The 72,089-nt window shown below is 40.5% G+C and overlaps 3 protein-coding genes across 3 annotated transcripts; all 3 read left to right on the forward strand.

Moving 5' to 3' along the window:
- The first annotated feature begins 21,121 nt into the window (after positions 1–21,121).
- Positions 21,122–21,772, forward strand: LOC138906146 (uncharacterized). Its single transcript, XM_070194671.1, has one exon. The coding sequence runs from the start codon at positions 21,122–21,124 to the stop codon at positions 21,770–21,772; it is 651 nt and encodes a 216-aa protein (XP_070050772.1).
- Positions 21,773–21,823: 51 nt separating this feature from the next.
- LOC138906147 (uncharacterized) lies at positions 21,824–22,552 on the forward strand. Its single transcript, XM_070194672.1, has 2 exons — positions 21,824–21,904; positions 21,968–22,552. The coding sequence occupies exons 1-2, from the start codon at positions 21,824–21,826 to the stop codon at positions 22,550–22,552; spliced, it is 666 nt and encodes a 221-aa protein (XP_070050773.1).
- Positions 22,553–26,481: 3,929 nt separating this feature from the next.
- Positions 26,482–27,027, forward strand: LOC104102033 (histone H4). Its single transcript, XM_009609627.4, has one exon. The coding sequence runs from the start codon at positions 26,571–26,573 to the stop codon at positions 26,880–26,882; it is 312 nt and encodes a 103-aa protein (XP_009607922.1). The 5' UTR covers positions 26,482–26,570; the 3' UTR covers positions 26,883–27,027.
- The last annotated feature ends 45,062 nt before the right edge of the window (positions 27,028–72,089 follow it).

Genomic DNA, 72,089 nt, shown 5'->3' on the forward strand with positions numbered 1-72,089 from the left:
GGAAATAAGTCTAAAGAAAAATAAACCAAAAAAGTTTTCTTGTAGGTAGTGTAGTAATTCCCCCTTGGTTGTTCTTTGGGCTGCGGTTCTTTTCCAAGGGCTTTTAGTTGAACCGGGTGTAGTTAGTTTTAATTTTTAGGAGTAGGAAACACGGGGCTATGCATTTAATTGCAGAAATATCTCTTAGCTTTGTTATGCCTTGAGAATAGTTAGTACTATGGTTGTGACACTTAGGCTCGGTTTTTGACTCTAGTATAAGTACCTTAAATCATAGATTCTTAATTTTGCTTAACTGCTTGGACTGGTGTGTCGCGATGAAACCAATCCTGAGTGAGTTATGTGCCATGTCTGTGTGAGGTTTTGTATGTATTCTGTGCATTGCATTTGATGTCTAGAACTTGCCCCGTGTGTGTGCAAAGTGAAAAAGTAGTCTTGTTCAGTCTAGGAAGTGATATAGGCTTTTCTTTGTTAAGCCATATATATATATATATAGTTTACCCACCTAAATATTATGTATCGTAGTTAATCCCTTTGAGCCTATAATCATGTTTCTTTGGTAACCACATTACAAGTCGTACCCCTTTGTTTTAATAGACCATATAATTGAACCTTGTCACGTCTCATGAGCACTTGAATTTTGATGAATTATGAAAAAGTTAAAGTGTGGGGTGGTGGGTTGGCTTTTGAGTGGAACAATTGAAATAAAGAGAAAGGTGCACTGTTTTAAAAAAAATGTCAATAAAAGTCACTTGAAGAGATAGAAAAAAAGAAAAACAAAAGAGAGAGAGAAAAATGATAATAGTGTATTGTATGAAAAATGATTCTTGATGATGGTGGCTAGTGATATACTTGTGCTTAAATAAGTATGGGGTAATATAATTTGAAGTGAAGGTGGATTGTTGGGTTTGACATAAGTATGAGCTATTGTATTAAAGTATATGTATTAAAGTGCTTAAGGGAGGTGTAGTCACTCATATCCAAATGCATTCTACCCGACCCGCAGCCTACATTACAACCAATGAAAGTCCTACTTGATCTTAGACTGAATGAACTCGATTAGTAGAGTATTACACTACGGGAAAGCCTATGGTGCATCTTTTGTGGCATATGAATGTTATTTCTGAGGGCGAGTGAATGTTTCCTATCTTGAGTTCCTACGTTCTTAAAATTTATTGTGTGTGAAACTAAGCTCTTTGATTGGGTGAGGGCACATGATTCATAAGGGAAAGGTAATGTCATTGACCTCCATGTTAGAGTAAGTAAGTGAATTGTGAATAAGGCATGGCATTTGTGAGTCAAATCTTGAGGCGAGGATGTTACACCTTTGGGCTTAGACTATTTTAAATATTCTTGGTGTAATGAGTTAAGGGAATTGTTTAGAAAGGTTGTGAATATAAGTGTAGTTTGATTGCTCAAGGACGAGCAATGTTTAAGTGTGGAGTATTGATGTACGGCTATAATTCCATAGTTTAGCACATTATTCGCCTTGCATTTTATATGCTTTAATGATAAATTATACTTTATTTGCGCATAATAGAGTCTATTTTATGTGTAGGTGAATTGGAGATGAAAGTAGAGCAAAACGAATAATTAAAGTCTAAAGCGTGCTCGAAAACAGTTGAAAAGAAGAAAGAAAAAAAGAAAGAAGTGAGCAGCCGACAAATGAAAAGCTGGCGAAGCCAGGCCTAGATTAGGCGTTAGAGCAGGCTAGGCGAGCCCTTTAGCTCGCGTGGGATCTGGCGACGCCAAGCCTGGGGCGAGCTCAAAAAAGCGTTATACCTCGCGACGCCAGGCCTGAGGCGAGCTTAAGCTGGCGTTATGCCTCGTGAGGCCAGGTCTGAGGCACGCACATTCCGAGCTTCGAAGACTTATTTCGTCTCCTAGTTTGACTAGTACTTGGCCTACACGTTTAGGACTTTTCCTACACATATAAATAGACCTAAAAATATCACTTTTGAGGACTTTTTGGAACCGGAGGCAAGGATAGCTCGTGGAACAACCGTTGGGAGCTAAACTCATCGATTTCTACATCCCTTTATCCTTACTTTTGTAATTTAATTATGAAAAATATTTTGGATATTGTTACTATGAGTTTGAGTAGCTAAACTCCTAATCTAAGGTTTTGATGGAACCTATTGAAGGATGATTTTCTTGTTACACTAATATAGATTTGTCGTAGTATTTTCTTTGTTTGTTCAACTATAATATTATTGTGGTTGATTGAAGGGCCCTCAATTGGTTGTGCCTATTTAGTATGTATTACTCGGTAGAGAGTGCATATTTAGGTAGTTGTTGAACAACATCACTCGTAACGTATATAAGGGATCAATACGAAGAGTTTAAAGGTGGGATTAGGGATAACGAAACCTTGGTACGATCCGAGTGAGCCATACTTAATGCCAGCTAGTGTAATTCGGGAGAATATGTCTAGTAAATTGTGGTAATTACTTGGGAGAGAGTTATGACAGTCAGAGTGCTCATGATCGATAGAGAAGACTTAAGCAAATTTATAGAAAACATAGCGGAAACGATTCTGACAATAGGGGAAATCACAACCTTAGATCATTCCAATTCTTGTTAGTAGTTAGTTATTAATTGTTGCATTTTCATTATGTAATATTTAGTTAGTAAACATCCAAATTGTTACTTAAATATTTCTGAAGATTGATTGCATGAGTTCGTGCGAGTCTAGTATATGTGTTTGATAGGTTAATTCCCTGTGGGATTCGACTCCGAACTTATTAGCCGAAATATATTTGAACGACCGCTTAGTCCTTTTTATAAGGCATAGTTGGGCGTGATCAGACTTGTACACATGTTTGGTTGGGGTCCGGGGTGACCCGAAGGCGTTTCAACGCATTATGTGAAAAAATTGGAAAAATGAGTTTCAAAGTTAAAAATTTGAGTTTTGATGATCGATTCTTAATATTTGATGTTATTTTGATGACTTGAGTTAGCATGCGAGTTTGTATGATATTATTACACTTGTGTGAATTTTTAGATTGGAGTTCAAGGGGCTCTAGTGAGTTTCAGATGTGTTTTGGTTGATTTTGGAACAGTTGAAACAGAATTGTTGCTGGCGTGAACTTGCAGTTCTCGCATTTGCGAAGACTTTATTGCAATTGTGAGCCTCGCATTTGCGAAATAGGACTGGAGACTAAAGACTTTGCTTTTGCGAAGAAAGGGTCGTATTTGCAGATCGGGGGTTGGTCGTATTTGTGATCCAGGCATCGCATTTGCAAGATTGAGCAGGGGTCAGGCAACTTCACAAATGCGAAGCTTAGTCCGCATTTGCGATAATGGGGACCTTCACAAATGCGAAAGTTATGTCACATTTGCGACAATTGCAAGGTTGAGATGCATTTCTTTCCAGATTCATTGGTAAACAACTTTAACTTGTTTTCAATCAATTTCAATTACTATTTCATGAATTTTATCATCAAATCTAGGAATTTCAAGGTAGAAATTAGAGTTTTTGGGTAGAATTTATAAATTTTATAAAATTGAGATTTAGACCTCGAATTAAGGTTGGATTTCGAAACAAATCACATAATCGGGCTTGAGGGTTAATGGTTAATCGATATTGGTCATAATCTCTGATTTCGACCACATGGGCCCAATTTGACTTTTTGTTGACTTTTTCAATTTAGTTAAAGATTGAATCCTTTTCATTCGTGGATAGTTTCTAAAGCTTGTTTTGAATTGTTTGAATGATATTTGGCTAGATTCGGTTGGTTTGGAGACTTGTTCTAAAGAAAATTCCGTGGTAGATTGTTGATTTTATTCCGGAAAGAGTTAAGTGTCTTGGTTATTCTTGATTCGAGGTAAATAAGGTAGAATCGAGTCTATTTTCTATGTGAATTATGTGTTGGGTGACGTATATGTAAAGTGACAAGTGTATATGCATTGGTCATGGGATGAACATGCGGATAGAATTTGCCCTACTTGTACCATGTTATTTCGTTTATTATATCTTTCATGCCTTAGGTAGATTATTAATTCTTTGATTACTCGCTTTCAAGTTACTTCTTATGTTGAGATTATTGCGATATTGAGTGTTGAGAACGTAAAAATTATTGATTGATTGCTACTAATTGTGATAGATTCTCATATAATGAGTGTGTTCAAATACTATTGTCGAAGTTGATTTGCTTCCCATCTTGCTTAGTATTGTGTTGTTGTGATTGCTTGGTGAGAAAGAGTGAAAAGTACAAAGGGTGTTGCCGTGACATGCTTTATTATTATTATCATGTGAGGGTGAGAGTAAAAGCATGAAGGATGATGCCGTGCACTTGCATTTATATTATATGGTGAGGGTGAGAGTAAAAGCAAGAAGGGTGATGCCGTGCATATTTGTTGATTCGATTATTTTTACTTGATATCTGGTTTGTGAACTTGGCTTTGTGGTTTCGTTATTACTTGTGAAAGAGGTTTATTCTGAGATAATTCACTTTATGTTCTCGATTGTTGCCCTTTTGTATGTCCCTATTTCGTTGTTACCTTTGATACTTTACTTGTTATTCCGTTACTTTTGATATATGACTGCATAGGTTTATAGTAGATGTCTTGTCTTAACCTCGTCACTACCTCGTTGGGGTTAGGCTTGACACTTACTGAGTACATTAAGTCGGATGTACTCATACTACACTTCTGCATTTCTTGTGCAGATCCTGACATTGGTACCAGCGAAGTCCCGAGAGGTACCTAGCAGATACCAGGCGGTGATTCAAGGTAGAGCTGCATTCCGTTCGCATGCCTTAGAGTCACTTTCCTATTTTCATCGTACCGCTTTTATTTTGTTTTGGACAGTGTTGTACTTCTTTCAGAACATTGTATTTAGTTTGATTTAGCAGCTCATGTACTTGCAACTCCACATCTTGGGTTATTGGCATTAGATGTTGGTTTTAAACTTATTGTATCTATATTACGGATTGTCTTTTTGACTTGTTATTATTCTTCAGTCAATATTTTATAGCGTTTCTTCCTATTTATATGGCTTGCCTAGCAAGCATTGTTAGGCGTCATCACGACTCCAATTAGTTGAAATTTCGGGTCGTGACAATTATTCAAGATGAAACAAGATGAACCAATTGAGAATATACAACAACAACAACAACAACAACCCAGTAAAATCCCACTAATGGGGTTTGGGGAGGGTAGTGTGTACGCAGACCTTACCCCTACCCTGAAGGAGTAGAGAGGCTGTTTCCGAAAGACCTTCGGCTCAAAAAAATAAAAAGACAAAATGACAAAAAGGAAACAATATTAGTATCACAACAACAATCATAGAATAAATAGGAACACCATGAAATCCAGAAGAAAGATGCAAAGCAAAGGGAGACAATATTAGTAAATATTAGTATCACCACAACAATCATAAGAAAAATAGGAACACCATGAAACCTAGGAGAAAGATGCAAAGCAAAAGCGATAGCTAGTAAATAGGACATGCACTGAAAAGCGAAATAGTAAGCCACAACATTGCCAATAACTATCTTAGACAAAAACCCTACATGGCTAGTCCCACAATGGTACGAAGTAAGGCACGACTCAACTACCTCCTAACCTACAACATAATACTCGACCTCCACATCTTCCTATCAAGTGTCATGTCCACGGAAATCTGGAGCCTCGTTATATCCTGCCTGATCACCTCTCCCCAATACTTCTTAGGTCACCCTCTACCTCTTCTCGTGCCATCCACAACCAACTGCTCACACCTCCGTACCGAAGCATCTGGGCTTCTCCTCTGAACATGTCCGAACCATTTAAGCCTCGTTTCCCGTATCTTGTCATCAATAGGAGCCACATGCACCTTCTCCCGGATATCATCATTCCTAATCTTATCTATCCTAGTGTGCCCTCACATCCACCGCAACATCCTTATTTCTGCTACTTTCATCTTCTGGATATGTGAGTTCTTAACGGGCTAACACTCAGCCCCATACATCATGGCCGGTCTAACCACCGCTTTATAAAATTTACCTTTGAGTATCGGTGGCACTCTCTTGTCACACATGACTCCATATGCTAACTTCCACTTCATCCATCCTACCCCAATACGGTGTGTGACATCCTCGTCGATCTCCCCTCCCCCTGGATAACCGAACCAAGGTACTTGAAGCTGCCTCTACTTGGGATGACCTGCGAATCAAGCCTCACATCCACGCCCTCTTCCCCTGGCTCAGCGCTGAACTTACACTCCAGGTATTCCGTCTTCATCCTGCTCAGCTTGAAACCCTTAGACTCAAGAGCTTGTCTCCAAACCTCCAGCCTCTCATTAACACCGGCTCACGACTCATCAATCAGAACTATGTCATCGGTGAATAGCATGCACCATGGCACATCCCCTTGAATATGGTGTGTTAACGCGTCCATCACCAGGGCGAATAAGAACAGACTGAGCGCAAAACCTTGGTGTAACCCCATTACAACCGCAAAATGCTCAGAGTCGCCTCCTACTGTCCTAACCCGAGTCTTAGCCCCATCATACATGTCCTTAATCGCCATAATGTAGGGAACCGACACACCTTTTGCCTCCAGGCATCTCCAGAGAATTTCTCTAGGAACCTTGTCATACGTTTTCTCTAGGTCAATAAACACCATGTGCAGATCCTTCTTCCTCTCTCTGTATAGTTCCACCAACCTTCTAACAAGGTGTATAGCTTCTGTAGTCGAACGACCCGGCATGAACCCGAACTGGTTGTCGGATACAGACACTGTCATCCTCACCCTCACTTCAACCACCCTCTCCCACACTTTCATGGTATGACTCAGTAATTTGATACCCCTATAATTGTTACAACTCTGGATATCACCTTTGTTCTTATACAATGGAACCACCGTACTCCACCTCCACTCATCCGGCATCCTCTTCCCCTTAAAAATAATATTAAACAACCTAGTCAGCCACTCCAAACCTGCTCTCCCCACACACTTCCAAAATTCCACTGGAATCTCGTCTGGCCGAGTCGCTCTGCCCCTACTCATCTTACGCATAGCTCCCACGACCTCCTCAACCTCGATACGCCTGCAGTACCCAAAGTCACGGTGACTCTCGGAATGCTCTAATTCGCCTAGCACAATATCTCGATCCCCTTCTTCATTCAGAAGTTTATGAAAGTATGCCATCTCCTCTTAATCTGGGCACCTTCTATCAATACTCTACCATCTTCGTCCTTGATGCATCTCACTTGGTCTAAATCCCGAGCCTTCCTCTCTCTCAATTTGGCCAGCCGGAATAACTTCTTCTCCCCACCTTTTTCCCCCAATTCCTCGTACATACGACCATAAGCCGTAGTCTTAGCCTTTGTGACCGCCAACTTAGCCTCCTTCTTAGCTGCCTTATACCTCTCCATGCATACTCGCCTCTCCTCCTCACCTATGCTCCCCACTAACTTCAGGTATGCCGCCTTCTTTGCTTCAACTTTACCTTGGACCACTCCATTCCACCACCAGTCTCCTTTGTGCCCACCAGATACGCCCGTCGAGACCCCTAACACCTCTCTCGCAGCCTCCCTAATATAGTCTGTTGTCGCTGACCACATAGTGCTCGCGTCACCACTACTCCTCCAAGCTCCCATAGCCGACAACCGCCCCTCCAACGCTTGGGCTTTATCCTTAGTTAAGGTTCCCCACCTGATTCTCGGTCTTCCTCGAGAATATGTTTGCCAGATTTGTGAAAATCGTTGGAGAACTAAAAGCTCTTGAAAAGATTATTATTCCGGAGAACAAATAAGAAAAAATCTAAGAAGCCTACCATTATATTGAGAATCTAGAATTATTTCTCTTGAAGAGAAAAATCTCGATAACATGTCATACAATAAACTCAGAGGCAATCTGGTTACATTTGAGAAAATTTGTCTTTTGAGACATTATCGAGATGACAAAAAGGAAAGTGTGGCTTTTAGTACACTTATAGATAGCCTAGCAGTGGAAGATACAACTAAGGAATCTATGGAAGACTTTGCTATGATTTCTAAAGCTATTGCAAAAATATTTTGAAAAGAAGAAAATCTCAAAATAAAAAATTATAGCAATATCGGAGAAAGCTCTTCTCATGCTCGAGTGATAAAGTCAGTCAGTGGAACAGGAAGCTGATGAAGAAGAAACCATACAATTTATGGCGCAAGAACAATCTAGAAAGGTAAGAATCTCTGCAAAAATTATGTTTCTCTTTAAGAAACTTTTGAACAAACTCTTGATGATTTACAAAACCTTAATTGAGTTGGTGCACTACTTAGACACATGTATAAGAACTTGGTTCTTATATCTGCTCCTTCGTAAAACAACAGAAATAGTAAAGTGCGGAATTAAAAACACAGAAAAGTTTTACGTGGAAAACCTCCTTGCTCAAGGGAGTAGAAATCACGACCCACCCTTGGGATTTCTCACAAAAACTTCACTAAACCAACGAGCAATTTCAGGTTACAAAACTCTTATAACCTAAGAGACTAAATCCTAGCCACTTCAATGCCTACAACCACTCTAATTGTAGCAAAATGCCCAAGCTAACTCTAGCCTAAGACTTGAATTCTCCCACAGAGAAAAACCTCTTGAAATGATTCTTGTATAAGAAAATAAGATTACAACTCAATAAGCCTAATACAATGAACTAGACTGGGCACAATGAATTTGACACTGCATCAAAGGAACAAGTTCTCTAGTCTGATTCTTCTGCACATTCCAGCCTTCAATATCCACTTCAGAATTTTGAACTCGTTTTTGCTTACTTTTCTCTCAATTTACTTTGAAGAAATAATGAAAGTGCGTACCTGCAATGAAGTAAACTTGGACTACATATAGGTAACATGTTAGTAGCATAAAGAGTCCAAATCATAAGGAAACAAATAATAAGAGTCATACTTCATAAAGAACTTACATATATGACCACATAGTTTCCGTTATTTGTTTCCTACTCCAATTCTAATTCTTTTCCAGCAAGAAACTTGTTTCATTTCCACCAATTTCGTGCAAAATATATCCATTAAAGATCTCCCTCCTAACCCTAGAGAATAAAGGAAATATAGGAAAAATATGATTCTTTATCCTAAAATAAATCCACTTTTAACTCTACTTCCTTACAAACTCGGTCTCTAAGTTAACAATAAAGATTTGCCAAGATACTCTGTTATATAGGGGACTGGTAGGTCATAAAACACGAAATAAGATAATATCTCGCTCAAAAAATGAATCCTACTCCCTCTAGGATTAAGTGCCAGCACTCTGCAAGACCAACCCAGCAGGACCAACCTGTCACGGCTCGCACCCGGGGTATTCGGGACCCCGTCCGAAAATACCAACAAGTTCTAAATCATCAAACGAACTTAGTCTAGTCTCACATCTAACAAGACTAAAAACGCGAATCACACATAGATTCAAGCCTAATAAATCTTAAGAATTTTCAACTTCTACATTCGATGTCGAAACCTATCAAATCAAGTCCGATTGACCTCAAATTTTGTACATAAATGATATAACGAAGCTGTTAAAATTTTCAGAACTAGATTCCGACCCCGATATCAAAAAGTCAAACTCCCTAGTCAAACTTCCAATCTTACATTCCTATTTTAGCCATTCAAGCCTAATTTCACTACGGACATCCAAATAAAATTCCGATCACGCTCCTAAGTCCGAAATTACCATACGGGCTGTTGGAATTATCAAAATTCTATTCCAGGGTCGTTTGCACATAATTCGACATCCGGTCACTATTTGAATTTAAACTTTTAATTTTTCTTTAAAATTCTATATCTTGGGCTAGGGACCTCGGAATTTGATTCCGGGTATACGTCCAAGTCCCAAATCACGATACGGACTTACCGAAACTGTCAAAAAAACTGATCCGAGTCCGTTTGCTAAAAATGTTTACCAAGGTCAACCCAGTTGAGTTTTAAAGCTCTAATTCACATTTTAATTTATTTTTCGCATAAAAACTTTCCGAAAAATTTTATGGACTGCGCACGCAAGTCGAGTAATGATAAATAGTACTTTTCGAGGTCTTAGAACACATAATTAATTATTAAATTTAAATATGACATTTTGGGTCATCACATTCTCCATCTCTAAAACAAACATTCGCCCTCGAACGGAGTTAGAAGAAATACCTGAGCTGGTGAATAAGTGTGGATAATAGCTGCGCATATCATGCTCGGTCTCCCAAGTCGCCTCTTCGACCGGATGACCCCTCCACTGAACCTTCATGGAAGCAATGTTCTTTGACCTCAGCTTTCGAACCTGCCTATCTAAAATATCCACTGATTCCTCAACATAAGATAGATCCTTGTCCAACTGAACCGAACTGAAGTCTAACACATGAGACGGATCGTCGTGATATTTCCGAAGCATGGAAACATGGAATACCAGATGAACCGCAGAGAGACTAGGTGGTAGTGCAAGTTTGTAAGCCACCTCTCTAACTCTCTCAAGAATCTCAAAAGACCCGATATACCTAGGGCTCAACTTGCCCTTATTCACGAACCTCATCATACCCTTCATAGGCGAAACCCGAAGCAATACCCGCTCACCAACCATGAATGCAACATCACGAACCTTCTGATCCGCATAACTATTCTGTCTAGATTGGGCTGTACGAAGTCGATCATGAATCAACTTAACCTTTTCCAAGGCATTCTGAACAAGTCTGTACCCAATAGTCTAACTTTGCCCGGTTCGAACCAACCCACTAGAGACCGGCACCGCCTACCATACAAGGCCTCATACGGAGCCATCTGAATGCTTAACTGGTAACTGTTGTTGTAAGCAAACTCCGAAAGTGGTAAGAACTGATCCCAAGCACCCCCAAAATCTATCACACAAGCACGAAGCATATCCTCCAGTATCTGAATAGTGCGTTCGGACTGCCCGTTCGTCTAAGGGTGAAATGATGTACTCAACTCTACCCGAGTACCCAACTCACGCTGTACTGCCCTCCAAAATCGTGAGGTAAACTGTGCACCCCGGTCAGAGATGATAGATACCGGTACACCGTGAAGTCTGACAATCTCGCGAATATATACCTGAGCCAGATGCTCTGAAGAGTAAGTAATAATCACGGGAATGAAATGAGCTGATTTGGTCAGCCTATCCAAAATCACCCAAACTGCATCAAACTTCCGCTGAGTCCGTGGGAGCCCAACAATGAAATTCATATTGATCTGCTCCCATTTTAATTCTGGAATCTCTAACTTCTGAAGTAATCCACCCGGTCGTTGATGCTCATATTTCACCTGTTGATAATTTAGACACCGAGATACATACCCCACTATGTCTTTCTTCATACGCCTCCACCAATAGTGTTGTCTCAAGTCCTGATACATCTTTGCAGCACCAGGATGAATGGAGTACCGCAAACTTTGAGCCTCCTGGAGAATCAACTCATGCAAGCCATCTACATTAGGTACACATAGCCTGCTCTACATCCGTAGTACACCGTCATCTCCAATAGTGACATCCTTGTTATCACCGTGCTGAACTGTATCCTTAAGGACAAGCAAATGAAGGTCATCATATTGACGCTCCCTGATACGATCATAAAGAGAAGACTGAGAAACCATACAAGCCAAAACTCGGCTCGGCTCGGAAACATCCAACCTGACAAACTGGTTGGCTAAGGCCAGAACATCCAAGGCTAAAGGCCTCTCTGCTACCGGTAAATATGCTAAGCTGCCCAAACTCTCCGCCTTACGACTCAAGGCATCGGCCACTACATTGGCCTTCCCAGGATGATAGAGAATGGTGATATCATAATCCTTAAGCAACTCCAACCATCTCCGCTGCCGCAAATTAAGATCCTTCTGTTTAAACAGATGTTGTAGACTCCGGTGATCGGTGTAGACCTCACAATGGATACCGTACAAATAATGCCACCAAATTTTTAAGGCATGAACAATAGCTGCTAACTCCAGGTCATGTACATGATAATTCTTCTCATGCACCTTTAACTGTCTGGACGGATAGGCAATCACCCTACCATCTTGCATCAACACTGCGCCGAGACAAATACGCGACGCATCACAATACACAGTATAAGACCCTGTACTTGTAGGTAATATCAATATTGGGGCTGTAGTCAAAGCTGTCTTGAGCTTTTGAAAGCTCTCCTCACATTCCTCGGTCCACCTGAACGGAGCACCCTTCTGGGTTAATTTGGTCATAGATGCAGAAATAGAAGAGAAACCCTTTACAAATCGGCGATAATACCCTGCCAAACTAGGAAAACTCCGAATTTCCGTAACTGAGGACGGTCTGAACCAATTCTGCACTGCTTCAATCTTCTTCGGATCTACCTTGATCCCCTCGCATGAAACTATATGACCCAAAAATTCTACTGAATCAAGCCAGAATTCACACTTTGAGAATTTTGCATATAACTTCTTTTCTCTCAAAATCTGAAGCACAGTCCTCAGGTGTTGTTCATGATCTTCCCGACTTCGGGAATACACCAGAATGTCGTCAATAAACACAATGACGAAAGAATCAAGATAGGTCTGAAATACACAATTCATTAAGTGCATAAATACTGCTGGGGCGTTGGTTAGCCCAAAGGACATCACAAGGAACTCGTAATGACCATACCGAGTCCTGACAGTCATCGGGATATCTGGCTCCCGAATCTTTAATTGATGATAGCCTGAACGTAAGTCGATCTTAGAGAATACTCTGGCACCTTGAAGCTGATCAAATAGGTCATCAATACGTGGCAATGAATACCTGTTCTTCACGGTAACCTTGTTCAGCTGGCGGTAATCAATACACATCCGCATAGAACCATCCTTTTTCTTCACAAATAAGACAGGAGCACCCAAAAGCGATACACTAGGCCGAATGAAACCCTTATCAAGCAATTCCTGTAACTGTTCTTTTAATTCTTTCAACTCTGCTGGGGACATACGGTATGGTGGAATAGAAATGGGTTGAGTGCCCGGTAACAAATCAATGCCAAAATCAATATTCCTTTCGGGTGGCATACCCGGAAGATCCGCTGAAAATACATCGGGAAAACCCCTACTATAGGAACTGACTCCACGGTAGGAGTATCAATACTAACATCTCTTACATAGGCCAGATACGCATCACACCCCTTCTCAACCATTCGTTGAGCTTTAAGAAATAAAACAGCCCTGCTAGGAACATGATCCGAGGTACCTCTCCACTCTAGCCGCGGTAGACCTGGCATAGCCAACGTCATCGTCTTGGCATAACAATCAAGAATAGCGTGATAGGGCGACAACCAGTCCATGCCCAAAATAATATCGAAATCCACCATACTGAGCAATAAAAAATCAGCTCTAGTCTCAAAACCACTAATAACAATTAAACACGACCGATACACACGGTCCACAATAATAGATTCACCCACGGGTGTAGATACATAAACAAAAGAACTCAAGAAATCACGTGATACGCCCAAATACGAGGCAAAATAAGATGACACATAAGAGTAAGTGGAGTCTGGATCAAATAAGACTGATGCATCTCTATGACAGACCGGAATAATACCTGTGATAATAGAAACGGATGCAACAACATCTATCCTAGCAGGAAGGGCATAATATCTGGCCTGGCCTCCCCCCTAGGGCGACCTCTACCTGCCCAACCTCCACCTCTAGCTGGCTGTGCAGGTGGAGTGGCAACTGGTGCAATAATCATGGCCTGAGTAGCCTGAGGACCCTGTGGAATAGGTGAGGCCTGAAAAATCTGTGGAGGTGCACCCCTCCTAAATCTGGGGCAATCTCTCATAATATGACGAGTGTCACCACACTCAAAATAAGCCCTCGGAGGACGTGGCTGTTGGGACTGGCTCGGGCCTGATCGACTAGACTTCCCGCTGAAAGCACCCCGTACAGGAGGTACAGAAGACACTGGTGGTGCATAATATAGAACCTGAGGTCTGGGAGTAGTCAGAATACCATTGGAAGCTAGAAGTGCTGAATGAATAGGACGGCTCACATAACCTCTACCATGACGGACTGCAACTGGGGCACGAGAATTATTATATGTGCTAGAATCTCGGGGTCTCTTAGCTTCCCTCTCTTCCTTCCCCCGAGCCCGTATACCTTCCAATCTCCTAGCAATTGACACCACCTGTTAGTATGTGATGTCCATATCTATCTCCCGGGCCATACTGTATCTGATACTAGGGTAAAGACCCTCAATAAATCTGCGAACCCGCTCTCGAACGGTGGCAACTAAGGCTCGTGCATGCCTAGCCAAATTACTGAATCGGACCGCATATTCTGACACGGTCATACAACCCTGGCGCAGCTGCTCAAACTCTGCGCGCCATGCATCTCAAAGACTCTGAGGAACATACTCCCTTAAGAACATATCTGAAAATTGAGTCCAAGTAAGTGAAGCTGCCTCAGCTGGACTATCCAACTCATATGCCCGCCACCACTAGTAGGCTGCTCCTCTAAACTGGAATGACGTGAAAGAAACCCTACTGGAATCCACAATACCCATAGTACGAAGGATACGGTGACATTCCTCCAGAAAACCCTGAGCATCCTCTGAAGCTAAACTGCTGAAAGTAGGAGGGTGGTACTTCTTATACCTCTTGATCCTGAGCTGCTCTCCCTCCGAAACTGTTATCCTAATCTCAGGCCGAATTGGGACAACTGGATGCACTGGTATAACCTCTGGGGCATGGTCAACGTGGGCACGTGGCTCTGGAATACGGGCGGCGGGAGTTTGCGCTCTTCCCCCAGCCTGAGATGTGACAGGAGCAAGTGGAATTAATCCTGCCTGAGCTAAAGTGCCAAACATGCTCAAAACCTGGGTAAGAGTCTCCTAAAGTGCAGGAGTAGTAACAGACGTCTCAAGTGCCTGCTCTCCAACTGGAGCTACTGGTGGCTCTGGTGCAGGTGCTGTAGCTGCACCACGTGGTCTTCCTCGGCCTCTGACTCGGCCTCTGCCCCGTCCCCGGCCGCTTGCGGCTCCAACAGGGGGCGCGGGTGTCTGATCGTCAGATCCAATTGTGCGTGTCCTCACAATCTGTGAGACAATAGAAAGACAATTGTTTAGAACTTTGAAATCAACAAAGGCGCACGATAAGGAATCAAAGAAGTGAATATTTCCTAACAGTTCCATAGCCTCTCGAAGATAAGTACAGACGTCTCCGTACCAATCCGCAAGACTCTACTAAACATGCTTGTGACTCATAACACCTATGAACCTAATGCTTTGATACCAACTTGTCACGACCCCAAATTCCCTCTGTAGGAGGTCATGATTGCACCTAGTCTCTAAGACTAGGTAAGCCTATCAATGCGAAATAATCATAAATATCTGAAATAAATAAACTACAATTCAAATAATTACAACTCCCAAAACCAGGTAGAAATAAGTCACAAGCTTCTAAAAACTTATTCTCAATGTCTCTATGTATCAAGGTCTAAAGAAAAATAAGGAAGCAACATAAAAATGATAGAAGGGGACTCCGGAGTCTGCGGACGCTGGCAGATATACCTCGAAGTCTCTGTGCGCAGGTAATTTACTGACGTCTAGACTGGTAAGATGTATCTGGATCTGCACAAAAAAATGTGCAGAAGCGTAGTATGAGTACACCACAGCGGTACCCAGTAAGTGCCAAGCCTAACCTCAGTAGAGTAGTGACGAGGTCAGGTGAGGCCCTACTGGAATATAATAATGGCATGGTAAAATATTTAACAATATAGTAAAATAAAATTACATTGAAAATGAATCAAGAAGTGTATCGCCATTTAATTAAGCAAAATAATGGCAAATAATATCTCGTGTAAACAAAACAAAATTTCAAATAATATCTCGTGGAAACAAACCGAATTTCCTTTCAACTTTAAGAAAATCACAACAAATAATCAAGGCAACTGCGGCCATAAATCAATATCAACAAGGGCACTCTCATGGTACCGACTCATAATCCCAAATCATAAACAAATTCACAATATCTCATTTCCTTATCTCACCGCGGGAGCCTTCACAATTTATTTGAAAGAAAATATTTTTCTCGAAATAGCATCCCGCGTTTTAGCCATCCTTATCACACCGCATGACTTCTAGCAGTTTCTCCTACTAGCCACGCGTATCAAGCCACCCTTATCTCACCGCATGCGTTTCAATACCCAGACCTTATACCACCGCATGCGTATCAATATCACAATATATCACAATTTGCACTTCAAGTGCTCAAATAATGTAACTTGCCAAAATAATTCAACAATATTTTTTCACAATAAAGAGCTCACGGCTCCATCACAACAAATACAAAAATCTTACAAAATATTCAAGAATAAATAATTCAGGAAAATAATATTTCAAAATCTTTAATACGTTGCTTCAATATCAAATTTAAAATGCCAAATACTTCATATTCATAATGTTTAATTTAAAGAAAATCACCATTTAAATAATGTACAGAATAAAAGAAACTAAGTTTCAACTAAACAGGTATAACAATTAGCAGGAAAAGGTCAAACAAATTTAAGGTATATATCTCAGATCAATGATGAAGAATATAACAAGATAAAATAATTTAATAAATGCGCAACAATGATCTACACAATTTAAAAATATAATCTTTCACATTTAGCCCGTGTACACACTCATCACCTCGTGTACACGACTTTCAACACATTTCAATAATCACATTAATATCAGTTCTAGTAGAAATTTCCCCCACACAAGGTTAGACAAGTCACTTACCTCGACTTGCTCCAATTTAACCAAGTAGTATGCTTTTTTCTCGATTTTTAGATTCCGATCGACTCTATGTAGTCATAATTAATTCGATACAGTCAACAAAAATTATTATATCAATTCCATAAGAAAATACTATATTTTTTAAAAAAATTCGAAATTAACTTAAAAATGGCTTGTGGGGTCCACGTCTCATAATCCGGCGAAAGTTACGAAATATGAACGCACATTCAACTACGAGTCCAACCATACCATTTTAACAAAAATCCGACATCAACTTGACCTCCAAATCTCAAATTCTCATTTTGAAATCCTTAGGCCCAAATCCTCTAATTTCACCTCAGAAACATATAATCTATTCGAAATATTCAATGATAATCCAATATAATTGACTAACAATGATCACATGTGACTTACCTCAAGTTTTCCCGTGAATTCTCTCTGAAAAATCGCCCAAAACCGTGTTGAAAATGTCCAAATGACAAAAATATCGGAACCCCTCTGTTTTTGTAATCTGGTCAGTGCTTTCGCACATGCGGACAAAATACTCGCACCTGCGGTCCCGCATCTGCGGTGAAATACCGCATCTGCAGAAATTGCTCAGCCCAGCTGCCTTCGCTTCTGCGAGCTTTGGACCACATCTGCGCCTTCGCAGGTGTAGAAAATTCCATCGCACCTGCGGACCTGCCCGCACCTGCGCCCTTCCTCTCGCTTCTACGCAACATGAGCCGCATCTGCGGCTCCAACTGGGCAGCCCTTCATCCGCTTTTGCGAGCCACAGCTCGCTTGTGCGAGTCCACACCTGCGATCAGTCCCTCCGCATGTGCGATGACACCAGAAGTTACAAATTTCAGAATTTGCCCAAGTCCAAAAATTGATCCGATTTTGATTCAGATCGCACTCGGGGTACTCGGGACCCCGTCCGAAAATACCAACAAGTCCTAAATTATCATACGAACTTAGTCGAGTCTTCAAATCACATCCAACAACACTAAAAACACGAATCACACATAGATTCAAGCCTAATAAATCTTAAAAATTTCCAACTTCTACATTCGATGTCGAAACCTATCAAATCAAGTCCGATTGATCTCAAATTCTGTAACTAGATTCCGATCCCGATATCAAAAAGTCAACTCCCCGGTCAAACTTCCAAATTTACATTCCTATTTTAGCCATTTCAAGCATAATTTCACTCAGGACTTCCAAATAAAATTCTGATCACGCTCCTAAGTCCGAAATCACCATACGAAGCTGTTGGAATCATCAAAATTCTATTCTGGGGTCGTTTGCACATAATTTGATATCCGGTCACTATTTGAATTTAAACTTTTAATTTTTCTTCAAAATTCCATATCTCGGGCTAGGGACCTCGGAATTTGATTCCGGGTATACGTCCAAGTCCCAAATCACGATACGGATCTACCAAAACTGTCAAAATACTGATCCGAGTTTGTTTGCTAAAAATGTTGACCAAGGTCAAATCAATTGAGTTTTAAAGCTCTAATTCACATTTTAATTCATTTTTCGCATAAAAACTTTCTGAAAAATTTTACGGACTGTGCACGCAAGTCGAGTAATGATAAATAGTGCTTTTTGAGGTCTAAGAATACAGAATTAATTATTAAGTTTAAAGATGACATTTTGGGTCATCACACAACCATTAAAAGCTTATGCATTCCTAATATAACTTGCTATTATTATGGTCAAATTAGACATAAGAGTTGCTTACTACCTACTTTTATTTTGTATGTATTTATTTGACTAGGCAAGAATATTATTTATTTTACTTAAATAATAGATTAGTTATAGTAAAAAATAATAAAGTGTAACGACTCGGACTGTCATTTTGTGTATTTGAGCCTTATTTTCCTATTTGATACTTCCCGTATGATGCATTGTTAAGTGACTTGCGGGGACGGTTGGTTTGATTTCGGGAAGATTTTGGAGTGAATTGAAACACTTAGTTCCAGGGTTGGAAGATTAAGTTATAAGAGTTAACCGATGTTTGACTTTTGGTTTAACGACCTCAGAATAGTATTTTGATGGTTCCAATAGGTTCGTATATTCATTTTAAACTTAGGCTTATGTACGGATTTGAATTTGGAGGTTCCTATATTGATTTGGCTCTATTTCGGGAGTTAGAATATGTTCGTTATGTTATTTCGGGAGTTAGAATATGTTCGTTATGTTATTTCGGACTTGTGTATAAAATTTGGGGTTATTCCGAGTTGATTAGACGTGGTTCGGCATAAGTTTTGAAAGTTGGAAGTTGATTGATTCATTAAACTTGAATTGAAGTGCGATGTGTGGTTTTGATGTTATTTTATAGGATTTGAGACATCGAGTAGATTCGTGTTATATTTTGGGACTATTTGGTGTGATTGGACGGGGGGTTTAAGGGGCCTCAGATATGTTTCAGATTGATTTGGATAGTTTGGTGTCATGTTGGCAGTTCTCATCTGGTGTCTTCGCACCTACGAGGTTTGGATTGCAGATGCGAGTCCACAGAAACAGACCTGGGGTCGCATGGGCGAGGCTTTGGCTGGGCAGGCGAATCCGCATAAGTGGAGGTATGAGCGCAGAAGCTATTGCTCAAGGGCGGAGGCAGTCCGTAGAAACAGATCCGCATAAGCGAATGGTCAGGGAATTAAGTGGCCTCCGTATCTGTGAGGGATTTTCTTCATATGCAGCATCGCAGAAGTGACATTTGGACCGCAGAAGCGACAATCACTGGCATATTATTTTTAATCGAGGGTTTGGCTTCATTGAAGAAGAAGATAAAATTATAGTCTAGATTGAAGTTTCGTACTTTTATAATAGTCTAGATTGATTGAAGAAGATAAAATTAAAAGAAAAGAGAAACATTATTTTCCTATATATTAGTAGTTTTTAATTTTAGTCACACATTATTTATCACATAATTAGAATAATTAATATAATTTATTGCAAATACTAAGTAAAGTAAAATTGTTCTTCAACAAAATTACTCATTGATGTTAAAAAATTATTTTGTTCATCATGAATACAATTAGAGTACTATTAGGATGTCAATTTCCAATTGCCACGTAAAAGCTATTTCAAAAGGCGTCTATAAATTTTATACTATTGTCCAAATAAAGACTCTTTACACATTTATTTACGGTACAATTTTAATGTCCTAAATTTTAGGTACCTAGTTTAAATAAGAAAAGATATAACAAAATTTTAATGAATTTTCAGGTCCTAAATATTAGGAAAAATAATTAAATACTATTTTATTTAGTGTGAACTCTATTTTTTAAAGGGTAAAAAAGACGAACGACATTTCGTTAAGGGCCTTCGTGCTTTTAATATAGTATAGATAGATTATGTTATCATAGGAGCTTTTACTCTTATTTATAATTATAATATTATATTTTTCACTGTTTAGTTTTGTTTCATTGCTTATTATAAATGTGTTGGCTTACCTATCAAGTAGATTAGGCGCTATCACGATCTTTTTGTCGGGATTTTGGATCGTGACAGACATGGAGCTTCTCTCATATATGACAGCCATTCTTTCCTCATGTTTTGAATGATTTTCGTCATCCGTAGGAAAAGCAGAATCATGTGATGCTTCAGTTAAATGAAAAAGTCATTTGCACTCGAGACTATATTTTCTACCCGTAGAATTGTCCCACTTTTTTCTCCAAGTTGAAGCTTAATAATAAGTTTTACATTTTAAAACTTTAGAGGAAGAATGAAAATGCAAAAAAATGAAGCTTTAGATATTAAAATTCGCCCATTGTTCTGTGGCAATGGAGGATTTGCAGAGATTTTGTGAGGATGAAAAAAATCATAATTCCATTCTTCGCTTTTGTTTAGAGTGGAAAAGGGGGCATCCGAGTAATAAACTTATTTAAGTTATTAGATTGAGGCAAATCGGGTTATTTTTTTAAAAAAGAAGAGCATTTTTGTTATTAAGCTTTTAAATGGGACTTGCACCTTCTTTTTCTCCTGTCAAAAAGGGTTGAATTGGTCCAGCCAAACCCATTTTAGTTCCTTTGTTTCATTTCTTCACCTATTTTTCTAACCTTTAGTGGTAGATTATAGTTTCCTTAGTCTTTTATTTTATTTCTTCACCTGTTTTGCGACCTTTAGTGGTAGATTATATTTTGGTAATTCATTGTATCTTTGGTCGCTTGTTTTCGAGATAGTGCTTGCGTAGTGACTCATAGATTATAGTGGCTTTGGTGAACGATGGTAGGGTAAGGTCTTGTCCTCGGGGGTGTCAGCGTGGGGGGGAGGGGTGCGGAGGATAAGGGGGGTAAGAGGGCTATGAGAGCTACTAGGCTAAGAGTGGGGTCTTGGAACATAGGAACTTTGACTGGAAAATCTGTAGAGCTAGCGAAGATTCTCGAGAAAAAGAAGGTTAATATAGCTTGTGTACAGAAGATTAGGTGGGTAGGAGATAAGACGCGGGATGTGGGCAGTTTCAAACTTTGGTATTCTGGGAGGGTGGGGGGCAGGAACAGGGTACAAGATAGGTATGTTAGATGATAACGACCTCCGTGAACTAGTGGTGGAGGTTAGGAGGGTGAATGACAGGGTGATGACTATTAAGCTAGTTGTTGGAAGTTTTACTTTGAGCATCATCAATGCGTACGCATCCCAAGCAGGCTTGGATGAGGAAGTCAAGAGGCGTTTTTGGGAGGACTTAGATGTGATGGTGCGTGGTATCCCGCACACCGAGAAGCTTTTCATAGGAGGAGATTTCAACGGCCACATTGGAGCGACGTCTGGGGGGTATGATGATGTGCATGGTGGCTTTGGTTTTGGAGATACAAACAAAGGAGGAATGTCTCTGCTAGACTTTTTTAGAGTATTTGATTGGGTGATAGCAAACTCGAGTTTCCCGAAGAAGAGGGAGCACTTGGTCACCTTCCGGAGTTCGGTGGCCGAGACTCAGATTGATTATGTACTCTGTAGGAAGTCCGATAGAGGTCTTTGCACGGATTGCAAGGTCATCCCGAGTGAGAACCTCTTGACCCTTCATAGGCTCATGGTCATGGACCTTGAGATCACGAGGAAGAGGAGGAAGAGGGCGATGTATAGCCAACATAGGATAAAGTAGGGAGCCTTGATTGAAGCTAAAGCGCAGGAGTTGGGGGTCAAGCTTGTGACTATGGGGGCTTGGAGGAGTAGTGGGGATGCAAGCGCTATGTGGACCATGACTGCGCAGTGCATTAGGAAAGCCGCGAGAAAGGTATTAGGGGTCTCAAAGGGTTACTCTGGTGGTCACAAGGGAGTTTGGTGATGGAATGGAGAGGTGCAAGAAAAAGTGGATAACAAGAAAGCAGCGTATCTGAAGCTAGTGGAAAGTGTAGACGATGAGGAGAAGAGGGCGAATAGGGAGCATTATAAGTTGGCTAAGAAAGAGGCTAAGCTAGCAGTTACGGCGGCCAAGAGTGCAGCTTTTAGTCGTCTGTATAAGGAACTCGAGGGCCGAGGTGGGGATAAGAGGTTGTTCAGGTTAGCCAAGGCGCGAGAAAAGAATGCGCGTGACTTGGACCAAGTGAAGTGTATCAAAGACGAAGAAGGTAGAGTTTTGTTAGATGAGGGGCTTATCCGTCGGAGATGGCAGACCTACTTCCATAGTCTCTTGAATGAGGAGGGGGAAAGGAGCATTGTACTAGATGATTTGGAACTCTCCGGGAGTCGTTGTGACTTTGGGTATTGTAGGCGGATTAGAGTTGATGAAGTTGAGGGTGCTATGCGTAAGATGAGCAGGGGAAAAGCGACCGGGTCGGATGAAATTCCGGTGGAGTTTTGGAAGAGTGTGGGCAAGGCGGACTTGGAGTGGCTCACTAGGTTATTTAATGTCATTTTTAGAACTAAGAAAATGCCCGAATAGTGGAGGTGGAGCACGATGGTTCCTGTATACAAGAACAAGGGTGATATCCAAAATTATAATAATTATCGGGGTATCAAGCTGCTTAGCCATACTATGAAAGTCTGGAAGAGAGTGGTAGAGCTAAGGGTGAGAAGGAGTGTGACTATTTACGAGAACCAATTTGGGTTTATGCCGGAGCGTTCGACTACAGAAGCCATCCACCTTGTTAGGAGATTGATGGAGCAGTATAGGGAGAGAAAGAAGGACTTGCATATGGTATTCATCGACTCAGAAAAGGCATACGATAAAGTTCCGAGAGAGGTTTTGTGGAGATGTTTGGAGGCTAGAGGTATACATGTTGCCTATGTTAGGTTGATTATGGACATGTATGATGGAGTAAAGACTCGAGTGAGGACGGTGGGGGGGAGGGGGGCTCGAACCATTTTACGGTTATGATGGGGTTGCATCAGGGGTCAGCACTCAACCCGTTTTTGTTTGCTCTGGTGATGGACGTACTGACACGCCACATCCAAAGGGAGGTGTCGTGGTGCATGCTATTTACAGATGATATTGTATTGATTGACGATACGCGAGATGGTGTGAACGCGCAATTAATTAGAGGTATGGAGGCAGACCCTGGAATCTAAAGATTTCAAGTTGAGCAGGACCAAGACAAAATACTTGGAGTGTAAGTTCAGTGGCGAGACTTTAGGAGGGGAATGGGAGGTGAGACTGGACTCGCAGGTCATCCCTAGGAGAGGGAGTTTTAAGTACCTCGGGTCTATTATTCAGGGGATGGGGAGATTGATGAAGATGTCGCACATCGTATTTACGTACTCATACTATACTTGTTGCACACTTTTGTGCAAGTACATATATGTCTAGTGGCCTCGTGGGAGCAGAGGTGTGTAGGCATGCAGAGACTTAGGTGAGCTGCATTCCATAGTATGACCCGCAGCCAACAGAGTCTCCCTCAGAGTATTAATACTTTTCCTGTCCAATTTGTATTCTGGACGGACGCTGTATTTTATTTTATATTCCTAGTTGACGCTCATGCACTTGTGACACCGGGTCTTGGGGTGATTTGAGTTATTCTGTATTGAAATTGTTGTAAAATATTATTATTTATACTGTAAATTTCACCTTTTACTATTTAATTAAAGGAAATATGATTTCAAATTTTTTAAAATGAGAACCAAATTAAGTATTTATTTTTGGCTTGCCTGACAGCGGAGTCCGGCGCCATCACGACCTTTAATGGATTCTGGGTCGTGACATTTTTCTTCTATAAATATTTAGTTAGTTGATCCCTATGTTCCTTCCAAGTTTTGGATAACTCAAGCCTAAATAGTTCATTTATCTTTTTCTCCTTCAGTTTTGCTTTTTTCTCTTTAAAATAAATTGGTCAGTTTGTGTAACCGATTTTCATTCCTATGGTCATTTCATATACGGTAGCTTTCATATGTTACAAAGTTCTGTTAAGAGATTAAAGTCCCTATCTTTTCCAGCTAACAACCTCCTCATGCCAGATTAGATAATCATGTGGTCCTGTTTGTTTGACTTTTTCTTGGGAAAGTTCTGTGTTAATTGGTAGCAAGGAATCAGTAAAAAGGGAATAAGGAATGAGAGAAGCCCAGATAGTGAAGGCCATAGTCAGAATAGTCAAGCAAATCTATTGAGAGCATGCAAGACCTGTGATGTGCAGGCGATTCGTATCCTCTCACCATAAAAACTTAAGTTTTAGTTGCTTTGTTTGTGTTAGATTCCCATTAGATCTTGGGGGTTACATCTTCATTTTGGAGATGAGTTAATGCCTTTGTGATACATGTGCTGTAGAAGCAAAAACATTTTCCCATTTAACAATACTTTGTTGCTTTTGGCAAGATCAAGAACGATGACAAGATGATCAAAGAAGAGGGCGTAGAGTCCCTTTCGGAGGATGAGCTCCGTCAAACCTGTCGATAACAAGGCTTACTTAGATTACTTTCAATAGAAGACATGCGGCAGCAGGTATAGCTCAATTAGTAGAGCATTGGGCTTTTACCTAATGGTCGCAGGTTCAAATCCTGTTATACGCAAACCTACCTTAGACTCTACTATGAATAAGGATGCATTGTAGCCTTTAAAGATGACTCTTTGGCCTATAGATTCGCTTCGGCAACTTCGCTCTTTAAGTGACAAGGGGTAAGCCGCTCCATGCGAAAAGCAGTAGTGAATCCTGAACTTGCCCACGCTCATCCAAACCGGCCTCAAAAAGCGATCAGAAATCGAATCCCTCCCTTTCAATCCAAGCCGCCGAAGCTTCCCCTATATCTAACCACAACTCACCAATATTTACTCGAGCAAATTAACTACTTTTGTGTCTAAGTTTGGTGTCTTTATGCCTACTTGTTCTCAATGATTTATACCTTATTATGCATCTTTTGGTTTAATCAGTTCTGTAAGTCTGGTATGTTGCAGAAACTTTTGGATTTAGTATATGTACTATTTTATATGGATTTAGTAAATTTGGATATTTTTCCTAAAAATAATTAAGAACAATGTTTGTTTTCACAATATAATAATTTTCCTAAGCTCATGGTTCTCAACCCATGTTGATGAAAGTCAAAATGCAGCATGTTTGGAAAAACTAAACTAAACATTCCAAAGTACCAAATTTAATCCTGAAGACCAGTAAAACAAAAAATTTGCTACCCCCTTCCTACCCCAATTTCTTAGGATCAAAAGCAATATATATAACAAAGTTCCCTAATCAGTAGCAAAATTTTCAAGTTGCAGATTCATGCTTTCATAATTGAACTTTCAAAATAATCTATTGATGGGCATGAAGAAAGAGAAAGAAAACTAACTACTCGCGCAGGAATAATCCATATATGTGCAGAACAAATTGGGAAAAACTAAAAGCAAAATGAAATAAGGGGAGAATAGAACTCACACGATAACTGTAGCATCGTCTAACTATAAAATCACATGGAGAAGTCCTTCAAAATCGCAGAAAGTTGAGAACATAAAAAGTTATTGTCCACCATTCAGTTTCAGTGAAATATCGAATAAGTGCTCAGCCCAAAGCCATAAATCGTTCCTATGGCAAACACATGCGGCAATTTAATTATTTGTTGTCATCAGAATTTGTATCTAGTGCAGTCGGTGAACACCTAGGGAACATAGCCAAAGTGGAAGATGAATAGAAAAATAGATATTTGCTCCCGCTTTTAACGCATATGAAGAGCAAAGTTTAATACAAGGAGTTTACAAATTTACCCCGGGAAGCATGACGACGAAAAGCACTTAACTCCCATTTCTGAATAAGTAGAATATATATATATATATCGGAAGAAAGAAAAAAGAGTAGTTCCAAAAAGTAGTACAATGATCAAGACCACGAGTTTAAATATCAATTTTCATTCTTTTGTATAAAAACAAAAAAGAGAGAGTATTTCTAGATAAATAGATGTATAAAAATATATACGAGTAATTGAAATTGGAAAAAGAATATTTGAGGTAGAAGTTGAAAAAAGGTATTAAAACTATAATGTTTGAATATAATTTTCGTGTAATTTACTTTTTAGTAAAAACAGAAGATTTTGTGAATCTATTTCACTTAAAATGTTACTCAAAATCAACAGTTTCAAATACTAATGAGCATCTTAATACTTAAATATATTAAAATAATAAAACAATATTTAATGAGTAAGATTGGATAGATTTCTGACCAAGCCAAAAGTGTACCTACCTCCTCTCACCACAAAGCACAATCTGAACACTATCACAAAAGAATCACTCCCCACCTTCGATCTCCACTTAATCAACGAGTCATATACACTTTCCTCCTCTCACACGGATCGACACTCGTAACCGTCCGATCATCACCTTAATCTCCAAGACACCAACGGCCACGATTCAAACCTCTCCGCAACCCCAAGAACCATCAGCTATATATAAGGCCCAACTCCTAATTCCCTTTCATCAAAATCCGAATCAAGAACATTTCTTCCCATATCAAATTCAAAGTTCAATATCCCCAAAATCTTTACTCGAAATGTCAGGAAGAGGCAAAGGAGGCAAAGGATTGGGCAAAGGAGGAGCAAAGAGGCACAGAAAAGTATTAAGGGACAACATTCAGGGAATCACTAAGCCTGCAATTCGGCGTTTGGCTCGTAGGGGAGGAGTAAAGCGTATTTCTGGTTTGATTTACGAGGAGACACGTGGGGTGTTGAAGATATTTTTGGAGAATGTGATTCGTGATGCTGTAACTTACACAGAACACGCTAGGAGAAAGACTGTTACTGCTATGGATGTTGTTTATGCGCTCAAGAGGCAGGGTAGGACTCTTTACGGATTTGGGGGTTAGATTTGTCAAATTAGGGGTTTTGTGGGTAATTATTATAGATTTGTACTTTTGCTGCCTTTCTGTTTTAGGAGTGCTTAGCTTTTGGTAAGGTTGATGATTTTATTCTCCCTTACATATTTAAGGAATAGTAATTGCTTGGTCCTTATTTCTGTCTTCTTTATTATCTAAACTATTTGCATTAATTTTGCTTTTCAAGTGTATTTGGTAGAAAGTATAGCTAATTATGAATTGGGTATGTCGTCAAAGTTGTTTTAATTGATAATCTAATCTTTTCTGCTCAGGATATTTCACAGTAAGAGGGATTATTTGAATATTATCTGGTTATTTAATAGTGATCCTTGTTTGAATTGGTTTGAACACACGATTAATGACCATCGTTGGTGTTTAACTCTGTCTAGAGTCATATAATTCTTTCTTAGCTAGTCGTGTGGAAGGTAGCTTTGATTCATTGTTTGAATAGAGATATCAGAGTCAAATTTGTGATGCTTAAATCAGGCTGTGAAGCAATTATGTGCATTTTTTGTGTTTTAAATTATTTCTTGATAGAATTCAAGCTCGCTTTAGACTTGCAAATTTGCATTAACTTAGATATTTGCGTTATCGATCTGTATCTTTACGCAGCGGATGCTAATCTTCTGTAAATGAAAAGACAGGCATAACACTTTCTACTTAATCGACCAGCTTGGTATCCGTATCACTATCACAGGCGAGCTCAGTTGAGCTACTTTTGACTTCTAGACACACAATTTTGCCTTTAATCTGAAAAGGAGCTGTCGAAATTCTCAAAAAATGTGAATAAAAGATTGTGCAAGGGAGATTGCGCCTTTGCTTACCAGAACTAATGCGAACAATTACTCCCTACGTTTTAACTTTTGTGCCGTAGCTTCATTGGGTACAAGAGATTAAGAAAGAAAGATTATTGGATCTTGTGTTTTAAAATATGCCATGAAATTTATGTGATCATAGAAATTTCAAGCATTACATTAGTTGAGAGTAAACTGAGAAGTTTAATGTCAAATTATAATATAATAATATATCATTTTTTGGAATAACTAATAAAAAAATAGTGTCTAAAAGAGGAAGTGTAAGTATGTAATTCGCTTTTCATGGGAAGAAAATTAGGGCCGTGCATAATTTGGTAAATACCGAATTACCGTATCGAAACTGAAAATTTTGGTATTTGGTATTCCATATTTTGGTATTTGGTTTATTTTTCTAAAAACATGGTATTGGATATGATATTTGGTATTTTAAAATAAAATTCTGAAATACCGATACCGTATCGAAATATATATTATATTATACAATACACATTATTAATTATAACATAAATATAAAAAATCTAAAATTTTACTTTTCTTTGTTTTCTAAGTTTATCAATTAACTCTAAGCAAGTAACAAAATATTTCTAATGATCAAATTTATTTTTTTATGTACAGTTTTCTCTCTTTGGGTTGATATTTGCTGGTTTTGGACAACTTTTGTCAACAAATGTTTCTAGTTTTGAACTTTTGAGTACTTTAATTAAGAATATTACAGTTTATGACTCTAAGCACTAGTTAGTATTCAAGCCAAATAAATCGAAATCGAAAGGAAAAATACCGAACTATATCGAGTTTAATTAGATACGGTATTGATATAGTATTTTAAGAAACCGAATACCAAAACTATCAAAGCGAAATGTCTAAATACCGTACCAACATACGAACACTCCTAAAGAAAATTACAAAGAAAATAAATGAATTGCAAAGAAGAAACCACGTTCTTGTTTTCGTTTGTTGAATTGCAGGCGGACACACGATGTTTGCAGTGTTAACAATTTGTTGTTTCTATGTTTGTTTACTCGAAAAACGGATGATAATTGAATTTATACGCGGTTCTAAGAATGTGATATAATTGGGTACAAATTGAGAAAATATATAAATGAATATCGAAATTAATTGTGAAAAAATGAATGCAAACCGAATGAATTAATTAGCTTAAGCCTTCAAGTTTTATCACCCTCAAACTGAATGGAGAGTAACTGATAGAAGAACAAAATGACTAAATATCAAAACCAGAAGAAAGACAGTATATTGCTTTATGTTCTATGAATCTGAATGAATCTCTGCCTTATAAATAATCAGACCCCTCTTTATATAGTAGGGAAGTCATATTCTTAATATAATTTCTAAATACATTAAGGAATTCCATGATAGATTAATTAATTGGCCCCTACTTGATATGCGTCGGGATTTTCGTCGAGATTCTCGCCCAATTGCGGATATTCCGATTTTCTGTTTTTTGGCTTGATAAGATTTTCTCAATTTTGGCCGATCTCGATCTTGATCGGTCTCTAACTTGCTCGATCTCGATCTTGGCCGGCCTCGATTGTGACCGGCCTCGACCTTGATCGATCTCGATCTTGATCGGTCTCTGGATCACGAGCTCGGCGACCCTTCTTCGCATTATGATTCTATACGAGGCCGAGCCTTGGTCTATCATGTCCCAATCTCGATTAGTCATACAAAGGGCAAACTCGATTTTGACCGTAGATAAATAGTCCCCTCGTTTCTCGGAAAGAAGATGACAAGAAACAATATGGATTTTTGAACTCCGACTCGGTGGGTGACGACATCAGCGACGAGCCCGATTATGACGGATGTGACAAACGTCCCGTCAGTCCAGTTACCAAGGCATTAAATTCCTGTCAGTCATTGGTCGGCCACTACCGGTTCTGAACCGTCATTACGAGGCTATAAATATTCAAACTTTCATACTCATTCAAACTTTCCACTCAAAATCTTCTTCTCTACTCTTGCATCTTTTTAAGAAAATCCCGTTGCTTCATAATTTTCACACCGCATACAACTCTAATTCTCTTTTTCTTTGTTCATCAATGGCGAAAACTAAGAGAGGCCGCTTCTTCATCACGACCCGCCGGTGGCGAGGATGCGGAGCCTCACCCTGAGAAATTCGTTCCGGTAGGGTGCTCAACCATCATCAACTTTAAGGTTGAAAAACCCTCTTCGGTACAGGGCTGATGTGAGCCGATCTCGAGGTACGAGTGTACAATCACCGAGAAAATCCCCGAGAAAGTAAAAAAAGAATGCAACTGGGGTGAAAAGCACGTGGTAGTCCCATTGCCTGAAGAATCGATTACTACCCACGTGGAGAGGTTCTTATGTGTTTATACTTATCCTTTCACGTTGTGTCCCTTAGATCTTGTCATCATCGCCTTTTATAAGAGATACAACGTGACCCTCGTCCAGGTCCACCATTCTTTTTGGAGAATAGTGATTCTCCTCCGATTCTTCTCGAGCAAAATCGAGGGGTGTCTTTTCACACTCGATCACCTCATGCGCCTTTACAATCCCCGATTCTATAGAGGAGGGCTAACCAAGCTTGCTCGCCGAGCCACCAAAGCCCCGTTCTCGAGCATTAACGAGACTCGTGACAGAGGTTGGATAGGCCGATTTGTTCGAATACGAATTTCAGACCTGATCCCTGCTGACGACATGCCGTTTCCTGAGAAATGGAACATGAATCGTAAGTACTATTCCCCTTTGAACATTTAATTCTGTGGCTTTGCTTTACATTTTCTTGATCCACTTTTTCTATGCTTGTTACAGCTGTGGCCCGGATGCCGGAATCGATTTCGAAACTTAAATAATGGGTAGAAGGTCTAGTGATGCAGAGACCATACTCCGAGCATGCTTGGATGGAATTATCAAAGGGTCGATGGGAGGCCCGCAGTCATGGTAAGTTTATTTCTTATAACGGTCATCGTTTGGTCCTTTTCTCTTGCTTACTCCCCTTTTTGCTTTTGTAGGTCTTGGGAAGGACATTTCCATTAGGCCCCTATCTGATGACGAAGAAGTCCCTGCTCCAAAGCAGGTCAAAGATAAGAAGAAAAGGGGCTCCGAATTCCCCGATCTCGGAAAAGAAAAAACCGACGAAGAAATCTCGTAAGCCTAAGTGGGGCTCCGGTATTATGCCTTCGGACTTGATCCACCGTTTAAGGGATGAGCCCGAAGAAGGAGAAGAGGAAGTAGCCTGTGTGCGGGCTAATGTTGTGATACAGCAACCCTCTGAATCGGCGGAGGTTGATAAGGGAGCTCTGGCCATAATTCTCGAACAAGGAAACGTTGAGGCCATTCCGTCTCTAGCTGAGATGGTCGAAGGTGAGACCGGGGGAAAGGCTTCTCGTGCAGTAGAGGATATCTCGAGAGATGAGCTCAGGATATTTGACATTACTAGATTCCCCCTAGATTGCGGATGCTATGATCCACGAGGCTAACGTGTTGGAAAGTCGATCTTTCGAGGGTATTCAGGGGTTGACTTATATCCATGGCTTTCTGGATGGGCTCGAGTCTGCTGCCTCGGAGGATATTATCGGTTTTGGTGGATTTTCGGTACCGAAGAAAACATCATGGTCGGGTGCTATAGGGTCTTCATCGATCCCAAAACTGGTGGACCAATTCCCGACCTCGAGTGTTAATCTCGACCGTAGGCGAAAAATAGTGCTCTCCGTCCCGGAGGATGCCCGAGTTTTCTCTCCCCCTATGGGGATTGCTAGTTAACTTAGGTCCTTTGTGACCGAAGAGGAACAAGCTGTGATGAACGCGGTAGAAGATGCTTGCCTTTTCAACGAGGCCCAACACACTCTGAATCGGGTAACTTTGAGGGTATCTCTACTATTTCTTTTATACTTAGGATTGTAGATAATTCTAACATATTCTTCCTTGTTTGAAGGCTTCGGTGTTACATCACGAGGCTTTCCTCCAAATTCGGGAGGAGCATGAAGCTGAGGTTCGGAACCTCACTAGGAAGAGTGACACATACAAGCTTCTTTGTGAGAAACTTCAGGCAGATTTGGCAACAGCTCGGGACGGGCATGCCGAGATGCTGAGCAGGTATTTCAAGTACTTCACGATAGTGAAGATGAATTGGAGATAACTACTAATGATCCGATTTTGCAGGCCCGACAGAGGTTAGAAAATATCGGACGGTTCCAAATGCAGGTGGATGCGCTACAGGCCGAGGCGGAAGAATTTAAAAAGAACATGGACATTCTAGCCTTGAAAAAAGAGACCGTCCAAGCTCAACTGGAGTCGGCGAGACCCAGCTCCAAGTTGTGAAATAGAAAACCTCGGTGTAGATTGAGAAGATCAATGAGCTTCAACATCGGTTGGATTTGGCCGTTTCTGATAAGGCAAGCTTGGCCGATGAACTTGAAGTGGCCAGATCTGAGGTGACCGAGACTAACAAAAGAGCTGATGCTAAAGTGGCCCAGTTTAGGGTCGATGTCGAGGTCAACCAGGCCAAGGCCAAGGGCATGGTCGAACATGCGAAATGGAAGGCTCGGAGGGAATCTCTCGAGGGGGTCAGTGCCGAGGGCTTCAATATTGTGGCTGAAATTAAATATGCCAAAGCGGAGGAAGCCAGGGCCCGAAGGCTGGCCTTTCCTGAGGAAGACTTCGAGAGCTCATGTGAATCCGAAGATGGAGAAAACCCCGAGGATGGAGATGCAACCTTCGATGAAGACCAAGCCACTTAGGACATTAGGTTTCTTGTTTTTCTTTTGCATTTTTTTGAGGCAGTTTTTTGGCTGTTGTAATTTTAGGCCGATTTGGCCTTTGTAAAAAATTATTGTGTATAAATATATGGCTTTTCTTGCCCTTTCGTCTCTCGTATTTTTCCTTTGCTTTATTTGTATTTACAAAGGTTGAAAATACCTTAGCACAAAACAGTAAGGTTGTGTTCGAGGTTTCGAACAAATCTTGCCTTTATTTCCTTTCTTATGTTTGAGATTTTGCCGAGGGTAGACTTTAGGACCGGTTGTGAAAATTTTAAAATATTTTCTAAGGCCTATTTTTGTTACGTATTTCGGAAGTCTCCGAGCCGTGTTAAATCGGCCGTAGCCTTTTAGTTCGGGAGTTACCCATTAGGCTTATTCTCCCGTTTTATCTGGGCTTTCCCGAGATAATAGTTTCTGAGTGGGGTGGCCGTGACATTTAGAAATCGGGGCATTGCCTATTAGGGCTTTTGCTCCCGGGCCCCAATGACTTGGGCTGTTTAAGTCAGATGACAGTCCCCGAGTGAGGGAGAGATCGTTCGTATTCCGGTTAAGTATTGCCTTTGGGCTTGTTTATATTCGGAAGTACGAAGCTCTTTGCAAAGAAGGAAGAAGAAATAAAAACTGCTAATTTTAAAGCATAAGATATTTGTAAGAAACATATTTCTCTTTATTCTCGATCGAAACAGGGTTCGAGCAATCTATATGGGCACAGTTCAATTTGACCGTTTGACTCTTACAATAAATCCTATTTCTCGAGCTCTTCCCTTTATGAAGTAGTTTCCTTTCTAGAGTTGATATTCGAAATGTTAGCCCCCCAGTATTTGAGGTTGATTGCAAAGGAACCTCGAATAATGTCGAATGGATCTCTGATGCCGATTCATAATTGGGCTCGATTCTAAGTTAGCACGATTCATCGTTGCCTCGTTAAAAACCTTACCGAAATAACCCATTTGTGATAAAACTTGGTCTGAGGAAAAAAGAATGCAACACGTGCTTTCATACCTAAGGACTTCGTGCCGTTTTCTAAAAAGTCCGTCATCATTTCTTGTCGACCGCCTGCATGTATTAATCTGAAAATAGGAAAGGAATGATAAAAAGGGGCGTACCTTAGCAGTAGTACCGTTTTGGGCGAGATATGTTCCAATTTCTTGGTAGTTGTTCCCCATTCATTGTTCCGAACTTGTAAGACCCTTTTCTGGTGACCTCGAGAATTTGGTTCGGTCCTTCCCAATTCAAGCTTAATTTTCCTTCATTAGGATTTAGGATGTTAAGGGTGACTTTTCTTAGTACTAAATCCCCAACATTAAAATATCGAAGATTAGTTCTTCAATTGTAGTATCTATCGATTCGTTGCTTTTGGGCAGCTAATCAGATGAGGACAGTTTCATGCCTTTCATCCTTTGTTGCATTTATGAACCAGATACTCGGCTCTCTGACTTCGACCGGTATTAGAGCTTCGGCGCCATAAACTAATGAGAATGGGGTATCCCCAGTAATGGATTTCGAGGTTGTGCGATATGCCCAAAGAACTTCAGGTAGAATTTCCTTCCACTTTCCTTTGGCATCGATTAACCTCTTCTTAAGATTTTAGATGATGGTTTTGTTAGTTGATGCGGCTTGCCCGTTCCCACTAGGGTGATAAGGTGTTGATAGGAATTTTTTGATCTTCGAGAAATTTGTTTACTTTGCTGCCGATGAACTGTTTCCCGTTATCACACGCAATTTTGGATGTCTCCCGAATCGACATATGATATGATCCCAAATGAAGTCGATGACTTCCTTCTCCCTAACTTTCTCGAAAGCCTGTGCTTCAACCCACTTAAAAAAATAGTCAGTCATAAACAAAATAAATTGAGCTTTACTTGGTGCCAATGGAAGGGGCCCGACAATATCCATTCCCCATTTCATAAATGGTCATGGTGATAAAACTGAATGGAGCAGTTCCCATGGTTGGTGAATCATTGGCGCATGTTTTTGACATTCGTCACACTTTTGAACAAACTCTTTCGTATCTTTTTCCATGTTGATCCAGTAATAGCCGACTCTGATTACCTTTTGAACTAATGATTCAGCACCGAAGTGATTTCCGCAAGTGCCTTCGTGAACTTCCCTTAGAACGTACTCGGTGTCTCCTGGTCCCAGACATATCGCTAATGGACTATTGAACGTTCTCCTAAACAAGGTTCCATCTTTGGTCAAAATGAATCGTGTTGCCTTCGTGCGTAGGGCTCTAGATTCTTTTGGATCCGAGGGAAGCTTTCCGGTCTTCAAATACTCTATATACTTATTTCTCCAATCCTAGGTCAAGCTTGTGGAATTTATCTCGGCATGACCTTCTTCGACAACTGATCTCATGAGTTGCACGACGACCCCTGAATTGGGCTCGTTGTCCTCGATTGATGACCCTAAGTTTGCGAGAACATCGACCTCACTATTCTGATCTCGAGGCACATGTTGCAAAGTCCACTCCTTAAATCGATGCAAAGTTACTAGTAACTTATCTAGGTATCTTTGCATTCGGTCTTCTCTAACTTCAAAGGTTCCGTTAACCTGATTCACTATGAGGAGGGAGTCACATTTGGCCTCGATCACCTCCGCTTCCAAGCCTTTAGCTAGTTCGAAACCTGCAATTATGGCCTCATATTCGGACTCATTGTTAGTCAATTTCACAGTTCTAATAGATTGTCTCACCACGTTTCCTGTGGATGGTTTCAGAACGATGCCGAGCCTGTACCCTGCAAGTGCTTTAAATGGTCCTCTGCTCGCAATGACTTAACTAACATGTCATCAATGTAAACTTCCATAGATTTTCCTATTTGTTCTTCGAACATCCAATTTACTAGGCATTGATAAGTGGCACCATCATTTTTTAATTCAAATGGCATTACATTGTAGCAGTAGGTACCATACTTAGTGATGAGCGAGGTCTTTTCTTGATCATCCGGACTCATTTGTATTTGATTGTACCCAGAATAGGCATCGAGAAAACTGAGGATCTCGTGGCCGGCTGTGGCATCGATCATGCGATCGATATTAGGCAAAGGAAAAGAATCCTTGGGGCATGCTTTATTTAGATCCTTGTAATCTACACACATTCTAAGCTTGTTTCCTTTTTTTAGGGACTACTACTACGTTTGCTAACCATTCGGGGTATTTTACTTCACGGATTGACCCTATTTTAAGAAGCTTGGTTACCTCATCTTTGACAAAATCATGTTTGACCTCGGACTGGGGTCTTCTTTTTTGCTTCACAGGATGGAACTTCGGATCTAAGTTTAGTCTATGGGTGTTGATTTCCGGTGGGATCCCTGTCATGTCAAGATAGGACCAAGCGAAACAATCCATGTTAGCTATAAGAAATTGAATAAGCTTTTTTCTGAGATCAGGATTTAACCCCGTGCCCAGGTATTCCTTTCGTTCGGGCAGTTGTTCTATTAGTGTGATTTGCTCTAGTTCTTCGACAGTTGATTTGGTAGCGTCGGAATCATCGGGGATTATGAAGGATCGAGGGATCCCATAATCATCATCTTCGTCAGACTCCTGCTTTTCTAGTTGGGTCGAGGCCGACGTTTGTGATTGCTATTTGGTCTCCTATTTTCCCTTCGTATTTGACCCCTTTGTCGATGAAAGTGACGATATCGGAATCACTTCATTGACAAAAAACATGTCCTTTGCGGTGGGTTGCTCCCCGTAGATTGTTTTGATTCCCTCTAGTATTGGGAATCTTAGAACCTGGTGAAGGGTGGAGGGTACTGCTCTCATGTTATGGATCCATGGTCTCCCGAACAAGGCGTTGTACCTCATGTCGCCCTCGATCACGTGGAATTTCATTTCTTGTATGGTCCCAGCCACGCTTACTGGAAGATTTATCTAGACCTTAGTAGTTTCATATGCCATGTTGAATCCGTTTAGTACTAGGGTCGCAGGCACAACCTGGTCCTGTAGACCGAGTTTCTCTACGACCTTCGATCGAATGATATTGGCTGAACTACCTGGATCAATTAACACACGCTTAACTTGAGTCTATATCATGAGTACAGATATTACCAGTGCATCGTTATGGAGTTGCATGATTCCTTATGCATCTTCATCGTTGAAGGACAAGGTTCCTTTCAGTATGTAATCCTGAGCCCGAGATCGCTTCTCCCTTACGATCGAGACCTTAATGCGTTTAAACACTGGCCCTTGGGGAACATCGGTCCCTCCGATAATCATATGGATAATGTGTTGTGGTTCTTCTTGCTCGTTTGTCTATTGAACTCTCTGTTTTTGAAGTGATTCTTGGCCCGATCACTTAAAACCTCCCGAAGGTGCCCTTCATTGAATAACCGGGTTACTTCCTCTCTCAACTGCCTGTAATATTTTGTTCTGTGGCCATGGGTGCCATGATAGTTGCATACTTGATTGGGATTTCTTTGGGCTGGATCGGTCGAGGCCATTTGGTATCTTTGATGCATCCGATAGCCGATACGATGGAGGATGCATCAACATTGAAGTTATACTCCGACAATCGCGGTGCTTCCTTAGGTCCGGTATGCCCGTCGAAACCATTCTTGCCGATCAGCCCTCGAGAGCCTTGGCCTCGATCGCTTCTCCTCTTGCCTCGTATGGAGTTGTGCCCATGTTCGTTACCCCTACAATCTCTATTATACGGCTGGTATCAATCCCTGTTCATCCTCGGTTCTCGATCGATGTCTCTTTTGGTAGCGTATCCAGAAGGAGCCCCCAGTTGGTCATCTTCGACTCTAATCTTTGATTGATATAGATTATGTATATTGGCCCAGGTAACAATCGGGTACTATATCAAGTTCTGCTTCAACTGCTGTGAAGCCACTGAGCTTCGTTCATTTAGTCCTTGGGTGAAAGCTTGAACGGCCCAATCGTCTGTGACCGGTGGTAGATCCATTCGTTCCATTTGGAAACGATATATAAACTCTCTTAGCATCTCGTTCTCTTTTTGCTTTACCTTGAAAAGGTCCGACTTCATAGTCTCGACCTTTATGGCTCCGGCGTATGCTTTTACAAAAGAATCTGCAAGTATGGCAAAAGAATCGATAGAGTTAGGTGGTAAATTATGATACCATATCATTGCTCCATTTGACAGGGTTTCTCCGAATTTCTTTAGTAATACGGATTCGATCTCGTCGTCCTCTAGATCATTCCCTTTAATGGCACACGTGTAAGAGGTGACATGCTCGTTGGGGTCGGTCGTTCCATTATACTTAGGAATCTCGGGCATGCGGAACTTCTTGGGGATCGGTTTGGGATTTGCACTCGGGGGGAAAGGCTTTTGTACGAACTTTTTGGAATCCAAACCCTTCAATATTGGTGGTGCCCCCGGGATCTGATCAACCCTAGAGTTATAAGTTTCCACTTTCTTATCGTTTTCTTCAATCCTCTTTTCTCCTGATTATATCCGCTTTGTCAGTTCCTCGAGCATCTTTATAATTTCGGGGTTAGTCCCTAATTCTTGTTAATTTGACCTTACCACAGCTGGCCCCATTCTGTGGGTGACTTCTTGAGGTGGACCGAGCTCGGCCCTGCTCGGTGCCTGGGTTTGACTCTACAACTGAGTTATCGCCACCTGTTGAGCTTGTAGCATTTCGAAGATCATACGCAGGCTGATCCCATCTTCTCCAATATTTTGGGTACTTCGAACTACAGATCGAATTCCACCATGGATGCTATTTTCGGGATTAGAATGTTGGTTCGCTTCGATGGCCACATGCGAATTAGCATCAATCGGATGCACGACCCGAGTTTCAACGGTGTCAGCGAGTGGCCTTTTATCCCCGGGTGTCTCGTTGTTATTCTCCCCTTGATGGCCAGATTCGTTGTCGATATGTAGGGGTATTAATTGAGAGTTCATCATTTTTAGCCTGAAATCAAAGATACTTCTAAGAGAAAATGTAAAATAGTGTATTTTACAGAGATTTGTATCAAATAACCATTATCATCCTTAGCCCTACGGTAGGGGCCAAACTGTTTACCCAAAAAACGGATGACGATTGAATTTGTATGCGATTCTAAGGATTGTGGTATAATTCGGTATAAATTGACAAAATATATAAATGAATATCGAAATTAATTGTGAAAGAAATGAATGCAAACCGAATGGATTAATTAGCCTAAGCCTTCAAGTTTTATCACCCTCAAACTGAATGGAGAGTAACTGATAGAAGAACAAAATGACTAAATATCAAAACCAGAAGAAAGATAGTATATTGCTTTATGTTCTATGAATCTGAATGAATCCTCGCTTTATAAATAATCAGACCCATCTTTATATAGTAGGGAAGTCCTATTCTTAATATAATTTCTAAATACATTAAGGAATTCCATGATAGATTAATTAATTGGCCCCTCTTTGATATGCGCCGGGATTTCCCCCGAGATTCTCGCCCAATTGCGGATATTCCGATTTTCTATTTTTTGGCTCGATAAGCTTTCCTCAATTTTGGCCGATCTCGATCATGATCGGTCTCTAACTTGCTCGATCTCGATCTTGGCCGACCTCGATCGTGACCGGTCTAGATCTTGCTGGATCTCGATCTTGACCGATCTCGATCTTGATCGGTCTCTGGATCATGAGCTCGACGACCCTTGTTCGCATTATGATTCTACACGAGGCCGAGCCTTGGTCTATCATGTCCCAATCTCGATTAGTCATACGAAGGGCAAACTCAGTTTTGACCGTATACAATGTTCTTAATGTCCAATCAGTTACATCTTGTATGATTATGTTTGACATGATACGAAATTAAATTAAATTTAATTTTTGTGTCATATTATTGGTAGTGAAATTGTAAAATGACATTTGTGGAAAAGTAAGTATAAAGTTAAAAGCATCATATCAAATTTTAGGAGTTAAAGTGTTAGTATTCTTAGAAATTTTGAAAGTTGAACAATATAACAATCCATACCATTTTTTTTGTTGTTGGTATACTATAAAGATTGACAGATTTTGTATTAGAAATTATTTGATGATTGCGTTTTTATCTAGTCCATACTGACAATGTTGCTATCTGAATTGAAATAGTAATACTTTCTTGAATTCCGAATTTCCGATACAAAAACAAGTAGCTGGTGCCATATGTTCTCTCCCTTCCATTTGATGTAGTACTATTTTCTTCATTAGTTTTTTTAGAAAAAGAGACCTTTCTATATTTGTAGATAATTTAACTTAATTTTTTTTATTCTTAAAAATATACTTTTATAGTCACAAAAATCTTATGACATAGTTAAAAGCACAAGTTTCAAATATTTTAACTTTATTTCTTAAACTCTCTTCTCAGTCAAATTATGTTACGTAATTGAAACAAAAGGGAGTAATATATTTATAACATATTAAATTTCATTCTTTATTTTTAAACTACCTGTTTAATCAATCAGATGTAAAGGTACTAGTAGTAGCATAACATCAGGTTTGGGAATAAAGACCCCGTAAGTTTCTTTTCAAAAAAGAGGGACGTTGACTTAAAGTGGTATGAAATTGTATTATAATTACTATTAAAAGTTGGGGATAAATATTAAAACTTCAAATATTATAAAAAGAACTCATTGCCCACTTTGAGATCCGGCAGCATTACCCACTTTGAGATCCCGCAAATTTGAAATTTATTTTTTCTCTCTTCTTAAATTTTGATACGTGAGAGAAAGGGTTGTGTCTTTTTCAATTGAACTTTAATCGAATTTTCATTAAGGGATTAGTGGACTCTTCTATCTAAGCTTGAGCACGAAGCAAGTGAAACTCGTGCTTCATTTCATACCTCAGTCCGGTGTCTATGTGTTCTCGTCTATTTGATAAAGTGAGGATTCACACACCCTAAACAATCAGAAAGTGTTTAAACAAACCTCGGGTGGTTTAAATAACCACATGAATTTTTTAAAGGTTGTATAAACATCCTAACCTTTTTTGTAGTTCAAAATGAATCCTGTACATGTGCTGTAAACTGAACCCCTGAATTTGAAACACAAACAGAATCCTAAGGCAAATAAATCACACTGCAAATTTGCACAGAGTAACAGATCTTCGAATTTATCTCACTGAATTCATGTCAAGAACATAACTAAATTGAAAGGCTACAATTCTCAAGTTACAGTGTAAGCATTTAAATTTTATCGAATTTAAATCGATAAAATAATGTGGACTATTGTTTTTAACTATATATGTCCAACTAAATATTACAAGTTAATATAATTGGATTAATTATATAAGTCCAATATATATGGATTGAATAAATAAGTTCGAATTCATTGGGCTAGCCAATTTAATTGGGCTATAAGTGATGATCCTACTTCATTAAGCCCAAGATGTCATCTTCCTAGAGACTCAGTTTGGTGTCACATGTCAAATGACGTGACGCTCCAAGTCAAACGGAAGAGCCAATATGATCGTGCCACGTGTCAAAATGACAAGGCATGCCAAGTCAAATTAAAAGGCCAATGAAACCGCGCCACATGTGCAAGTGATATGTTTGGCCAATCAAATACGGCCTTGTCACTCTGCAATCTGATTGGCCGGAAAGAGTTTGTTCTCATCACAACTCTTCCCTCCCACAACTATAAATAGGGATCTTCATAACCCAGAAAAGATACCAGAAGTTATAACAAGAAGCAAGAGAGAGCTCGTGGATCAAACACCATAAATTTCTCTACAAGCAATCAAGTTCAAGTTCAAGAAATCAAGTTCAAGCTCAAGAACGAAGAACAAATAAAGATTCAAGGAGTACCAGTTCAAATCAAAGTTCGGGCTAGTTGAATTCAAGATCATCCTTCGTGACAACAAATATAGATTCAAGATCAAGCTCAAAGGACCTTGAATTTATTTACTGTTGAAAAGAAGAATCAGGAGATTCATAGAGATTGTAACACTCAAATATTTGAAATCAAATACTATGATTGTTGTAATATATTTTGGTCTTGACTATTTTCTCGACGCAAAATTTTATTGTCTACAAATTCTGGCACGCCCAGTGTGACTAGTTCTGCCCTTCATCTCTTTCTCCTATAAATAGAAAACTCCAAGTTCCAAAATCATTTGTTGCGATGGTCGAGTACTTCAAGTTTCGTCATTAAGTTTCGGCAAGCCTACACCCCGACAAACCTTGAAGTATGGGGTATTTGTAGACATCGAAATTTTAAAGGATCAAGCTAAATCCTTAATTCAAGATACTACAAAACTCTTGAAATCCTAGGAGTCTATCAGAATTTCTTGGAGGTTACTTTACCCTAAAACCTAATGCACACCTATATATAGGAATACATATTCCCTTGAAGAGGTGTCTCAAAAATCCCATAAATTCTCAGGATATTCACAAAGGGATCAAGGCATGAAATAGTATCATGATCAATAGATGTTCTTCTTGATAATCAAATACCTCAAGAAGAATGTCCATACAATGATCGACTTTCATGGAGATCAAAGAATCTACAGAGGTCCGTATCATCATACGTTCGAGAATACGATGATCCAATCCTTGAATCACACAGAACAATTCGGAGGAAGAATAAAGGGATAAACAGAGTTGTAACCCGCAATGTTTATCAATGAAATCAGTTAATTTTTTTGTGATTGCAGTTTATTTTTCATATGTTAAAAAATTATTGCAAACATATTGGCAAGAATTTGTAGACAATAAATTTTGCGTCTGAAAAATAATCGAGACAGAAAAATATTGCAACAATCATAGTATTTGATTTCAAGTAATAGAGTGTACAATTTCTATGAATCTCCTCATTCTTCTTTTCAAAAGAAAATAAATTCAAGGGCCTTTGAGCTTAATCTTGAATCTATATTTGTTGTCACGAACGATGATCTTGAATTCAACTAACCCGAACTGTCACGATCCAAAATTTATTAAAGATCGTGATGGCGCCTAACACCGCTGTCGGGCAAGCCAACAATAAATGATTGCCTAAATTACTCATTTTAGCATTTGAAATCATAGTTTTTTTAATTGCATTGTACAAAATGGGATTTACAAGTGAATAAAAATATTTTCGAAACTACATTAATGAATAACCAGTAAGCACCCCCAAAATCCGGTGTCACAAGTGCATGAGCATTAACTAGGAAATAAAATAAAATACAGCATCCGTCCGAAATACAAATTAGACAGGAGGATATAAATAACCCCGAGGGAGACGCTGCTGGCTACAGATCGTAACATGAAATGCAGCTCACGGTAAGTCCCCGCATCATCCATGCCTCCGCGCCCAAAGGACCACCAAACGTAAATGTACCTGCACAAAAATGTGCAGCAAGTGTAGTATGAGTACGTAAATCAACATGTACCCAGTAAGTATCTAGCCTAACCCCGGAGGAGTAGTGACGAGAGGTCTACATAGACACTTACTAGTGGCCCTATAATATCAGGTACAGTAAGGAGGTGAACAAATATGAGACAGAGTAAATAAACGAAATTAACAAGCGTAAATATGTGGTACAATTCCCCTCTATACAATAAACTCAAGCTCTCAATTAGCAAATTCCTCCTCAACCGGGACATATATATATATATATATATATATATATATATATATATATATATATATATATAGGTGTAATGGACCTCTCCAAATAGGTTGTTATAATTCAAATCAGGAAAAACTCATATGTACACTAACTTTACGCTAAATAATACGCACGATTCCATGAGGATATTTTATAGAAATACCGAGGCATACGACCCGATCCCATTATAATCTGTGCACTGCAGAGGGGCAAAAGGAACGAACCATAGATGCATCTAATAAACTGCCGAGGCGAACGGCCCGCTCCTATTAGTGTGTGGTACATAAATTATGTTGAGGCGAACGACCCGATCCCATTAGAATAAGAAGCTTAAACGGGTCCTTGACCCCCACTCACGAATAAACATGTGAGTTATAATTTTTAAGGAAAATCATTCGATGAAAACGCTTAACGCGTGAGAAATCCGTACGAGGAACACCATTATTACGTGGCAAATCATGAAACTCGCGAAATCTCTATAATAGCAAGTATATAACTCTATGCATGTCTAGTCTCAAGTCGTAATGCGAAATAAAATAATTAAACGAGCAAGAATAATCCCTATAGTACAAGTACAACATGATGTGACCCTAAGTCTACCCGGACAATAAAATGAACTTAACTACGTACGGACTGTCGTTACCTCGTGCGTACGTAGTCCCACCAACAAGTTGCACATATTAAATATATCACCTAAGGGTAGTTTCCCCCTCAGAGAGTTAGACAGGAGACTTACCTCGTTCTGAAGTTCCGTAACTGGATTCAACGCCGCTCTAACACCTCAAACTGTTGCCCGTCTCTCCAAAACTAGCCAATCAATGTGCACATCCATAATTACATACTCAAATGCTTATTATAAATCAAATTATAACAATTTTCAACTTCGTTCGAAGAATCAATAAAGCAACCCTTGGCCCCACGTGCCCGGATTCCGAAACTTTTCGAAGATAATTATTACCCATAACACTACGAACTCAAATACAAGATTTATTCCCAATTCCATGCCCAAATTCGTGGTCGAAATCCAAGAATACAAATTTCTAGGTTTTTCTTCAAAATTCTAATTTTTACTAATTTCCTTGTTTAAATCCATATATAAACCAAGTATTTAACTTGTAATAGGTGGGGATCACTTACCTTGACATGGATGATGAAAATCTCTCCCTGAAGCTCTCCAAAAATTGCCCAACCAAGAGAAACATTTGAAGGAAAATGGCCAAACCCATGTACTTAAAGAAGCCTCACTGCCCAACACGAATTCCGCTTCTGCGGTGAGAAAGTCGCTTCTGCGACAATCGCTTATGTGGCTCTAAGTCTCGCACCTGTGAGAAACCAAGCTAAGGTCGCTGGCTGCTTCTGCGGCCCTCATGCATGTCTGCGCCGCCCACTTCGCAGGTGCGGTTCCGCTTCTGCGGCGAGATGACCGCATCTGCGGTCTCAGCACTGTCCAACAAAAATCTGCATCTGCGCCCCCTCTTGGCCGCTTATGCGGCTCCGCACCTGTGGCCAAAACCTCGCAGGTGCGGTTACACCAGAAGACAGATGCTTCAGCTCTTCTTCCAAGTCCAAACTCGATTTGTTGATCATCCAGAATCCACCCGAGGCCCTCGGGACATCAACCAAATATACCAGCACGTCCCAAAACACATTACGAACTTTGTCGAGGCCTCAAATCACGCCAAACAACATCGAAACTACGAATTGTGCATTGATTCAAGCCTAAAGAACTATTGAACTTCTAACTTCCACATCCGATGCCGAAACCTATCAAATCACGTCCGATTGACCTCAAATTTTGCACACAAGTCCTAAATGACATTACAGACTTATTTCAACTTCCGTAATCAAGATCTGACCCTGATATCAAAAAGTCCACCCCCGGTCAAACTTCAAAAACCTGCAACTTCCAAATTCTGCCAAATGACCCCAAAATGACATATAGACCTCCAAATCCACATCCGGACGTGCTCCTAATACCAGAATCGCCATACAGAGCTATTCCCAAGTTCGGAATTCCAAACGGACATCGATGACCTTAAAATACATTTCAACCCAAATTTATAAAATTCTTCTAAAATGCCAACTTTCCACAATGAGCGCTTAAACTCTCCCGGCTCATCCAAAACTCGATCCGGACATATGCCCAAGTCCAAAATTATCATACGAACCTATTAGAACCTTTAAATCCCGATTCCGAGTTCGTTTACACAAAAAACAAACTTTAGCCAATTCTTCCAACTTAAAGCTTTCAAAATTAGAATTTTCCAACTAAGTTAGCCCCAAACTTCCCGAAATTCAGTTCCGACCATACGTGCAAGTCTTAATACCTGAAGTGAAGCTACTCATGGCGTCAAACCACCGAACGATGTGCTAGGGCTCAAAACGACCGGTCAGGTCGTTACATTCTCTCCCACTTAAACATACGTTTGTCCTCGAATGTGCTAAGGATAATATAGTTGAGCACATTAGCTCGAGCCAGACTGAAGATGCTTCCTACTACCTTAGCTAACAAGATTTAGAACCAAATTCAAACATCCGAAATTCTCCACGATACCAGATTCTAACACATGATCACCGTATCAATCACCAGACACTGTACCAAAACATGATAATATACCCTTGCTGAATTCATACCCTGCACTGCATAATTCACATGACCATAATGACATCCCCTGACCATAATAGCTGAAATTTCACGGATCGGGTGCCCACAACACACCTCATGAAACCTATAAGTACTATTCTAACTCTCGCAATACTGCCACGATGAAAAGGATGGGTAAAAACTCATAACCACCTGCCGAATCAATGATTCGTGGAGTCTCTCCTCCTGACAAGAACCATTACCTCACTTTGAACTAAATAACGATATTTTCTCTTTAATGCACCTTATATAAATATGGTCACACTAATTTCAGTTCTAATAATCTCGTCTCACCCAGTACAAACTGCTCTGGCAATAAGCCATCTAAGGCACTGCCAAAAGTCTCATACGACGCTCACAATGCACCAACAAGTTACAACTCGAATGTGATACATAAGGAAACCGAACTCTAGAGAAGAACTACCCGGCCCGCGTAACAAATAAGACGACCATCAAATACTATGAGCCTTTCTTAGAGGTAAGAAACATGACACACAAAATAAATATAAGGAACCGTGCTTAATCTTCTCACTATTGCGGCGTGCTACACGATCCACACATGATACCGTTGCGGCGTGCAACCCGATCCAAACAATATACCTGTGGCAGCGTATGACCCGATCCGCACATAACCATAAAAAAAAACACACATCAAGCCGTAACGCTTATACTCACAAAATGCCCGAATATCAACCACAAGCACGCCAAGTGCATAATAAAAATCACGGGGAGATGAATAGCGCCATACACTACAAAACCCAAGTACAACTTAGGTGCGATAAATGACTCGAATCTCGAGAACCATACTGCTCATATAACACCACAAGCTACACGAGACCACAACACACGTGCGAATAATCAAGCCGTTCACAACCCAACGACACAATAGAGGACTACATGGAATAGCTGAAGACGGAATTAACATCCAATGCCTGAAGACTCCTCCATAAGAAATGCTATGCTGGATGAACACACTCGACCTGGTGTAGAGCACACATCCACCTTTAGACCCATTAACGGACCTTGAGCCGATTCTGACCATGCCATACTGGGTTAATAACCTTTCAAGGATCCACAATAACCCTACCCATGACACGTAAGAACATCCGTCAAATCCGGAACAACTCACATAGTCCACAACCCAAGGAATAGAATGCCTCTCAGGCATAAACTCTCGCATTTGCGATATTACCGTAACCTCCATACTCGGTTTCAATCTTTAACAATCAAGTGACTAATATGTCGCACTTACACAATCTTCCCGTGGGTTACGCCCCCACGACCTTCCACACCAGGTAGCAAAGTCTGCATATCCATACCACCGGCCATACTAGTGCTGTAAAGCAAATCGAGAACTCGCAAATTAGTACACAAAGCCTCCTACACAGGACAACAATTTCAGGTGGCGCTAAAGATAATACCAGCTTACACTAAACATCTGAATTCTTTCTTGCTCATCCGAGCCCGTGACATTCTTGTCTACACTGAATCGCAACCTTGATCCTCAACTTCCAATTCCCATGCCGCTCACTGCACCTAACATGCCAATATGCGAGAGTATAAGAATTCCATCATAACTCCTTAACCACTAATAGAATAAACACTCCATCATATAGAAACCTTTCACTTAACTGATTTAAGGAGAACCATTACAACACGCGAATGAATTCCCATAACCGCAGAAAGTACAATCCTCAAGTAGTGGTCTAAACCATCATAACTCTTCCGCGATCCATCTACACATAACATGCCATTATAATCGAATACCTCCAAATAAATCAAATTACGGCGGTTGTCAAGTCTCGCACGTACCACCACAAATCACTTGCATAATTTAACACGCTGAAGAAACTGATCATTACCATCTTCATGCCGATTCAACCATTGCTAACCGAACCAACTTCTTCTAATTTACTCTGGACTTGCCTTAGAAATAATAATAGATCCATTCAAAAATATAACGAACCCAATTCGCACTCATCCTGAGTGACCCTATTTCATAAGACCACATTGTCTTAAAATTCACGAACTATCTTATACCCTCCTTGTGCGCACATTCGCACCTTCAATCGGTACACCCATTCTGATATTCCCTCTACGAATCCGAAGTTATTTTCTCCCATATCTCCAATGTTTCACCGCAGACCGATGATAACATAGAACATTCCAAGTCCCTTTCATAATCCACTGCAAAGCTCGATACTTAACCACACCACAGACTCGAAACCTTTGGGCACCGCACTTTAATTTTTGAACCCAATAGAACCGTTGTTGAGAGTCACCCACTCTGACTTGGTCCCGAATATAATCAACTCCAAGGCTCTGCTAGCATGTGAACACCCTCTCAAAGAAGCAACCGACTGAATTCCCTTTCCTTGTACATCACATCCACACGAAGCATAAACTCTTAGTCTTCCCAAAACCTAAACACGAATCGATAAGACCAAATATAGCACACATTCCTCAAATACTTTGCTCGAATTACCACTGATGTTTTCTTTCCTTAGTCATCTCGCACAAGCAGACAACCACGCGATCCGATTGTAGACGGTGGGGCTCCCCCACTTAGCTTGAAGTTGCAATTACATAACCCTGAAACCCACAAAGATTCCTCCTACCCCATTGACATCACTGAAAGTCCAATAATGCATTCCAAACTCGAAGTCATGTTGCATCCAGATTAATTCTGTGGATCTAGTCACTATCCACCATGAATTCTCAAATGGCTCCAAACTTTCCTCGAGGCGTGTGGCCATCCTACGATGGAACCCATATGCTACTCTGCCACTCTCCCACTTTGTTCAAACCCTCTCCTTTAAGCAACTTCTCGACTTACGTTTTTCATACTTGACCCTCTAGCAATTCAACCACCGCAAGACACCTTCCCACCTGTCCTTCCTCATCCTTCGCTGCCCAATTGTTGCCTCAAATACGAATCCATCTCTGTTGCACTTTATCTAATAAATTGCCACCAACTCTAAGCCTCCTAGAAAATCATCCTTCTCGAGCCATCAACAATAGAAATACCGATTCAATTCCAAAATCGGTACACTCTGCTATCTCTGACAACCGCTTCTCTGGCACAATTTCACAACACCCTGCCCCGAAGGCAATTTGAAGAAGACCATAACACCGGCGAACCTTAACGCATTTAACAAGTGTGATGACACCACATCACAATTGAGAACTCTACCACGCTCGAAAATATCAAGTCTCGTTACTCCATCAACCCCAAACCTGAACATTCATAGTATGATTACCTTTCCTTTGCTGGAATTAAATGCCGAACCTCTACATCATGCAATGAGAAATCCTCCTTTTAAGTCATTCAGTATGTCGGCACATAAACGAGCACCCCGACTTTACATCAATACCGCGAGATAATAACTCATGAACATCATAGAAACCTGTGCATAGCCTCAAAACCATCCGAAATATAGCTACTGAGCTGAAATAAAAGAACATCTTTCTGCAAGAAGACGATAATAACTCGCTCGAATGCGCGGGGAGAAACATCCTGCTCCATGTCTGTAGTACCACTGCAACTCCTCGGTGCCCAATTGACATGAGTGCTCAACACTGTACAAGAATGAGTAGGAAGAAAATAAAGGCATACGCCTCAAAGGAATCAAATCACACGATGAGGAATCAAGAAGGGAAGTGCTCCTAACCGCCTTGTAACCTCTCGAAGATAAGTACAAACGTCTCAATACCGATCCACAAGACTCTACTAATCTTGCTCATGACTCATGAGACCCATGTGAACCTAATGCTCTGATACCAAGTTGTCACGATCCAAAATCCATTAAACGTTGTAATGGCACCTAACACCGCTGTCGGGCAAGCCAACAATAAATGATTGCCTTAATTACTCATTTTAGAATTTGAAATCATAGTTTTCTTTAATTGCATAGTACAAAATGGGATTTACAAGTGAATAAAAATATTTTTTCAACTACATTAATGAACAACCAGTAAGCACCCCCAAAACCTGGTGTCACAAGTGCATGGGCATCAACTAGGAAGTAAAATAAAATACAACATCTGTCTGAAATACAAATTAGACAGGAAGATATAAATAACCTGGAGGGAGACTCTGCTAGATGTGGATAATAATATGAAATGCAGCTCACGGTAATTTCCCGCATCATCCGCGCCTCCATGCCCAAAGGACTACCAGACGTAAATGTACCTGCAAAAAATGGGCAGCAAGTATAGTACGAGTACGTAAATGAACATGTACCTAGTAAGTATCTAGCCTAACCCCGGGGGAGTAGTGACGAGGGGTCGACATTGACATTTACTAGTGGTCCAATAATATCAGGTACAAGAAGGAGTTGAACAAATATGAGACAGAGTAAATAAACGAAATAAACAAGTGTAAATATGTGGTACAATTCTCCTATTTACAATAAACGCAAGCTCTCAATTAGCAAATTCCTCCTCAACCGGAGCGCATATATATATATATATATATATATATATATATATATATATATATATATATATATATATATATATATATATATAGGTGTAATGGACCTCCCCAAATAGGTTGTTATAATTCAAATCAGGAAAACATCACAGGTACACTGGCTTTTCGCCAAATATTACGCGTGATTCCATGAGGATTTTTATAGAAATGCCGAGGCGTACAACCCGATCCCATTATAATCTGTGCACTACCGAGGGTCGAACGGTAGGAGACATAGATACATCTAATGAACTGCCGAGGCGAACGACCCGCTCCCATGAGAGTGTGGTACATAAATCTTGCCGAGGCGAGCGGCCCGATCCCATTAGAATAAGAAGCTTAAACGGGTCCTTGACCCCCACTCACGAATAAACATATGAGTTATAATTTTTAAGGAAAATCGTTTGATGAAAACTCTTAACGTGTGAGAAATCCGTAAGAGGAACACCATTATTACGTGGCAAATCATGAAACTCGCGAAATCTCTACGATAGCAAGTATATCACTCTACGCATGTCCAGTCTCAAGTCGTAATGCGAAATAAAATAATTAAACGAGCAAGGGTAATCCCTATAATACAAGTACAACATGGTGTGACCCTAAGTCTACCCGGACAATAACATGAACCTAACTACGTACGGACTCTCATCATCTCGTGCGTACGTACTACCCACAACAAGTTGCACATATTAAATATATCACCTAAGGGTAGTTTAGAGCAAGTTGTCATGACCCAAAATCCATTAAAGGTCGTGATGGCGCCTAACATCGCTGTCGGGCAAGCCAACAATAAATGATTTCCTTAGTTACTCATTTTAGTATTTGAAATCATAGTTTTCTATAAATACATAGTACAAAATGGTATTTACAAGTGAATAAAAATATTTTCGCAACTATATTAATGAATAACAAGTAAGCACCCCAAAAACCCGATGTCACAAGTGCATGAGCATCAACTAGGAAGTTAAATAAAATAAAGCATCTGTCCGGAATATAAATTAGACAGAAAGATATAAATAACCCTGAGGGAGACTCTGCTGGATGCGAATCGTAACATTAAATGCAGCTCACGGTAAGTCTCCGCATCATCCGCGCCTCCACGCCCAAAGGACCACTAGACGTAAATGTACAACAAGTGTTGTATGAATACGTAAATCAACGTGTACCCAGTACAGTATCCAGCCTAACCCCGGAAGAGTAGTGACGAGGGATCGACATCGACACTTACTAGTGGTCCAATAATATCAGGTACAGTAAGGAGGTGAACAAATATGAGACAGGGTAAATAAATGAATTAAACAAGTGTAAATATGTGGTACAAATCCCCTCTTTACAATAAACTCAACCTCTCAATTAGCAAATTCCTCCTCAACCAGAGCATATATATATATATATATATATATAGGTGTAATGGACCTCCCCAAATAGGATATTATCATTCAAATCAGGAAAAACTCACAGGTACACTGGCTTTTTGCCAAATATTACGTACGATTCCATGAGGATATTTTATGGAAATGCCGTGGCGTACGACCCGATCCCTTTATAAACTGTGCAGTACCGAGGGTCAAACGGCACGAACCATAGACGCATCTAATAAACTACCGAGGCGAACAGCCCGTTCCCATGAGAGTGTGGTACATAAATCCTGCCGAGGCGAACGACCCGATCCCATTAGAATAAGAATCTTAAACGGGTCTTTGACCCCCACTCACAAATAAACATATGAGTTATAATTTTGAAGGAAAATCGTTCGATGAAAACGCTTAACGCGTGAGAAATCCGTAAGAGGAACACCATTATTACATGGAAAATCATGAAACTCGCGAAATCTCTACAATATCAACTATATCACTCTACGCATGTCTAGTATCAGGTCGTAATGTGAAATAAAATAATTAAACAAGCAAGGATAATCCCTATAGTACAAGTACAACAGGTGTGACCCTAAGTCTACCCGGACAATAACATGAACCTAACTACGTACGGACTCTCGTCACCTCATGCGTACGTAGTCCCCGCAACAAGTTGCAAATATTAAATATATCACCTAAGGGTAGTTTAGAGAAAGTTGTCACGAACCAAAATCCATTAAAGATCGTGATGGCGCCTCACACCGCTGTTCGGCAAGCCAACAATAAATGATTGCCTTAATTACTCATTTTAGTATTTGAAATCATAGTTTTCTTTAATAGCATAGTACAAAATGGGATTTACAGGTGAATAAAAATATTATCGCAACTACATTAATGAATAACAAGTAAGCATCCCCAACACCTGGTGTCACAAGTGCATGAACATCAACTAGGAAGTAAAAGAAAATACAACATCTATCCGAAATACAAATTAGACAGGAAGATATAAATAACCATGTGGGAGACTCTGTTGGCTACGGATCATAACATGAAATGCAGCTCACGGTAGGTCCTCGCTTCATCCGTGCCTCTGCGCCCAAAGGACCACCAGACGTAAATGTACCTGCACAAAAATATGCAGCAAGTGTAGTATGAGTACGTAAATCAACGTGTACCCAGTAAGTATCTAGCCTAATCCCGGAGGAGTAGTGACGAGGGGTCGACATCGACACTTACTAGTGGTACAATAATATCAGGTACAATAAGGAGGTGAACAAATATGAGACAGAGTAAATAAACAAAATAAACAAGTGTAAATATGTGGTACAATTCCCCTCTTTAAAATAAACTCAACCTCTAAATCAGAAAATTCCTACTCAACCGGAGCACAAATATATAGGTGTAATGGACCTCCCCAATTAGGTTGTTATCATTCAAATCAGGAAAAAATCACAGGTACACTGGCTTTTCGCCAAATATTACGCATGATTCCATGAGGATATTTTATAGAAATGCCAAGGCGTACGACCCGATCCCATTATAATTTGTGCACTACCGAGGGTCGAATGGCATGAGCCATAGATGGATCTAATAAACTGCCGAGGCGAACGACCCGCTCCCATGAGAGTGTGATACATAAATCTTGCCAAGGCGAACGACCCGATCCCATTAGAATAAGAAGCTTAAACGGCTCCTTGACCCCCACTCACGAATAAACATATAAGTTATAATTTTTAAGGAAAATCATTCGATGAAAACTCATAACGTGTGAGAAATCCATAAGACGAACACCATTATTATGCGCAAATCATGAAACTCGCAAAATCTCTACAATAGCAAGTATATCACTCTACGCATGCCTAGTCTCAAATCATAATGCAAAATAAAATAATTAAACGAGCAAGGATAATCCCTATAGTACAAGTACAACATGGTGTGACCCTAAGTCTACCCGGACAATAACATGAACCTAACTACGTACGAACTCTCGTCACCTCTTACGTACGTTTTCCCCGCAACAAGTTGCACATATTAAATATATCACCTAAGGGTAGTTTTCCCCTCGTAGAGTTAGACATGAGACTTACCTCGTTTCGAAGTTTTGTAACTGGCTCTAACGCCGCTCTAACACCTTAAACCGGTGCCCGTCGCTCCAAAACTAGTCAATCAATGTGCACATCCATAAATACATACTCAAATGCTTATTATAAATCAAATTATAACAATTTCCAACTCCGCTCGAAGAATCGATAAAACAACCCACTGGCCCACATGCCAGGATTCTGAAAATGTTCGAAGATAATCATTACCCATAACACTACGAACTCAAATACATGATTTATTCCCAATTCCATGCCCAAATTCGTGGTCAAAATCCAAGAATACAAATTTCTAGGTTTTTCTACAAAATTCCAATTTCTACTAATTTCCATGTTTAAATCCATAAGTAAACCAAGTATTTAACATACAATAGGTGGGAATCATTTAGATTGCGGTGCGAAGGTCGCTTCTGCAACAATCGCTTCTGCGACAGTCGTTTCTGCGGCTCTAAGTCTCGCACCAGCGAGAAACCAAGCCAAGGTCGCTGGCCGCTTCTGCGGCCCTTATGCGTATCTGCGCCGCCCACTCCGCAGGTGCGGTGTCGCTTCTACAACGAGATGACCACATATGCGGTCTCAGCACTATCCAATGAAAATCCGCATCTGCGGCTCCGTACTTGCGGCCAAAACCTCACAGGTGCGGTTGCACCAGAAGACAGATGCTTCAACTTTTCTTCCAAGTCCAATCTCAATCCGTTGATCATCCGAAATCCACCCGAAGCCCTCGGGACATCAACCAAATTTACCAACATGTCCCAAAACACATTACGAACTTAGTCGAGGCCTCAAATCACGCCAAACAACATCGAAACTACGAATTGCGCATCGATTCAAGCCTAATGAACTATTGAACTTCTAACTTCCATACCCGATGCCGAAACCTATCAAATCATGTTCGATTGACCTCAAATTTTGAACCCAAGTCCTAAATGACATTACAGACTTATCCCAACTTCGTAATCAAGATCTAACCATGATATAAAAAGGTCCACCCCCGGTCAAACTTCCAAAAATCTCCAGCTTCCAACTTCCGCCAAATGACCCCAAAATGACCTACGGACATCCAAATCCACATCCGGACACTCTCCTAAGACCAGAATTGCCATACGGAGATATTCCCAGGCTCAGAATTCCAAACGGACATCGATGACATTAAAATACACTTCAACCCAAATTTATAAATTTTTTCTAAAATGCCAACTTTCCCCAATGAGCGCTGAAATGCTCTCGGGTCATCCAAAACCCGATCTGGACATATGTCCAAGTCCAAAATCATCATACGAACCTATTGAAACCTTCAAATCCCGATTCCGAGTTCATTTACTCAAAATTTAGACTTTAGTCAATTCTTTCAACTTAAAGCTTCCAAAATTAGAATTTTTCATCTAAGTCAACCCCGAACTTCCCGAAACTTAATTCCGACCATACGTGCAAGTCATAATACCTTGTGATACATAAAGAAAACGAACTCTAGAGAAGAACTACTCGGCCCGTGTCAAATCCGGAACAACTCACACAGTCCACAACCCAAGGAATAGAATGCCTCTCAGGCATAAACTCTCGCATTTGCAATATTACCGTAACTTCCATACCCGATTTTAATAATTAACAATCAAGTGACTAACATGTTGCACTTACACAATTTTCCCGTGGGATACGCCCCCACAACTTTCCGCACCAGTTAGCAAAGTCTGCATATCAATACCACCGACCATACTAGTGTTGTAAAGTAAATCGAGAACCCACAAATTAGTACACAAAGCCTCTTACACAGGACAATGATTTCAAGTGGCGCTAAAGACAATACTAACTTACTCTAAACATCTGAATTCTTTCTTGCTCATCCGGGCTTGTGACATTCTTGTCTACACCGAAATGCAACCTTGATCCTCAACTTCCGATTCCCATGTTGCTCACTGCACCTAACATGCCAATACGCGAGAGTACAAGAATGCCATCATAACTCCTTAACTACTACTAGAATAAACACTCCATCATATATAAACCTTTCACTTAACTCATTTCAGTAGAACCATTGCAACACGTGAATGAATTCCCATAACCGCAAAAAATACAATCCTCAAGTAGTGGTCTAAACCACCATAAATCTTTCGGGATCCATCTACACATAATAGGCCATTATAATCGAATACCTCCAAATAAATCAAATTACGGCGACCGTCAAGCCTCGTACGTACCACCACAAATCACTTGCATAACGTAATACGCTGAAGGAACTGATCATTGCCATCATCATGCCGATTCAACCATTGCTAACCGAACCAACTACTTCTAATTTACTTTGGACTTGTCTTAGAAATAATAATAGCTCCATCCAAAAATATAACGAACCCAATCCGCACTCATCCTGAGTAATCTTATTTCATAAGACCGCATTGTCTCAAAATCCATGAACTATCTCATACCCTCCTCGTGCGCACATTCGCACCTTCAACCGGTACACCCATTCTTATAATCCCTCTATGAATCCAAAGTTATTTTCTCCCATATCTCCAATATTGCACCGCAGACCGATGATTACATAGAATATTCCAAGTCCCTTTCATAAGCCACTGCAAAGCTCGATACTTAACCACACCACGGACTCAAAAACCGCACTTTAATTTTTGAACCCACTAGGACCGTTGTTGAGGGTCACCCATTCTGACATGGTCCCGAATATAATCAACTCCAAGGCTCTTTTAGCACGTGAACACCATATCAAAGAAGCAACCGACTAAATTCCTTTTCCTTGTACATCACATCCATACAAAGTATAAATTCTGAGTCTTCCCAAAACCTGAACACAAATCGATAAGGCCAAATATAGCACATATTCCTCAAATCCTTTGCTCGAATTACCATTGATGATTTCTTTACTTAGTCATGATAACCCACCAATAAACCAATAACCAGAAACGGCACAAGCAGACTCCCACGCGATGTGATTGTAGACGGTGAGGTTCCCCCACTTAGCTTGAAGTTGCAATTACATAACCCTGGAACCCACTAAGATTCCTCCTACCCCGTTGACATCACTGAAAGTCCAACAATACATTCCAAACTCGAAGTCATATTGCATCCAAATAAATTCTATGGACCTAGTCACTATCTACCATGAATTCCCAAATGGCTCCAAACTTTCCCCAAGGCGTGTGGCCATCCTACCACGGAACTCATATGCTACTCTGCCACTCTCCCACTTTGGTCAAACCCTCTCCTTTAAGCAACTTATCGTCTTCCGTTTTTCATACTTGACCCTCTAGCAATTCAACCACCGAAAGATACCTCCCCACAAGTCCTTTCTCATCCTTCGCTGCCCAATTGTTGCCTCAAATCTGAATCCATCTCTGTAGCACTTTATCTAATAAATTGCCACCAACTCTAAGCCTCCTAGAATATCATCCTTCTCGAGCCATCAAGAATGGAAATACCGATTTGATTCCAAAATCGCTACACTTTGCTATCTCTTACAACCGCTTCTCAGGCACCATTTCACAATACCCTACCCCAAAGGCAATTTGAAGAAGACCATAACACCGGTGAACCTTAACATGTTTAATAAGGGCGATGACACCACATCAAAATTGGGAACTAAACCACACTTAAAAATATCAAGTCTCGTTACTCAATCAACCCCAAACCTGAACATTCATAGTACAATTACCTTTCCTTTACTGGAATTAAACACCGAACCTCTACATCATGCGCTGAAAAATCCTCCTTTCAAGTCATTCACTGTGTCGACACATAAATGAGCACCCCACTATTTTGTCAATACCATGAGATAATAACTCATGAACATCATAGCAACCCGTTCATAGCCTCAAAACCATCCGAAATATAGATATTGAGCTGAAATGACAGAACATCCTTCTGCCAGAAGACGATAATAACTCACTTGAATGCACATGGAGAAACATCCTGCTCCACGTCTGTAGTACCACTACAACTCCTCGGTGCCGAATTGACATGAGTGCTCAACACCGTACAAGAATGAGTAGAAAGAAAATAAAGGTATAAGCCTCAAAGGAATCAAATCGCACGTTGAGGAATCAAGAAGGAAAGTTCTCCTAATAGCCCTGTAGCCTCTTGTAGATAAGTACAAATGTCTTAGTACTGATCCGTAAGACTCTATTCCTTATTTTGTGGATTGTGTGAATTGTTTCGGATTTGACGTATGTTCTTATATGTCATGGGTAGGGTTATTGTGGATCATTAAAAGGTTAGTAACCCAGTATGGCCTGGTCAAAATCAGATCAAGGTCCGTTGATGGGTCTAAAAGTGGATGTGTGCTCTACACCAGGCCGAGTGTGTTCATCCAACATAGCATTTCTTATGGATGAGTCTTCGGGCATTGGATGTTATTTCCATCGTCAGCTATTCCATGTAGTCCTCTATTGTGCCGTTGGGTTGTGAGACGACTTGATTATTCGCACGTGTGTTGTGGTCCCGTGTAGCTTGTGGTGTTATATGAGCAGTATGGCTCTCGAGATTCATGTCATTTATTTCACCTTAGTTATGCTCGAGTTTTATAGCGTATGGCGCTATCCGTGTCCCCAGGATTTATATTATGCACTTGGCGTGCTTGTGGTTGATATTCGGGCATTTTGTGAGTATAAGCGTTACGGCTTGATGTGTCTTTTCTTCTTTATGGTTATGTGCGGATTGGGTGGCACGCCGCCACAGGTATATTAGTTGGATCGGGTTGCACACCGCAACGGTATCATGTGTGGATCAGGTTACACGCCGCAACAGTGAGATGATTAAGCACGGTTCCTTATATTTATTTTGTGTGTCCTGTTTCTTACCTCCGAGAAAGGCTCATAGTATTTGATGGCTATTTTATTTGTTATGCGGGCCGGGTAGTTCTTCTCCAGAGTTCGTTTTCCTTATGTATCACATTCGAGTTGTAGCTTATTGGCGCATTGTGGGGGCCGTATAAGACTTTTGGCAGTGCCTAAGATGGCTTATTGCTAGAGCAGTTTGTACTGGGTGAGACGAGATTATTAAAACTGAAATTACTGTGACCAGATTTATATAAGGTGCATTAAATAGAAAATATCATTATTTAGTTCAGAGTGAGGTAATGGTTCTTGTCAGGAGGAGAGACTCCACGAATCATTGATTCGGCAGGTGATTATATGTTTCTACCCGTCTTGTTCGTCGTGGCAATATTGCGAGAGTTGTAATAGTACTTATAGGTGTCATGAAGTGTATTGTGGGCACCCGATTCGTGAAAGTTTAGCTATTGTGGTCAGGGGATGTCATTATGGTCATCTGAATTATGCGGTACATGTTGTGAATTCAGTAAGGGTATACTATCATGTTTTGGTACAGTGTCTGGTGATTGATACGGTGTTCGTGTGTTAGAATATGGTATCATGGAGAAATTCGGATGTTGGAATTTGGTTCTAAAGCTTGTTAGCTAGGTAGCAGGAAGGATCTTCAGTCTGGCTAGAGCTAATGTACTCAACTGGGTTGTGGTGGCACATATAGGTGCACGAGGTGTTTAACAGTGATTTTGGACAACTCCGGAGCAGTTCTTAGCACGTTTGAGGGCGATCGTATGTTTAAGTGGGAGAGAATTTAATGACCCGACCGGTCATTTTGAGCCCTAGCACGTCATTATGTGGTTTGAGGCTATGACTAGCTTCACTTTCAGGTATTATGACTTGCACGTATGGTCGGAATGGAATTTCGGGAAGTTTGAGGCTAACTTAGATGGAAAATTCTAATTTTGGAAGCTATAAATTGGAAGAATTGACTAAAGTCTGATTCTTGAGTAAACGAACTCGGAATCGGGGTTTTAGGGTTCTAATTGGTTTGTATGATTATATTGGAATTTGGCATATGTCCGGATCGAGTTTTGGATGACCCGGGAGCTTTCAACGCTCATTATGGAAAGTTGGCATTTTAGAAGAATTTTATAAATTTGGGTTGAAGTGAATTTTAATGTCATCGATGTCCGTTTGGAATTTCGAGCCTGGAAAGCTCCGTATGGCGATTCTGGTCTTAGGAGCATGCCCAGATATGGATTTGGAGGTCCATAGGTCATTTGGCAGAAGTTGAAAGTTGGAGGTTTTTGGAAGTTTGACCGGGGGTGGACTTTTTGACATCAAGGTCGGATCTTGATTCCGAAAGTTGGAATAAGCCCATAGTGTCATTTAGGACTTAGGTGCAAAAGTTTAGATCAATCGTACGTGATTTGATAGGTTTTGGCATTTGATGTGGAAGTTAGAAGTTTAATAGTTCATTAGGCTTGAATCGATGCGCAATTCATAGTTTTGATGTTGTTTGGCGTGATTTGAGACATCGAATAAGTTCGTACTGTGTTTTGGGACGTATTGGTATATTTGGTTGAAGTCCCGAGGGCCTCAGGTGGATTCCGGATGATCAACGAATCGAGTTTGGACTTGGAGGAAGAGCTGAAGCATGTGTCTTCTGGTGTAACTGCACCTATGAGGTTTTGGCCGTAGGTGCATAGACTCAGATGTGGCCAAGAGGGGACGCCGATGCAGATTTTCATTGGACAGTGCTGAGATCGCAGATACAGTCATCTCGCCGTACAAGCGGGACCGCACCTGCGGAGTGGGCGGCACAGAAGCATGGGCGCAGATGCGCATGAAGGCCGCAGAAGCGGCCAGCGACCTTGGCTTGGTTTCTCGCAGGTGCAATACTTAGAGCCTCAGAAGCGACTGTCGCAGAAGCGACCTTCTCACCGCAGAAGCGGAATTCGTGCTGGGTAGTGAGGCTTCTTCAAGTATGTGGGTTTGGCCATTTTCCTTCATTGTTTTCTATTGGTTGGGCGATTGTTGGAGAGCTTAAAGGGGAGCTTTTCATCATCCTTGTCAAGATAAGTGATTCCCACCTATTGCAAGTTAATACTTGGTTTATATATGGATTTAAACATGGAAATTAGTAGAAATTGGAATTTTGAAGAAAAACCTAAAAATTTGTATTCTTGGATTTTGACCACGAATTTGGGCATGGAATTGGAAATAAATCATGTATTTGAGTTCGTAGTGTTATGGTTAATGATTATCTTCGAACATTTTCTGAATCCGGGCACGTGGGCCCGAGATTTGCTTTATCGATTCCTTGAGCGGAGCTGGAAATTGTTATAATTTGATTTATAATAAGCATTTGAGTATGTATTTATGGATGTGCACATTGATTGGCTAGTTTTGGAGCGACTGGTACCGGTTTGAGGTGTTAGAGAGCGACGTTGGAGCCAGTTATAGAACTTCGGAATGAGGTAAGTCTCCTGTCTAACTCTATGAGGGAGAAACTACCCTTAGGTGATATATTGAATATGTGCAACTTATTGCAGGGACTACGTACGCACGAGGTGACGAGAGTCCGTACGTAGTTAGGTTCATGTTATTAGACTTAGGGTCACACCATGTTGTACTTGTACTATAAGGGTTATCCTTGCTCGTTTAATTATATTATTTCGCATTACGACTTGGGACTGGACATGCATAGAGTGATATACTTGCTATTGTAGAAATTTCGCGAGTTTCATTATTTGCCACGTAATAATGGTGTTCCTCTTATGGATTTCTCATGCCTTAAGCGTTTTCATCGAACGATTTTCCTTACAAATTATAACTTATATGTTTATTCGTGAGTGGGGGTCAAGGACCCCTTTAAGCTTCTTATTCTAATGGGATCGGGCCGTTTGCCTCGACAGTTTAATAGATACATCTATGGTTCGTGCCATTCGACCCTCGGCAGTGCACATATTATAATGGGATCAGGCCATTTGCCTCGGCATTTCTATTATATATCCTCATGGAATCGTGCGTAATATTTGGCGAAAAGCCACTGTACCTGAGAGTTTTTCCTGATTTGAATTATAACAACCTATTTGGGGAGGTCCATTACACCTATATATATATATATATGATTCAGTTGAGGAGGAATTTGCTAATTAAGAGCTTGAGTTTATTGTAAAGAGGGGAATTGTACCGCATATTTACACTTCTTTATTTTGTTTATTTACTCTGTCTCATATTTGTTCACCTCCTTACTGTACCTGATATTATTGGACCACTAGTAAGTGTCAATGTCGACCCCTCATCACTACTCCTCCGGGGTTAGGCTAGATACTTACTAGGTACACGTTGATTTACGTACTGATACTACAATTGCTGCACATTTTTGTGTAGGTACATTTACGTTTGGTGTCCTTTGGGCGCGGATGCGCGGATGATGTGGGGACTTACTCTGAGCTGCATTTCATGTTACGATCCGCATCCAGCAGAGTCTCCCTTAGGGTTATTTATATCTTCCTGTCTAATTTGTATTCCAGACAGATGTTGTATTTTATTTTACTTCCTAGTTAATGCTCATGCACTTGTCACACTGGGTTTTGGGGGTGCTTACTGGTTATTCATTAATGTAGTTGCAAAAATATTTTTATTCACTTGTAAATCCCATTTTATACTATGTAATTAAAGAAAACTATGATTTCAAATACTAAAATGAGTAATTAAGGCAATCGTTTATTGTTGGCTTGCCCGACAGCGGTGTTAGGCGTCATCACGACCTTTAATGGATTTTAGGTTGTGTCAACTGATTTGAACTCGTACTCCTTGAATCTTTATTTGTTCTCCATTCTTGAGCTTGAACTTGATTGCTTGAAGCTTGAAATGTGTAGAGAAATTTACGGCGTTTGATCCATGAGCTCTTTCTTGTTTCTTGTCATAACTTCTGGTATCTTTCCTGGGTTATGAACACCCCTATTTATAGTTGTGGGAGGGAAGAGTTGTGATGAGAACAAACTCTTTCCATCCAATCAGATTGTAGAGTGACAAAGTCGTATTTGATTAGCCAGAACATGTCACTTATTACAGGGGAGATGTTGCCAAATTTACGTAAACAAGCTACTAGTTTAAGTTAAGGACATAGCCTTTACACAACACTGATTTTGAATCTCCTTATGCTATTGTAGATCGAGTTGAGTTGTTTGAAGATTTTCTTGGAAGGTATTAAGGACTCAATGGGGTTAATGTATGTTAATGCTATCCCTTATTTCCTTTTGGCATGATCCATATGATACAACAAAACGAGCAAGCACATAACTTTCACAAATGATTCTATTCTTAAAAGTACTAGAGTTGCCTATGTTCTTGATTCCCCATATGTCCTATTATCATATCGTCTATTCATGGATCTCATGACATTCCGAGAGATCGTATTGACTTACTTCACTATGCATTGCATTCATTTGTACATGTATATTGACCATGACCAGATGGCGTTATATACGCATATAGTATATGTATATGGGGTATGAGGAAAGGTTATGGCATTATATATGCACCACCACATAATCAGCTGGTATACGTTGATGATTTCGCTCATAGAGGCCGAGATGATATAATGAGATGCCCTTAGAGGCTTGATGATGCTATGTTCGCATATACCTATGCATGATATGCCATTTGTACGCATATGCATGACATTATAAATGTTTCATGAGTCACATAGCTATTCAAACTTACAGGTTGAGTTCTTTACCCCATGTTTCTTTCATGTCTTTTATATACTACTTTTCATGCCTTACATACTCGGTAATATATTTGTACTGACATCCCTTTTGCCTGGTGATGCTGCGTTTCATGCTCGTAGGTCCAGATAGACAGGTTGACAGTCCTCCTAGTAGGTTATCAGCGCAGCGGAAGGTGTTGGTGCACTCCACTTGCTCCGGAGTTGCCTATTTGGTCAGTATTATTTGGACATATATTAATTGGTATGGCGGGGCCCTATCCCGACTTTTATGACATTTATGTACTCTTAGAGGATTGTAGACAGATGTCATGTATATGGATACTTGTATGGCCTTGTCGGCCTATATTTTGAGTGTACAAAATGATCATGTCGGCCTTATAGGCCTATATGTCACATGTATAAGTTTGTATTCCATGTTGGGTCATCCTATGTCGAGTATTTTCTTATGTTTTTTTCTGATTATATCATGACGACCCTTCTGACCCATTTACCTATGATGGTATGATAAGAAAGATATATTACGTTGGTACTCGGTTGGGTAAGGCACCGGGTGCCCGTCGCAGCCCATTAGTTTGGGTCGTGACACCCGGGTTGACATTTTGGGTTGACTTTGCATAATTTATTCATGATCTTAGATTTATTATTTAGAATTGTTTCACACGGCTTTTGTTGATGATGTTGTGTTATTTTGGCTAGATTCGAGCCGTCCGGAGGTTGATCCATGCGGGAAGGGCTTCTTAGAGTACTGATTTAGCTTGCTTGAGGTATGTATCTGACCTAAACTTGGTTGAGGCACTAGTTGCCTGAGTTATTTGTGATAGCTACACGCTATGAGTGGCGTACATGTGTGGGGTTGAGCCTATGTGCGTGCACCATGGCATTAATCCTGCTTGGGGTAGTGTTTAGGCTATGATATGCCTTGGATTGATTTCTAAGCTTCATGCTGTGATGGTTCATATATTTGTATTCCTATTGTGGGCTATTTGAACCATGTTTTAGGTTACATAGAAGTTAATGTCCTGATTGAACCTGATAATTGCTACTTTAGTGATGTATTTTCCTGATTTAAGCTATGATAGCCCACTTTGCACATGCCTACACTTTAGCTTGTAACTTATACCAGTGTAGGAGTATGAAATTTGATGTTTATTAATCATGTACATGTATTCTTGTATTTTTGCTTTCTGTGTGTTTTGGATAGGACTGTTAGCCTGTGACCACTCCCGGTGGATTATGATATTGATGCCTGTGTTCACATCGGACGAATTGTGATATTAATTCTTATGCCCACACCAGGCAAATTATGATATTGATGTATGTGACTATGTCGGGCAGATTGTGATATCGATGCGTGTGACCATGCCGGGTGGTTTGTGATATTGATGCTTCTGACCACACCGGGTGGATAGTGATATTGATGTCTGCTACTACACTGGGCAGATTATGATATTGATGCATGTGACCACGTCGGGCAGATTGTGATATTGATGCATGTGACCATACCGGGCGGATTGTGATATTGATACATGTGACCACGACGGGCTGATTGTAATATTGATTTCTAACGCTTCAAACCGTTTGTCAGTTGGACATTCTTACAAGGAGTTATGACGACATTACCAAAGGTTGGCAGAGGAGTTTGCGGATGCGAAGCATCCGGGGACGCGTCCGAAAGAAAGACTAGCAGTGAAGTGTTGCCATAACATCCAGGTCCGCATCCGAGCTTCGAAGAGGAGTGAACTGGGGATGCGAAGCATCCGAGGCCGCGTCCGAAACCCAGAAATCTTGGCCTATAAATACATGGTCGGGGGAGGAGAGTATTTTGAGTATTTGGGGGTTAGGGTTCTTGAGGTGAAGGGGTGATTTTGAGCTCAAATCAAGTTCAATAAACTAAGGTAAGTTGTTAATGATGTTTTAGGTTGATTCTTACTCAATATACATGAGTTCTAAAATTATTCTTGCATCCAAATGTTAGATTTCATCATCAAATCCTCAAGAACACTAAAATCACCAAAGTTTTGATTTTTCAAAATTGAGCTACTAGAGGTAATTTTAATGCTTCAAACTCACTTATTATGAGTAGTTAGAAATGTTTGAGGCATTTGTTACAAGTTTTAATGGTTGAAATATTGGATTATAAAACTCTAGTTCATGGTATGAATAGTACTTTTGAGAAAATAAGAGAGAATATGAATGGTAATCTTGGTGATGAAATTTATGAATACAATGAACCTATGGAATTATTTGTTATCAAACAATGGAAGTGATCAACTAAGTAATCACTTGAATTGTATATTTTGCAAGTGTTGATTATGGAAGACGATGAATAGTAACTTGCTGGCAATGGACAATTGATGTAGTATCATTAATAACTTCGAATGGGGTATTAAAACATAAAATTGAAGTTGAATGGTTTAGCATGTAAAACTATTTGGCGATTTGAGTTGTTGGAGGCTTGTAGCCAACTTATGAGCCATATATAGATGTTGATCAATATCTTAGGTTATATTTTGATGTAGTTAGGATATCTTATTATAGATATCAACTTGTTGGTGATGTTGAGCATTTTAATCAATATTGTAATGATGGAGGAGGATTGAAAGCTTGTGAATGTTAATAAAGAGAAAACGAGGTAAGTTGATTAACACTTACTCTTCTTGAGGGACTTTCTCTAAAAGCATATTTCGAGTTAATACTTAAGTTGTTTGCAAATGTGCTTTCATGCTTGTGGGAACAAACAAGTACGAATGTCTCCATGTATTAAAGTATTATGTTTCATATGTAGTGTCATGTTGTATTATAAAATTTTATTTTAAATCTTGTTGGCAAAATGACACTCAAGGTAAATGTTATAAATTTTTAGCAAAACTTACGTACTGACAAGAGTATACATTTTGAGTGCTGAAGATAAGTTTTCATGGAAAGTATTTCTTTTGGAAATTGACGAACATAATAGCACTTGTGGTATCTTTTAAAAATTGATGTTAAATTTCTAAAGGCTTTAGCATGTAAAATGTTATTTATTTAAATTTTGTTCAAATGATTTAGATTTTCTGTAAATGCTATGATTTGATAAAAATAGATCCTTTGAGGCTACTATGCTATGAATCTATTTTTGAAGTATCAAATATTTTGGGAGTTACATGTGTTCACCGAGATTGGCTTCGGATATATCATGTTCGTTGTCATGAAACTACACGTGCCGGTGTAGGCGTAGATGGCTACTTTGTTGTAACGACTCGGCCGGTCGTTTTGCGTATTACAACCCTGTTTCCCCATTTACTGCCCAAATTATGCTTTACATCTGTTATGTGATTCGACGGGGTAATTGGTTTGGGTACGGTGAGGTTTTGGAATGAATTGGAACACTTAGTTCCAAGGTTTAAAGCTTAAGTTGAAATAGTGATCGGATGTCTACCTATGTATAAACGACCCCGGAATAAAGTTTTGATGATTCCAATAGCTCCGTATGGTGATTTTGAACTTAGGACCGTGTACGGAAAATTATTTGGAGGTCCGTAGTAGAGTTAGGCTTGAAATGACGAAAGTTAAAATTTTGGAAAATTTGATCGGGGGGTTGAGTTTTTGATATCGGGGTCGGAATCTGATTCTGGAAATTGGAATAGATCCGTTATATTATTTATGACATGTGTGCAAAATTTAAGGTCAATCAGATATGATTTGATAGGTTCCAGCGTCGTTTGTAGAAATTTAAAATTTCAAAGTTCATTAGGCTTGAATTATGGTATGATTCGTGGTTTTAGCGTTGTTTGACGTAATTTGAAGGCTCGACTTAGTTCGTATGATGTTTTAAGACTTGTTTGTATATTTGGTTAAAGTCCCCGGGGCCTTGAGTCAGCTTCAGATGGTTAACGGATCGAATTCGGACATTGTAGAAAATCTAAAAGTTTCTGCCATCTGATGCAATCGCACCTGCGGACAATGGCTCGCAGTTGCGATCTTGCAGAAGAGAGCATGGCAAGCGCAGAAGCAGACGAGGGGCTGGTGAGGCAATGGTCGCAAGTGCGGACGGGTGGTTCGCAGAAGCGGCGTCGCACCTGCGAAGGTTCGATCGTAGAAGTGGAAATGAGGGGGGCCAGGCGGCTTCGTAGAAATGGACAGCTTCTGGCAAAAGAGGACTTCATATCCGCAGAAGCGATGAAGCCGTAGAAGCGAAAACCCCTGGGCAGTACATAAACAGAGGGGTTCCGAGTTATTTCCATTTTTGGGCATTTCAAGCTTGGGCTGGGCGATTTTGAGCTAGGTTTTCACGGAAAAACTTGAGGTAAGTCACTTGTGATCATTTCTACTCCATAATATTGAATTATTATCGAATACTCTGACTAGATTACGTGTTTTTGAGGTGTAAATCACGGATTTGGGCCTAGGGATTTGGAAATAAGATTTGATGATTTAGAGGTTGAGTTGATATCAGATTTGGATAATTTTGGTGTTGTTGGAATCGTAGTTGAATGGGCGTTCATATGTTGTAACTTTTATCGAGTTCCGAGATGTGGGCCCCACAAGCGACTTTTGAGTTAAATTTCGAATTTTTGTTGGAAAATTTGTATTTTCATATGGAAATTTATTCTTATAATTTGTATTGACTTAATAGAATTAATTATGAATAGATTCGAGCCGATTAGAGTCGGAAAATCGAGGGAAATTCATTCTACTTGACTGATTGAGCTTAATTCGAGGTAAGTGGCTTGTCTAACCCTGAGTGGGGGAAATTCCCCTAGGATACCTCTCGTACACGGGCTAAATTTGGAAATATCGGTTCTTGCTGAGTAATCTTTTTTTAAATTCTTTAACTGAGTTGCCTCAGTATATGTAGTGATCATGATTAGCCTAGTATCACATGTCTAGATGCCTTAACTCTTACTTGAAATATGTGCAACATGCTTAGTTGAATTACCTGCTTTTATCGATTCAATTTAAATCTTTAACTGTAAGATTTTTGGCTGAAATTTTATTGTTCTTCCGATTACCCGCTGCATATTTATTTTGGGACTATGAGGCGGTTCCTTGGGAGATCGCCCTATACTGCATATTTATTTTGGGACTACGAGACGGTTCCTCGGGAGATCCCCCTGTACAACATATTTATTTTGGTACTACGAGGCGGTTCCTCGGGAGATCCTCCGGTGTTGCATATTTACTTTGGGACTACGAGGCGGTACCTCGGGGGATCCTCTTGTATATTTACTTTTGGGACTACGAGACGTTATCTCGGAAGTTCCCCTGTTGAGCATTTACTTTTGGGACTACGAGACGGTATCTCGGGAGCGCCCCCTGTTGTTTACCTTTTTTTGCTATGTTGTTCTTTCTTCAGTTATTTCATTATACTATTATATCCTATGTCATATTTTTCTATTATTTCCAGTAGGGCCTGACCTGACCTCGTCACTACTCTACCGAGGTTAGGCTTGGCACTTACTAGGTAACGTTGTGGTGTACTCATGCTACTCTTCTGCACATCATTTTGTGCAGAACTAGGTACCGCTTCCCAGCCCGGATATCAGTGAGCTACTTGTGTGCAGAAACTTCAAGGTACATATGCCAGCGTCCGTAGACCTCAGAGTCCCCCTCTATCCTTATCATGTTGTTTTCCTTACTTTTGCAGACTCTGATGTATAAAGACAATTAGTATTTCTCTTAGAAGCTTGTGACTTATTCCTACCGATTTTGGGAGATTGTAGTTCTTTGACTTGCAGTTTTCATTTATTACGACTATTAAGGTTTGAATTTCAGACTCTTATTATGTTATTCTGCAATTTGTTAGGCTTACCTAGTCGTAGAGACTAGGTGCCATCACGACATCCTACGGAGAGTGAATTGGGGTCGTGACAAGTTGGTATCAGAGCCCTAGGTTCATAGGTGTTATGAGTCACAAGCAGGTTTATTAGAGTCTCGCGGATCAGTACAGAGACGTCTGTACTTATCTTCGGGAGGCTATGGAACTGTTAGGAAAATATTCACCTCTTTGATTCCTTATCATGCACATTTGTTGACTTCGAAGTTATAAACCATTATCTTTCTATTCCCTCACAGATGGTGAGGACAAGCACAACTGGATCTGATGATCAAATACTCGTGCCCCCTATTGGAGCCGCAAGAGGTCGGGGTCGGGGCAGAGGCCGTGCCAGAGGCCGAGGAAGACCACGTGGAGCAGCCAGAGCACCTGCACGAGCTGCTGCAACAGAACCACCAGTAGCTCCAGTTGGAGAACAGGCACCTGAGATGCCTGTTACTACCCTTGCACTTCAGGAGACTCTTGCCCAGTTCTTGAGCATGTTTGGCACTCTAGTTCAGGCAAGGTTGATTCCACTTGCTCCTGCCTCATCTTAGGCCGGGGGAGGAGCATAGACTCCCGCCGCCATACCCTAGTGCCACGGGCCCAAGTTGATCATGCTCCAGAGGTTATACCCATGCAGCCAGTTATCCTAGTTCGGCCTGAGGTTAGGGCAGTAGTTTCAGAGGGGGAGTAGCTCAGGATCGAGAGGTACAAGAAGTACCACCCTCCCACTTTCAGTGGTTTGGCTTCATAGGATGCTCAGGGTTTTCTTGAGGAATGTCACCGTATCCTTCGTACTATGGGTATTGTGGATTCCAGTGGGGTTTCTTTCACAACATTCTAGCTTAGAGGAGCGACCTACCAGTGGTGGCAAGCATACAAGTTGGATAGTCCGGCTGAGGTATCTTCACTCACTTGCACTTAGTTTACAGATATGTTCTTGAGGGAGTATGTTCCTCAGAGTCTTAGAGATGCATGGCGCATAGAGTTTGAGCAGCTGCGCCAGGGTTCTATGACCGTGTCAGAGTATACAGTCTGATTCAGTAATTTGGCTAGTCATGCACCAGCCTTGGTTGCTACCGTTCGAGAGCGGGTTTGCCAATTTATTAAAGGGCTCCACCCTAGTATCAGATTCAGTATCACTCGAGAGTTGTAGATGGACATCGCATACCAGCAGATGGTGTCTATTGCTAGGAGATTTGAGGATATGCGGATTCGGGAGAGAGAAGAGAGGGAACCTAAGAGACCCCGAAATTCTGGCATGTATAACAGTTCTCGTGCCCCATCTACAGCTTGTCAGGGTAGGGGTTATGGGAGTCGTCCTATTCATTCAGCACTTCCAGTTGCCAGCAGTACTCCGGCCATTCCTAGGCCCCAGGATCCCTATTATGCACTGCTAGTGTCTAGTGTACCTCCTATACAAAATGCTTCCAGCGGCCAGTCCAGTCGATCAGGCCCGAGCCAGTCAAAATAGCCACGTCCTCCGAGAGCTTGTTTTGAGTGTGGTAACACCCGTCATATGGTTAGGGGTTGCCCCAGATTCAGGAGGGGTGCACCTCCACAGATTTCACAGGCCCCACCTATTCCATAGGGCCCTCAGGCTTCTCAGGCCATGATTGCTACTCCAGTTTCCACTCCACCTGCACAACTAGCTAGAGGTGGAGGTCGGATAGGTAAAGGTCGTCCTAGAGGAGGAGGCCAGGCTAGATATTATAACCTTCCTACTAGGACGAAGGCAGTTGCATCCGATTATGTTATCACATGTAATTTTCGGGTCTGTCATAGAGATGCATCAGTCTTATTTGATCTAGGCTCCACTTATTCTTTTGTGTCATCTTATTTGGCCCCGTATTTGGGCGTATCCCATGATTCTTTGAGTTCTTCTGATTATGTATATACACCCGTGGGTGAATATATTATTGTTAACTGCGTGTATCGGTCATGTTTGATTGTTATCTGTGGTTTTGAGACCAGAGCTGATTTATTATTGCTCAATATGGTGGATTTTAATATTATTTTGGGCATGGACTGGTTGTCGCCCTATCACACTATTCTTGATTGTTATGCCAAGACGGTGACATTGTCTCTGCCAGGTCTACCGCGGCTAGAGTGGAGAGGTACGTTGGATCATGTTCCTAGCAGGGTTGTTACATTTTTTAAGGCTCAACGAATGACTTAGAAAGGGTGTGATGCGTATATGGCCTATGTGAGAGATGTTAGTGTTGATACTCCTACCGTGGAGTCAGTTCCTATAGTAAGGGAGTTTTCTGATGTATTTCCAGTGGATCTTCCGGGTATGCCACCCGATATGGATATTGACTTTGGCATTGATTTGTTACCGGGTACTCAGCCCATTTCTACTCCACTATATAGTATGGCCCCAACAGAATTGAAGGAATTAAAGAAGCAGTTATATGATCTTCTTGATAAGGGTTTTGTTCGGCCCAGTGTATCGCCTTGGGGTGCTCCTATCTTATTTGTGAAAGATGGTTCAATGAGGATGTGTATTGATTACTGCCAGTTGAACAAGGTTATAGTGAAGAACATATATCCATTGCCACGTATTGACGACCTATTTGATCAGCTTCAGGGTGCTAGAGTGTTCTCTAAGATTGACTTACATTCAGGCTATCATCATTGAAGATTTGGGAGCCAGATATCCTGAAGACTGCTTTCAGGACTCGGTATGGCCATTACGAGTTCCTTGTTATGCCATTTGGGCTAACCAATGCCCCGACATCATTTATGCACTTAATGAACAATGTATTTCAGCCCTATCTTGATTCTTTTGTCATTGTGTTTATTGATCACATTTTGGTGTATTCCCAGTGCCGGGAAGATCATGAGCAGCACCTGAGGACTGTGCTTCAGACTTTGAGAGAAAAGAAGTTATATGCAAAATTTTCAAAGTGTTAATTCTGGCTTGATTTAGTGTGATTTTTGGGTCATATAGTTTCGTGCGAAGGGATCAAGGTAGATCCGAAGAAAATTTAAGCAGTGTAGAGTTGGCCCAGACCGTCATCAGCTATTGAGATTTGGAGTTTCCTTGGTTTGGCAGGGTATTATTGCCGATTTGTAGAGGGTTTTGCTTCTATTGCTGCACCTATGACTAAATTAACCAAGAAGGGTGCTCCATTCAGATGGATCAAGGAATGTGAGGAGAGCTTTCAAAAGCTCAAGACAGCCTTGACTACAACCCAAATATTGGTGTTGCCTACATGTTCAGGGCCTTATACTGTGTAT

The sequence above is a fragment of the Nicotiana tomentosiformis genome, chromosome 2, assembly GCF_000390325.3.
Source record: "Nicotiana tomentosiformis chromosome 2, ASM39032v3, whole genome shotgun sequence".
NCBI lineage: Eukaryota > Viridiplantae > Streptophyta > Magnoliopsida > Solanales > Solanaceae > Nicotiana > Nicotiana tomentosiformis.

Bases quoted from the DNA above. Each gene is read 5' to 3' on its own strand.
- LOC138906146 (XM_070194671.1), top strand. From the start codon at position 21,122: ATGTGGGCAGTTTCAAACTTTGGTATTCTGGGAGGGTGGGGGGCAGGA.
- LOC104102033 (XM_009609627.4), top strand. From the start codon at position 26,571: ATGTCAGGAAGAGGCAAAGGAGGCAAAGGATTGGGCAAAGGAGGAGCA.
- LOC138906147 (XM_070194672.1), top strand. From the start codon at position 21,824: ATGGGGGCTTGGAGGAGTAGTGGGGATGCAAGCGCTATGTGGACCATG. The intron at 21,905-21,967 runs GTATTAGGGGTC...TGGAATGGAGAG, and splicing joins TTAGGAAAGCCGCGAGAAAG to GTGCAAGAAAAAGTGGATAA.